Raw genomic sequence first — 72,089 nt, forward strand, 5'->3', positions numbered from 1 at the left:
TTGAGATGTATGTTGAAAAGATACCTCGGGAACAAGTCCCTCAAGTTCAGCCTATTCATGGTAACACCATGGGGACTTTAGTTCTCCATGGAGACATTTTGAGTGGTCAAGTGCCGGAAAATCTAAGCCAAGAATTTAATCAAGCTTACAATGAAAATTGGTAAATATGAATTTTTATATTATTATTATGTGTAGTAGCATGTGTTTGTTGTATGAATTGGTAAATACCAGCTTTCAAATCTTTATAGAACTATTCTCAAAACTCATGATGGTACCAAATATGGATGTTGGTCAATCTTCTCGGTTCGGTGGAGTTGATCATTCTCCACACCATGACGATGCTTATGAACAACACGTAAGTTCATCACCTTGATATTAAATTATCTATATATATATGATGTTGGTATTTAAAATATGTTACTTTTCATGTAGGAGGATGAATGCACTTAATAATGAAGATTTTCCTAATTATTATGAGTCATCATCAAGTGATGACGATGAAATAACTAATAATGTAGAGGTAAATGACGAAGATGATGATGATGTTCAAGTTGGTATGACCAACAATATTCCTCAAAGCCAAAACCAACAAGAACCAATGCACCACCACGTACCACCATCGATGGCTGAAAACCCAACTTCGAAAGCCCAATTGATGGCATTCTAACAATATCCTTTATCTTGACAAAACCGAAATGGTCGTGATGATGCATTTGTCTTCATAGAGAAGATTATGATAGTCGCTTAAAAACCGGATTGAACCAAAAGGATCTCAACAAAGATCGATGCTACCTTGCAAAGGGAATGTTGTTCGCATCCAAAAAAGCGTTGCAACGGTCGTCAAAATTTATCGTTTTAAGGACATGAGGGAGTTTAAGGTTGATCAGTCAAACACAAAGATATGGAGGCTAGTTTGTGACAATGACCGGTAGCCGCGAATTTGTGAGTGGTTGCTTGGAGAATTGTTAAGCCGGATGGCATGTGGGCTATCACAAAATTCCGCGAAAGACACACTTGTGATATGGAAGAAAATCGAGTAGATCATTATAATTTAGATACAAACATGATTGCTCAAGTGTTACTTAAAGACATTGCCGAAACGCCAAGGTAACTTATCCTACCTAGTACATTATATGTCTTATATCAATTGAAAGATTATTACTAAATGTTGTTTGTTTAAACTTGTGCATTCCCCATTAAAGATTGTATTCGAAACGTTCAAAAGCGTATTTAGTAAAACTATAAGCAACGAGAAAGGGATTTCTCGGGCGTAGACGCGCTTTTGAGATGGTCTTTGGGAATTGGCTTATAGAGGTAAAATCTTTTCAATCGCTACCAAGGCTACCAAGATATATGGCGACTTCTACAACATTTTAATCATGAAATGCATGTTGTAGAAGTGGCGGCTTATAGAGGTAAAATCTTCAACATAAAGGCGGTGCACATTTTGGACATTCAAACCATGTTTGATGGTTTTGCTCATGAGCTACGCATCAGTGATATCCATGCGATGGTACGCATGTATATGGTGCCTACGACATCAAGCTCTCAATTGCAATAGGAATGGATGCTCAATGGGTTAATATTTCCTCTTGCTTTCGCAATTGGCCGCTAACGAGAGCAACGAAAAACACGTATGGGGGATCTATTTGACCCATTTGAAAACTCATGTTATTAAGGATCGTATACCGTGTTCTCATCTTTGTCGTGCTTGAGAGAATGAGAAACGTCGTAACAAATTAGGCGGGGGAATACAAGGTCCACAATATGGATAATTTACCGGGGTGGCATTGGCCTCCTTTGTTTACCATCGCTATTGTTTAAGGCACAGAAATTAAATTTGAAAGCAATCAACGTTTCGCAATGGCACTTTAAGGCCGTGGTAGTACAAGCACTTCTCAAGTAATAGAGCCTCTAGAACTTGAAGATTGTATTGTTATTGTAATTTATTATTGTATTGCTTTGAATTAGTATTGTAATTAAATGGAATGAATTATTTTTTAATTAGTATAAACCTCTCGTATTGGATGAATTATTATTAAATCAAATATTTATAATTGTACATTCAAATATAATAAAACACTTAAATCAAAACCCTATAAATATGACAAGTTTCAAAACTTACTTGGACACTTTAACCCCTAAAACGACGATCCAAATGTTTAGGTGGACTTGATGTAATGACCGAGACATTATGTACTAAAAAAAAAAAAAAGATATTAAGTTTTATATAAAATATTGATATTTTGGGGTTTTGAAACATGACTAATCTTTGCCCAAAGTATGGAAAAAAACGTGATTGGAAAGGTAACACAAAAAAAAAAAAAAAAAAAAAAAAATAGTTGACCCCATTTCGTGCGTGAAAGGCCCAAAGTGCATTTTTGCAGTTTGATCCTTTCACGCACGAATTTCGTGCGTGAAACCTACTAATGTATTTTTTATTTTTTTTTTGTGCTAGTTTGGTTCATCTTTTTGTTTTTTGTGCTACTTAAGTCGCGGATTTATCTTTTAAATATTTTAAATTTTTAATTATCGTGACTTATAGAGTTATAGTACTTCAAAAAATTTAAATATTCTATGTTCAAACACATGATTAAAATTAAAAAATTTAATCCTCAAATAGCAAAGAGTGTCAAATAAATTGGAACTAATAATAAATAATTCTAATAATAGCAAAGGTAGTCAAAAGGCAAAACCCATATGTTACCAGTTTTGGAAAATCTTCATAAAGTTTCGTTCTCTTCTTATCCAATATAAATTCTCATGGTCCACCCATTATTAATTTGCTTAACAACACCACAAAACTGAAACGCACTTAAAGACAAGTCATATTCCCATTATCCCACGATCATCATCAGCACAGAAACAAAACAAAAATAACAACTCCCCTGTTTCTCTCTCTACACAACATAACCCACGTTCCTCACCCCCCATTAAACCCCGTTACTTAACTCCCATCAAAATTAAACGAAAAAACGTAACTATATAATAAGTGTCTCTATTTTTAGTTGATAAAAAAAGGAACAAGAAAAAGACAAGAATTGCGATGAGAGGAGGAACAGATATTGAAAGTAGGGGAGGAGAAAAAGACAGGGCAACCAATTATGCTGTTGTTCAAGACAGAGACACAACATGGATTTCTTGGTTAATCCCTTTGTTTGTGGTGGTTAACGTTGTTATGTTTGTTGTTGTTATGTATTTCAACAATTGTCCTAAGCATGATGATTCGGGCGGGAGTTGTGTTGCTAGGTTTCTTGGAAGGTTTTCTTTTCAGCCTTTGAGAGAAAATCCTCTCTTTGGTCCTTCTTCTTCAACGTAAGCACAACTTTTTTTTTTTTTTAATACCCCATGTTGTAATTTGTGAGTATTTATGTATTTTGTGATGATTTGAGGCTTTTCTTGGTTAATAAAGGTTTAGTCTTTAAGGTTAATTGAATGAAAATTTTAACTTGTTTATACTATAGGAGATACAATTAGTTATTGTTTCTAGCTGTATTTGGTCTGCTTGTAGGATTTTCTTTTCAGTTACTGTTTTTTGTGTTTTCAACCCTAGAGGATTCATGAAGTTAAACAATGAATAGCGTAGTGAAAGAAGTAGAAGCTTCAATTTAGATTATTTCTTGAATATTTGTGCAGTTTTTGTTTATGCTTCCCATTACCTGGTTGAAGTATCTGCTGTGCAGGATTTTTCTGGCTTCTTATTAGGCATGTAAAATTTGTTTTTCTTTGCTATTTGATGTGACTAGTGAGCAGATTCCTTCTGTTTAACATGGGGCATGTCACATGCGTTTCGACCATACTTCTATTGTTAATACGATATATAAGGACCGCTACTACAGGAGTATTACACCCTGCTAGTTTCCTCTACATGGCCCATATGAATAATTCCCATCTTCATGGACTGGGAAATTCAGTTTTTTCTTTTCAACTTTTGTTTGTTTGATTGCTTCGAGTAGTTATATCTACTTCTTATGACATTGAGCCCAAAGATTTCACAATTATATAAGTCAGCTATACCTTTATCCCAAACAAGTCAGCATTAACCATAAGGATTCGATATTCATCATCATAGTTTAATCGTTATGCTGACTGTCAACCTATCCCTATGGTTTTATTGCACATAGCAGATTCAGAGATTTCATTGACATCTTGCGAACTGCAGTTCATTCCGAATATCTTCACCAGTGAAAACTATAATTGGTACTAAGTGTAGGCACTTGTAGTCTTACACAAATTTTGAAGAGATTTATTGTGGAGCCCCTACTCCAGTTTGTGTGCCTCTTGGTGGGAGTTACTACTTGAAAGTTGAAAGTCTCCTTCCTCGTATTTGAATGCCTGTCCTACTCCTGTATGGGCCTGTTATTTGTATGTCTCAATTTGGTGCATGCAAAGACTTCTCGCCTATTCAATTGGGCAAACTTTGACAAGGCATCAATTTTGTCTAGCTATTTAAGGTTTGATTACTTTCCACTCCTATGTTAATGTTGGTTTCTTGAGTTGGTGCATTCAGAAGTGATTCTTTTTTGCTCTTTTGGTTATGAAATATCAAATATACAAAGTTTATAAGTACTTCTACCCAAAATATAAATTGCTTATAATAGGATGGAGAAATGCCTTCGTAAAGTTATGCATTTTGTTATTTCTGAAGGTTACAGAGGCTGGGTGGTCTTGAATGGAATAAAGTGGTCCATCAACATCAAGGATGGAGGCTTATCACGTGTATCTGGTTACATGCTGGTGTTGTTCATCTGATCGCAAATATGTTGAGTCTTGTTATTATTGGCATACGCCTTGAACAGCAATGTGGCTTTGGTATGTTATACGTTATGCTTCTCAGTTTTGGAGTTTCCCTTTTATTTTGTTTTTAGAATTTATTATTTCACTTGCAAATTCTTGAAATTCAACTCTTTTCTTTTGCAGCACGCATTGGAATTATATACTTATTAACTGGCATTGGTGGGAGCATACTTTCTTCCTTGTTTATCCAGGGGAGTATCTCTGTTGGTGCTTCGGGGGCACTCTTTGGCCTACTTGGAGCTATGCTTTCAGAGCTTATCACGAACTGGTCAATTTACACCAACAAGGTGGGTAATCCCACTCAATGGTTTCCAAAACAATTGTTACGGTGTTCAATTTCTTAAATAAATTTTCCATTTTCAATTGAAAGAAAGATTTGAGATAGTGTTGATGGCACTATGTCTACTTATCGCCATTTTTATATTTCCCATAGGTTTGTGCACTCTTGACGCTTTTGGTGATAGTTGCCATTAACTTGGCAGTTGGAATCTTGCCTCATGTGGATAATTTTGCTCACATTGGTGGATTCTTGACTGGATTTCTCCTTGGCTTTGTTCTGCTTCCACGCCCTCAACTTGGGTGGATGGAACGTCGGAGTCGTCCAGCTGGTGTTCGTGTGAATTCCAAATACAAGGCTCACCAATACATACTGGGACTGATTTCTCTGGTTCTGTTAGTAGCATGGTTAGTCTAAGACTCTTCTTTGTCATTTTTCTTTTTTCATGGGAAAGAAAATAGCAATGCCCCCCTGACCAGATTATCCGTTTGTGCTTAAAATTTCAGGTTTACAGTCGGACTGGTGATGCTGTTCCGAGGGGTTAATGGATATGATCACTGCCATTGGTGCCACTATCTCAGCTGTGTTCCCACATCTAGATGGAAGTGTGATGGAAACTAGAGATGCTTCAGTTCGGCTTGAAGAATTTTCCACTTTGGCCAGTAAAGCAGTCGTTAAATCATTAGTTTCTTTTAGCATGTTTTCTTCTTTTTAGTTTTTACCACTAGATAGCTAGATTTAGTTCATGTCTTATAGAACTGTATCATTTACGGTTTTCCCCCTACAAATCAGATGATTCGTAGTAGATAATTCTTGTTGATAGTTTTGCCTTGGATTAATTAGATTGCTTTTGAGATTTGCCTTCCTTTGTGTTTTTTATTTTTATACTTTTAACTGCTGAGATGAAAAGAAGGAAATAGAGCAGAATAAACACAGAAGAATTAGTAAGGCCCAGGACTAAATGTTAAGGTACATATGAAACCCCTGAGAGTCCAGTGTTGGATGCATGGCAGACCTGACAACTTAGTCATGCAACCTGGATGAATTGGTCACATACATATACACTGATCATCCTAATATTTATTTTGAAACCAGTAGAAGAGATTTTATCATATTAATTACAAAAATTCAGGAGGTGAGAGTAGAACTGCTGGAGATGAAATCTGTATTTTGGATAATGATGGTTTTGGGGGTCGCCTTAATAATTCACGAAGCTGGAGCTGATGAAGAATGTAGCACAGTGACAGCACTAGTATCAGCATGCGCCAGCTTCGTGAACTATGGCACACCAGACCCAATTCCAGGTGAACCATGCTGTGTTGCTATGACGAGCCTAAGCAACATAGCTAGCTCCACTGGCATCGAGACTCGACAGTCTGTCTGCAGATGCATGATGGATCTTATTACTACTTACAACCCAAATGCTACTGCCATTGCCACTCTGCCTGGTTTCTGTGGTGTTTCTCTTGGTTTCACCATTGATCCTACCACTGATTGTGAATAGTAAGACAACCATAAGTTTCTTGTCGCCTACTACTTTCTAGTTTCTTTTCTTTCCTTTTTGGTTTAACCATCCGATATTTTAATCTCTGGATTCACGCCAGTTAGAACCACTAAGGGGGTTAAAGCTTTTTCTACTAAGAAGTTTTCTATTACCAGGCTCGAAACCAAGAAATCTGGTTAAGGGTCAAGAGAATCCAACCATTCACCACACTCATTGGTGGTACATATATAGTTTCATTACGTCTGATCAATCTTTTTTCTTTTCTTTTTGCAGCGTCTCATGACAAATTGGTCTCTAAAAACTGATGCTGAAGAAGGAACACTTACCTTCACTCTAACCAAGAAGAGCAACCTTACTAGAAAAAATTGTATTTTGTTTTTAAGATGGCTGTCCAAAGGGAAACTAAACAAAGACTAGTCTTCACTTCCTTTTATGACTAGTATGATTGTGAATAATACTTAGATTGCTCCATCTTGACTCACAGCAGAATTTGCATTGCATGATAGGAAGAAATTCCACCGAAGTTAAAAATATTCAAAATAAAAATGGAGAAAATCTTACTTGAAACTGAAAAACAAAAGAAGGGAAAATGACAAAAGTTAATACTACTACTTACTTTAGAATAGAAATTTGTCTAAAAGTACAGAGAAAGTAAAAGGGTGCAACGCACTAGTTTAACTTTTTCCCGACTCCCTTCGGTCAATTTTGTTAGTTAGTACGTTAGAGTCTGGTAAATCCACAGGAAACATAAGAGAAAAGTAAAAAGTGCAGATGCATGAATATCTTGGGATCAGCTTCACGTGGGGGCTGTTTGGCTCAAAAGGAGGTGCAATCCAAAGCACGGGACGAATATTATTTTCGGCATTTTCTTCCTCCATTGAGGCTTTGAGCAGTCTCATGGGACCCAAAGTATGTGGGAAGAAAACTTTCTGGAAATATATGATTGCCCCTTTTCTTTTGTCATTTCAGTTTTGGATCTTCAATTTTACAGCTTAAAGTAAAGAACTGCTGTAGCCTAGACATAAAAGGTATTTTCTCCGTGAATGAATAGTTCACGCGAGCGAAATTGACTACACAAAAATATCGAATCATTTGCCTACATTCTTTTTTCTGTATTGCACAAATTGTAGGAGAAAAAAGACCGAATGGTAAATACGAACCTCAAGAAAAAGAAAAAAAAAAGGAATAATCTCTCTTCAACTTCTGTGATCTTCAATTGCCAGCTCTTTTTTATGGTCTGAATATTTGTTAAGAGTTAATAATAAAACATAAATCAACGAATCACAAATGGATATCAGCTCAAAAACAACAGTTTCCCCTAAAATGCATATTCTCAAATCATAACAATGTTATTCTTTTGCCAAAAGTGTCTCACCAACTTCAATATTCTTTTGGTCCCTTCATAGCTATTCCTGTCACTGTTTTGAGGGTGTCAATTCTCCTTTAAAAGCACTTGAATCTAGATGTCTAATGAGTCTTTTTTGTTGGCAGTACTAGTAGTAATCACAGGTTCATTGTACATGAACTACCTTTCTTTGCTTAGCTGTTGTAATTATTGGCATCCTCAGGATGCAATTTAATGAAATTTCATCAGTTTACTTTATCAAAAAAAAAAAAAAGAGGCTCTTCCTGTCACACTAATAGTGTACATCTGACATTTTACAAGTCGTCCTCAACTCTCGAGTGATGGTAAAAATGGTAGTACATTCATCAAACATTGTCACAGGCAACAATTAATAACTTAACATTGTTACAAGCAAAATTTAATAACTCGACAGAAGACAATCCAAGACGACCATCAAACAAAATAACTGCGACCTATTATTTTCCCTCTACAAACACAGGTCTTGTCATCAACTTGGCAAGTACTTACCTTTGGTCACATTGAGACCAAGGTTGATTTATACCACTAGAATTTGTACAGCATGACTAAATTGCTTTCCAATTGTCAAGCATCTCTCTATTGTCTCGGGCCAAAGGGAGAGATAGAACGGTGACCTGATCCTGGTTTTGCCTTGTTCCTAAAGTTACCAAGCGATCTCCAACTCTTCTCTGAATTTGTATCTGCATCCACAAGTCCATCAACATACTTTCTCGAACCAATTTTCTCGAACTGCTCTCTTTGCCTAGGTGCGCTATGGGACCTAAGTTTCGCAATGTATGATTCTGTATTAGACATATAGTTGGGGTGACCTAGGTAGTCCCCAAACAGGCTTCGTGAGCACTCGCTCCTCGAAGGAGAAGGGCCTCTCCTACTGCTACTCCCTGGTCTGGACAATGTGGAGTACACGCCAGGGCTGTTCTCAACAGTCCAAACAGCTGGCTGATCAGTTTCTTGACAAAATGCCAGTGACCTTAAAGATGACACTTCCCCTGAAGATATACTAGGATTTGGTTTCATATGGTTTGCCAAATGTTTCGATAACGGGTTGACAGTTCTTGTTCCCTGAGAATTGTCATTCCAAGATGGAAAATACTGTGAATTGTGAGAGTTTTTCTCACTTGGTTTGGGCTTTAAACGAGGTTTCCATGTGTCTATCTCAAGTATCTTGTCAGTGCTCTCATCATGATCGCCACCGCCTTTTTGGAGGGAAATATCACCGTAGCCATTTTTTGCACATTCCTCCATCCAGTTATGTATCCATTGTGAAGCCAAATGTGATCTATCCTGACCAAAGCTCTCATGCGGTTTCAATCTGGAACCAGATTTCTGCATTTAATATGGAAAAAATTCAAGATGCATTAATGCATGCATAATTGAAATTGGCAGACATCTAACTGAAATGAGTTATAATGTTGTGTTTAGTTCAGTTACAAGAAAAGGCAATCACTTCTCTGGTTGTTGGAATTGCACACTTAGAATATACTCATAGCAAATCTGTGTGAAAGGTTAGTATAAAGGATAATATAAGGTCCCTTTTGCTTCTAGGAGCAGCCGACATATCTGAGAATATATGCTTCCAAGGTCCAATCATGTGTGAAGCTTGGGAAAAGAAAATAAATATAAATCAGAATTATTGGTGAGTGGTACCTTCAGGTTTGGCCCATGATATTTACAGTTGAATGAATACTGTTGTGGATCATTTTTCCTCGGAGTTGCAATGCCCTGCAAATGATTTGTGGTAGAAGAGAAAATGATTACCATACTATCCAATCATATTACAAGCTCAAAACAAATCAGTGCCAATAGTTTCTCTGAACAGGTTATTGAGGTAAAGTATTAATCTAAGAACATTCTTGCATGCAATCATGCAAACTTCAAGATCTTACCAGTTGAAGTAGATTAACAAGATTAGTTTGTTGACAAAAGAACATTCAAAAGAATCTAACTTTTACTGAGATCATGAGGTCAAGACTATGACTATGTTTAGACAAGGCTCTCCATGGCTCATCTCTAAATTATACTAATACTTACAGGATGCTCAAATCGTGAAGCTCTTATGCTGGAATGAGAAGGATCTGAAGTTACATTCCGGTTTGCAGAAGCTCGAGCCTGGATTCGAGCCATGGCTTGCATACGTCGGAGCATATCTGCACTTTGTTTCCTCACTATACGACCTCTGACTAGTGCTTGCAGCTTCACTAGTCCCTTCAGTGCCCTCAGTGCTCTTTTAGCCTACAACATGCCCCACACAACATTAAATGTCAATTCATCTTAGCAGTATTTAGCACCAGTGGCGGATCTATAATGTCGGCAGCAGCCGAAGGTGGACTCATTATCCTCCTATTGGACTCCACATATACAACTGAAATTTTTTGGAAAAATGTATATTTATATTAAACCTGCACCTATCAAAGTATAGTAGTGATGTGGTACACTGCACCCCCATTAATCTAAAATTGTCGATTTGTCTCTAATTAGCTCAATTCAAGAAATTTCTCCAGAAACAAGAATTAAGACTCGTCATTATATTCATCACCATTGATGATTAAGAGCTTGTTTGGATGGGCTTAAAAAAATCGTTTTTTTTTAAGCTAAGCCAAACGGGCCAACTTAATTTTTTGAGCTTATTTTAAATATAAAATGGCTTATAAGCTAGCCAGTCAAACACTCAAAAAAGCTGAAAATAACTTATAAGCTAAGCCAAACGGGCTCTAATAATATTTCCATGGGCACCAATGAGTTGTCTATTAAGTTAACAAGAGGGAAATAGGGTGGTTGGGAAGTCCTTTTCCTCAATCTTGACACCACTTAATCACCTCATACATAAGAAGACAAAAGATATTATTATTGTAGTAGAGAAAGACACAGATGGAAGACAAGTCACTTCAGCTAGTCCCCTATTAAATTCAGCAAGACACTCGATGAACCAACTCGGTAGAGAAAAAACAGCTTGAAAGATGGATCTGAAAATTGAAAAACTAAATGGTTGAAGAAAAGGTCCTATATTTGGTAGTTCTATACATGAGATGATTGGAGTCAACGAAAATTCAAACGCATTAATCACGGTATTCTCTACAGCAATTACTACCTTTTTCAATGAGTCGAACCTGCCATCGCATATTTTCAAAATTAAATCAATTCTGAAATATCCTTCAACATATAGTACGTAAGTACGATATGAACTAGTTTAAAATAAGGCCATTTCTAGCAACTAGCAAGGTTGTCTATTTCGGCAAGTGAACACATGTAATCTAACACTCTTAACACGTTCGGTGTGTTACGTCCGTACCCCATTTTATTTATTGATTTCAATCCAGGTAGGTAGGAAAATGAGTTTGTTGAGGTTGTCTTAAAAATTAAAACTTCTTTTTAAACCTTGAAATCAACAGCATTTCTGTGTAGATACAAGATACTGCCCAAAAAAATCAATCTTTTTTTATACTTTTTCTGAAAACCCAAAAAAATTTAGCACCAAAAAAAAAAAAAAAAAAAAAAAAAAAAAAAATTGATGCTACAGGAGGACACAAGGTGAAACATTGATTAATGGAGGATTCAAAAAACAGGGACAGTGACAGTGACCTGACAGATATGAACGAGTGGATAAATTTGAAACAACCCAAGGTATTATCTCGTTACGATTGCGAAGTCACTATGCAACTTGCCACTTGTCTCAGTCCATTCCTAAATCCTAAGTATGCTATCTCAATTTATATAACACTTTTCGCTTTCCGAACTTCAAATTATATAAATTTTGATCATTATTCTAAGATGTATTTTTCATCAAATTGATATGAGAAAAGTTGTAATTTATAGTATTTTTCATGTAGTTTACAAATATATAAATTTTATTGTTAAAATATCGAATTAATCTAATTCAATTTAGTTTCAAAATTTAATCAAAATGACTCTCGAAAATCGAAAAGTACCACATAAATTGAGACGGAGGGAGTACTACTCAATTCCTAAGAAAGAGTAAGGACCCATTTGATCATAAAAATTATTCACTTTTTTTCATAATTTTTTTTCACTTTATTTAAAAATAGTGTTTGACCCTGGAAATTTCTAAAATTATTTCAATACATTCAAATAATTTGCTCAAAAAGTATAACCAAACACAACTCTATCTTTCGCTCAAATTTTAAAAATTTCAAATAAAATGAAAAATATATAATTTGGCCTACTAAATATTAGGAAATTGCTGGTGAATATACAAGAAAATAGCACTAACCAGGTAAGCTCGAAATTCAGACTGAATTTTAACAGCAGCCCATTCACGGAGTCGCTCAACGCTACCACTCGTAGCATAGCCCTTCCCCGACCTATTACCACTTGTCAGCCTAACAACCTCCGCCGCTGCCTGAGCTGCCGCCAACGCCGCCTCAGCAACCGCAGCAGTAGCTGCCGCAACCGCTATCGCATGCTTGTTTGCGTCCACTGCTTCCGCACATGGGCCCACCGGTGGGTCTTCATAAGCAATCTCAGCTCCAACAATGCTTCTTCCACTTCCAGTTGAAGATTTCCCGAGACCCAACTTTGATTTCTTGGAACCACCCAAAAGCGAACGTAACCATCTACTGGCTTTACCCATGTATTATCATCAGTTCAGTTCATGTTCATTTTTTTGCTGAATGAATTTGCAAGAGAAACGCAATTCAGTGGTAATTAATGAATTGATGAGAGCTTAGAGAAGTATGGGGGTATGGGCGTGGGTTTATATGGTGGTTGGGAACTGGGACCCTATAAATGTAAAGACGACGACTTTTGACAGGTAAGAATTGGGTCCTTATGCTTCTTCAATGGCGCCCACTCTTCCGTCGTCATGTTACAATATCTCCCCCGTCTATATATGCTTTTGTGTTAGTAAAAATATTTTTCTTAGGACATTATCATAGGAGAGAATTCATGTTTGATTCCTTGCTCTTTTTATTTTTGTTTTGTGTTTTTAAATTCCATGTGTTCGGCATATGTTATTTTTGTTTAAATGTATGAATTATACTATAGTTTTCTTTTTGTTATAGTATTTGATTGGTATGTTCCACGTGTATGACATGGTTTTTTTTTTTTTTTTTTTTTGTTTAAATCTATGAAAATACTTTACTATTTTATTTTTTGATGACGAGGGAACCCGCAGCTCGCTACCCTTTGGTTGCGCACAAAGGTAAATCTCGCTCCCGGTGGCAAGAGTTTAAAGCTAATCCGCACTAGGCAGCCATGTATGCAAAGCATGAGCCAACTGTAAGCGCAAACCCCTTCTTTCGTAAGCGTGGTTTCGATCCTGAGACCTCCATTATGAAAGCCCCATGTGTTGCACCGCGAACAAAGTACCACATTAGTAGCTGAAAAGAAAAAAGAGTTACTTATGATGAAAACTTTTGGGAAAAAAACTGCGGTGCCCTAAAACGAACAATATCACATCATGTTAAGAGTATCTTTGGGGCCGTTTAGCCCAACAACCAGACGAGCAACGTATTTGAAGGACGAGTATGAAGATGGCGGAGTGTGGCGTGGGGCCCGCTTAGTGCCTTTCGTCTTTTTATACGCTCTGCTTACGACCTTTACCTATAGCTTTGAAGATGCAGACACAGCTTTTGGGCTTGTTGACCATAAAAACTCTGACAATATGGGTATCACACAGACATGTTGAATCTCTGATCCGTGAATTATGGTAATGAGCCATGTGGAACTTAGTTCGAAGGGGAGATTGTTGGGTGTGTGAACAAAGTATCATATTGATAGCTGAAAAGAAAATAAGAGCTACTTATAAGGTATTGAGTACTCTTAATGGTGTGAGGCCTTTTGCAAAAAACCACGCAGGCTTGGCCCAAAGCGAACAATATCACACCATGTTAAGAGTGTCTTTAGGGCGTTTTAGCAAACAACTGGTATCAAAGTCAACGGTTTGGTAAGATTGCCGAGTGTGGCATGGAGCCCGACTTAGTGCATTTGCCCGTCTATGGGCCGGATTATGACCTTTACCCATAGCTTTGAAGACGTATACGCCCTTTCGGGGTTTTTTCGGTGGATCGTAGATACTCCGACGATTTGTGGTGGGTGGCACACAGACATGTTGAATCTCTGACCCGTAAATTATGGTAATGAGTCACGTGGAACTTAGTTCGAGGAGGCCATTGTTGGGTGTGCGAACAAAGTACCACATTGGTAGCTGAAAAGAAAAAAGAGCTACTTATGCGTATTGGATACTTTTAATGGTATTAGGCCTTTTGGGAAAAGTCGTGCGGGCTTGGCCCAAAATGGGTAATATCACATCATGTTAAGAGTTTCTTTGGGTCGTTTAGCCCAACACCATGCTCAACCAACTGAACCACCCTTGCGGGTTAAATCTATACTCTTTTTTATCGTAATAAGGAAAGCAAAATTGAAAAAAAGGAGCTAGTCATTAGCAGTGTTTTAAAAGGCAGTTTCGGTACTCGCCTCGGGGCTCGTTTTGGGACTCGCCACAAGCAAAACTCCTCGGGGCTTACGTGTGGGGCTTACGCCTTAAGCGCCCGACTGTACACCCTAACACGCCTAACGCCCAACGCTCGGGGCTCGCGTAAGAGTTCTTACACAAATTATGTGTCAAATTCCCCAATTAACATAATTGACCCTCATAATTCTTTATTAAATGAATGATGCTTAATAGTTTGCTTCATCTATAGAAATAAGACGATTGAGAATAACTCATATAACGAATCGTAGTATTGCATATTTACTATTTGAGAACACTGCGAAGGTGAATATCACTTAACATTTCTTTTAAAAATATATAGCCGAATTTTACATCTTCACTTTTGTCACGACCCGACCCCGTAGGCCGCGACTTTTGCCCGAGTCACACTCGTACATACCCAAAAGAACTCAAATCAGAATAGCGTACGAATAACTTATACCGTGTACAAATAACACATATTTACGTAAAAGTGAACGTCGCCCCGAAGTTCGCCACAAATGTACAGTATATATATATCGTTATCATAATCCAATGTATAATATCACAAATAAGTCGATAAGGCTATCATAGTGTAAGGGACGTCCAAATCACAAATTACACGTACACAACCGAATGCTGAATACCCATAACCCACACATATATGTCTACTGCACTTAAGGAGCATAACAGAATCATATGACGGATTGTGGCCCCGCCGTACTCCGTGAACAAACATATGCATATATATATAATAACAGAAGCTGGATCAAAGTATAGGCTCCAGAACAAGGGAGCGCTCCAAGTCAGCTGAACAGGAATCCTAAGCTAGTGGATCATCCAAGTAACTTATAGGCAGTCTTGCCTGCTTTACGGTCGATCTGATAAGATCTAACATATCTTGAACCGAGCTTCCCCTTTCTGCCGAATCTCATAGCACCCTTTAAGGGTGACACTCCTAAGGATACCCAATCGTCGACCTGAAACTCTGGTGTCGACGTCGAGTATCCGCATATGACTTCTGTTGCCTCCGAACTGCTGATGATCGTTCTCGAATGAGTTTCACTTCGTCAACTACTTATCAAATTATATTTAGCTCAATGAACTTAATTTCGCCCCCATTGAATCAGTCATTTTGTAACCTGCTCTTCGTGCCGTACAAAACCTCACGTGGTTACCTGAACGCTCGAGTGGTAGTTATTATTATAAGCGTACTCAACAAATGGCACAAAATCATCCGCCTATATCTAAAATCATAAATGTGAGGGCGTTATGAAGTCTCCCCATATAATTGCGCATGATTTTTAACTGAATACATGGTCTCGGATATGCTATTGTACTGGCCCCTGGCGGTTCCGTGGTCGGCGTCATTAGTCCTTATGTCCTTGTCACCAATTTCCTTTACATTCCAAGTACTCATCTAACTCGACTTTGTCGTTAGTGAATATAGTGGTTATGTTTATGCGGAATGGTTCTGTACCCTTCGCCATCCTTATGGCAACTCGTAATTCGAGTTTAAACTGAACCCTTGAACTCTTGCCACAACTTTTCCCTTGGCTTCTTGCTCTCAAGTCCCACCGTATAACTCAAAAGCTTAGGGCTGCGAAAATTCTTACTCCTTTACGATTCTCTCATAATACAAGTATATGTGCTTCCGATTTCCTTGTACTGGCGATCATTTCGAACTCTAGCTCCGGACTAATAAATTTACCCTTCAGGGCCGTAAGGACGCCATAATCTCTTTCAAATCTAGTATGTTCTCCCCCCCCCCCTTTTATTAGGGAGGTCCTAATGCACCAATATTTTCTCCACCGTCCTCGGCGCTTATCTTTTGAGAGTTGGGAACTTCTTAGCACCGTCGCACGGCCCAATCTTCTTTCCTTTACTTCTTATTTATTTTCGCTGTAGCCATAGTTCTTTCGTTCCACTTATCGAATCTATCCCGCAATTCTACACAATCCTCTTTAGTTCCATACCACCACACCCTATCTTTCTCACATGCCTACCCTCACATTTTTATCCACATCGCGCCATGCTTTACTCTTTTGCTTTTTCCGACATTTAGGTCACCTTGTCTTCCCTCTGCTCATTTTCTTTCTTTCCCAAGTATCATTATCTTAGAACTTTCTAAGCTCAACCCGTAGCGAAAACAGCATCGGCTTACCTTATAACGTTATGCCATTTTTTTCACTCGAACTTTCTCACCCTATCTGGTTAACGCCTCCCAATATGTCTCAACATCGATTGCTGGGACTTAACATAGCCACATAAGGGACATCATATACATACGTATACATAGTTGCCACCACCTTATTCACCAAAAATATTTCCAACACTATTCAGCTTACCCGGTTTCTAAAGCTATAGTGTACCTTCCTCCGTTTTCACCGATTCGACCGTCCCGTTCTACACGACCTCTTAAGGTTCCCCGCCCGCTCGCTAACTCTAATTGTTTCTTAGACTAACCTGGCTTCTCATTTGTTTCCTGCGTCTGAATTTGTAAGACTTTAAGGAAACTTCCCAGGGGGGTCACCCATCCTAAAATTGCTCCCACTCCAGCACGCTTAACTTTGGAACTCTGACGAAATTCGATGCTCTAACGCCAATATGACCGCGTCGACCTTGCCACATGACCTTCAAAGACATAATTTGGAGTAAATTGAAGTCCGGGATGCATTTCAAAAACTCCTCATAACACATCTCCCGCCGAATTAAAAAGGGTCTCTCACTTCGACCCAATAACTATCTAATACTTGTAGTTATCCCAAATTCTCAGTTAGGCGGCATTTATTTTGCAACGATGAGTGTCCAAAATTCTATTGGAATAATATTTCTATTTCAACCGGAACCATCTGCTTCTCCTTATAAAATTATGTTGCATCATCTGTTCCTTGTGCCTACCGTCTTTGTCGCTTAAGGATCCCATTATTTTCCAGAGTGGAGTCGTATGCGCGCAGTATCCCTTGGTGCTTTTTGCCTTTTTTACCCTTACTATATATCCAACATAGGCTTTCAACTTATCCAAAACACCAAATCCGTCTCAACAAGGATTTTGTCGCATCAGCCTGTCGTCGTATTGCACCTTTAGAATCATGACTATGTATTCTCCTTGCGTTCATATTTGTACTCATTTGTTTATGCCTATTTTGGGTGCTTTCCTTAGTATTCCCGTACCATATTCCCCCAGTCTATGTCCATTCTTTTCCGCGCACGAGGAGCTTTATAATACCGCTACATTTTCGGAAATATTGCTCCTACCTAATCCCTTTCTTATTTTCAAGGCATATTCTGTTCACCCCTATTTATCCTTATCATGCCAGTCATTTCCTAGTACTCCCTCTACTTCGTTGCTCGTCTCTCTATAATCTGGTCTTTCACCGTCCTGTCACTGATATTACTCGTGTTCACGGCTACACCCGTCACCATCGATTACCGCACTGTTATCTTACCCGCTTCTCTTTTTGTCTCTTCCTTCCAACTAATCCCTTCTTTCTCTTTTCTTTTGCTCACTATCGTTTCCGTTATCTCGTAGCTTCTATTCTATGCTTTCCCTATGAAAGAACTTCGTAAATCCCTTCTTTTTTTTTATCACTAGTTCACCCTCATACTTTAATTGCACGGATCACCTCATATCCTTTGGTTGCTTCCTCGCTAGGCTTTGTTCATTTTCATAACATTCCTTATTATATTCACATAATATTCAGTTCGTAACCGACCTTATAGCGTCACGCTTCTTAACTTTTTGCCCTTTTCGGTCAATCTTATTTTTAATATCCCACAAATTGTCTTGTCAACGCATTTATATCCGTCACTATTCTTCTTCTTCTTCCTTTTTTTTTTCTTTTCCGTATCCTTGTCTCGATCGTACTATTATTTCTTCTAACTATAAACTCGTCCTAATTTATCCATGCTTATCAATTCGGTTGGTACCTTAATATAACATTCTGCCAAGATTTGCCAACCTCTTCTAATTCATCTTTTAAGATCACAAGCCCCTTCCAAATTCTTTTTACTATATCCGTACCGATCTCCTAATTACCGTTACCGCAGCTCAAATAGCTTAACTTATTTTTCAAGGTTAGCCATACTTGCAACTTAATCAAATTCTATCTTTATTAATAACACGACCTTTCAAGGCATATTATAACCCATACCTTATTCTTGTTTTATTTCCTGGAAAAATTTCGGCAGAGTTTCCCCTATATTTCTTACTGTCTCAAAACCTGGAAACAGGAAATACCAACAATGCCTCACAGGGCCAACACGTATATATACATATCATATCATATCGCGGTCACACAGGGCTTCCAGTATCAATAACAATATGAAAACGAAAGACTTACCTCATATGTCCAATTCAAGCCACACCTGTTACACTTTCCTGTTTACTTTTTCTTTCTAAAATTTTTGACTTTACATTTCAATGCTTTATTCGACATATACCTCTCAAGCCATTACTTACCTCCGTGCTTTTTAATCTTCAGTATCGTCAATCGCTTCCTTCTGTCGATGTCACTCTTTTGCTGAAATCAAAGGTTAGTGCGGGGAATCTCATTTCCTATGACTTAGTGCGGGGAATCTCATTTCCTATGACTTGGCTCTATCGCACGATCTAAGACAGAAACAAGGTCACTGATTCCTAAATGTCCCGTAGTCTCCTGTTTATGAGTGTGGCCGGCTTCACACCATAAACAAGACTCTACCGGACACGGTCTGTAGACAATCCGAGGACGAACCGCTCTGATACCACTTTTGTCACGACTCGACCCCGTAGGCCGCGACTTTTGCCCGAGTTGGGCACTCGTACATACCCAGTAACCCAAATCAGGAATAGCGTACGAATAACTTATACTGTGTACAAATAACACATATTTACAAAAAAGTGGAACGTCGCCCCGAAGCTGTCATAAATGTACAGATATATATATCGTTATCATAATCCAACAGATAATATCACAAATAAGCCGATAAGGCTATCATACAAGGGGACGTCCAAATCAAAAATTACACGTACACGACCGAACATGAATACTCATAACCCACACATATATGTCTACGTACCCTAATGAGCATAACAGAATCATATGACGGACAGTGGCCCCGCCGTACCCGTGAATAGACATATGCATATATATAATAATGTGTTCGGATCAAAGTATAGGCTCCAGAACAAGGGAGCGCTCCAAGTCACCGAACAGAATCCTAAGCCGGTGGATCATCCAAGTAAGTATCCGTACCGCGCGCATGAAACGCCCCCCCCCCCCGAAGAAAGCGGGGTCAAGACGATTTTACGTATCGAGTACGCAAAGTACGAGATAGTAATCAAGATCATAGTCAGAACTAGAAGTACGGAAAGTAAATGCAATATTCAAAATATCAAAATGCTTACTTATAAAAGTACAAATCATGCATAGGGCTCTTAGAACGGTGGTCGCCCGCCTGTCGTTGGCGCCACGCCACAACCTCACACCAGAAGGTTCATATCTCCGTACCCGACATATACCCATAACACATCATAGCCTACCATAACGCCATAATACAGCATAACACCAATATAAACGGAACCCGGCCCTCTAGCGAGGAGCTCTCGTGAACCGTAACGCAAGATCACACCGAAAAAAATAACATAGTACGCACGATACATAACCGGCCCGGACTTATGGAAGGATGTAACAACCATATGCACGAGCGTAGTCGTGAGCAACTATATGCGCTTTAAAACACTTTCAAAGACTCAATAAAATATCCAAAACGAGACATCATTTGAGAATCAAAACGACAAATAAATCAAATTTCTTTCGTACGTCGTTCGAGAACATATCAAATAGAACTTTAGGGCTCATAAATACATATTAAACTATATGAAGTAATTTATGGAACTTGGGGCATAATCGTCATTATAACTCGATAGAGAAATAAGTAGTCGCCGCTCGAGGGTTAAGGCGATCATTACACTAAATCCTTTCAAAAGTCGTTATCATTACATAAAGGAAAACCTCGGGGCCCACGGATGAGTATCAAACCAATCCGAGCCCATTTATGAAAGTTGGAGACCTTATCCATTATGGAATCTCCCATGAACGTTTCGAAGCGATTCGAGCTCGTCTTTGAAAGTTACGATCGTTCGTAGTTACGGAACTTTTTTTGAAATAAAGGTCTTTATGAAATATTTGAAATCAAATCATATAAAAACATAAGGGTCATGGTTTGACTGTATTAAGAGAGCTAACATTAAGAGATGAACAAGAATCGCACCCAAGCTCGGATCTTAAGAATGGAGTCACCCCGAGGCTCATATCACATTCTACTTACGACTACGACATGCCACAAGAAAGAAAGAGTAAGCTTCACATACCTCGTTCGCTTCCTAAGTTAATCCAAACTTACGCCTCGACTTCTCCAAAATCTACAATAACATCATTTGGTATCAAACATTAGCCATAGATTCTTAAAACTTCAATTTCGACTAGCACATAATTTTGCAGAAATTATAAAGATTTCCGTAAATTCAACATCCCCGAGATTTCAACTCGGCTAAATCTTCAACAACAATACCAACAACCATTCTAGCAACATCAACAATTAATTCAAAAGGCATTCTAATGTCAATAACTCTTTTCTACATATTTCGACAACATTTCAATTACGTTCAAATTAACCATATACTATCCAACCAACACAATGTACACATATTCAAGCACTAATCCGAAATCATTCAATCGAGATTCAACAACATTTCAAGCAACTCGCACAATATTTCATACGGCCCAAACAACTTGCAACCTTACCCGAAACCCTCCAATTTCCATAGAAACATTAACAACACATTTTCTTCTTCCAAATTCATAAATTACATCAACATTCCACACAATAACAACATTAAATACAATAATGCAAACACTATATTAAAATTACATTATCTTCTCCAACAACCTACAAACGATTCCAACTTCCATTTAAATCATTAAATCATCATTTTCACCATAAAATCCATACAACAACAACCAAAACATACTAAATAAAATTAGTTCTTCATTCCTACCCAACACCATACCCACACGGCCACAACTCCAACTTAACTACTTTCATAAATTTCATCCTTTTCCACTTACTACAACATGCACAACCATTCATAACATATAAAAAGAGGATTTAAAACTTACCTTCCTCACTTAGTTCTCCAACATGACTTGAGTTGGGAATTGCATGAACAAAGGCTTGGCTTGCCCTAACAATTATTCCATGTTGTTTAGCACCTTCCAATTAGTAGAAAAGCTAGAAGAATAAATTTTTTTGATGAAGATTTTTTATCTTCTTTTTCCCTTCACCTTGGCCGAATATGGCCTTGTTTCCTTTCTCCATGATTCTTCAATTTTCTAGAGAATGAAATGTGTTGAAGATGACTTAATTGTCATCTTTTAGTAACATACCTAAGTTGCACAAGTGGCCCTATGGCCCACATGCTTTGGCCGGCCACCTTAGGCCCCTTCAAGAATGATTTTTGTCACTTCTAGTCCCTAAAAATTGTAAAATGATCACATGCACACTCCATAGCTTGACTAGTCAAATTTGGCCAACCAAGGGTGGGTCCCACACCAAGCCACACGGCCAAACTTGGCCATTTCATGAAAATTACCAACTTTTCATAATTCACTTTTAACCCCAAATTTTCCTTAATATTCCATTCCGACGAAATCACAAGCAACTTATGCCTTGAAATAAAATCGAAGGTCAGAAATCTCAACCTCGCATCCCGGACTAGTCTTGTCCCTAACTTATCGCAGTTAACTCGGATTGTCCCGATGTACAAAATACGGGATATAACAACTTGCCATTAGTCTTCACGTTTTTGTCATGTGTCTCAAAATTATCATAATTTATTATTTTTCTATTTGAAAGTAATTTTATTTTTATTCATGAAGGAGTAATGTTTTAATTATAATTTGATAAAGCTTATTGATTATTTTCTTTTAGGGAGGTAAATTGCATAGTATATATGATAGTAGCGTGCTTTAGAAATTGTGATTCTTTTATTGTTTGAAAATTAAGGGGTTAAAAATGGTTTGTATCTCATAATAACTTTCAAATCATTGCAATTATTTATACTTGTAAAATCATGTTAGAAGTTTTGCTTTCTACGAGTTTCTTTAATCATGTTATTAATTTTTTTTAAAACTATTTATATATATTTTAATTTTTGTGTCATTATACTATTTCACTATATTATAAATTAAAAATTTAAAGATCCATGGGACTTACGCCTCACCCCTTACTAAGTAAAACGCCTCGCCTCACGCCCCCGCCTTTTAAAACACTGGTCATTAGTTATTTATGCGGCTTCATATGTGTAAGTTTGGTTTGTGTCGGATTCTCCACATATTCGATTTCTGTTGTTCTCCATTCGCGCGATGTTAAATGGGCAATTTGCACGATTGCCCTTCGTTGGGGGTGGTCTTTAAATTTTGCCTCTCAAATTGCTAGTCTTTAATTTTTGTCCTTCGCCTAAAATACCTCGAGGTTCTGGGTTCGAACCCTGTCTTAGTCATAAAAATAAAATAATAATTTCGTTGGGGCAGATTTTTTGCAAGGCCTTGCCTTGCGAAATTATTTATTTTTTTGACTAAGCGGGGGTTCGAACCCAGAATCTCGGGTTATTTTCGGCCACCTTTTTAAGCGAAGGGCAAAAATTAAAGACCTGTAATTTGAGGGGAAAAAATTAAAGGCCACCCCAAAAGAAGGACAATCTGCACAAAAAAAATGACTAAATCTATTGGGCAATTTGCAGGATTGCCCTTCGCTGCGGGTGGTCTTTAATTTTTGCCCTTCGCTAAAAGCCCCTTCGTTTCTGGTTCGAATCCCGACTCAGTCAAAAATTAATTTTTTTTTTTTTTTTACAAGGCATAAGTTGGAATTCGCAGGGCAAAAGGCATAAGTTGAGTTTCAAACTCTGTCTTAAGGCAAAAAAAAATATTTTACTGGAATTTTGCAAACCTCTACCTTAAGGCCTTATTTTGGGTAACAGTTTACCTCAAGCAAACTTCTGCCCTGCGAATCCTAACTTATGTCTTGCGATTTTTTTTTTTTTTTTTACTGAGCCTGGGTTGAAACCCAGGACCTCTGGGTGTTAAGCGAAGGACAAATATTAAAGACCACCGATTTGAGGGGCAAAGATTAAAGACAATCCGCAACCAAAAAAAAAAAGAGAATCTATTTGGACAATTTGACATGCCTCAAGATGTTTGACATTATTTTATTATTCATTTTATTTATACCCCTTTATTTATTGTGATTAATGGTACATTTGAAGTTTCTTTAAAATATCTAGTAAATGAGAAGGTTTTCTTAATAAAAATGACCAACAATATTTTACTCTTTTTATTCCACTTTGTTCCCAATTTTTTGTGTCACGATTACTTCAAGTTGTCAATCGAAAAAGATCTTCACATATTGGAGACCGTCCTTTGCTACATAACAGACACAGGTCCATGGGCATTGAAGGCAAGTTGGCCCTGGTCTTGGACTAGCCTTGTTTGGTTGATGTTTTAAATTGTGTACTTCTAAAGCCCTCTGTTGATTTTCATTTTTAATTCTTTCGGATCTATATTGTAGAACCAAGATGAGGGGTTAATAATCTTCCTCAAGAAAAGTATTAAGCGGTCGTCAGTTTAATTGTCATATTTGGTTCTCACTTGGTTTCAACAATTTGTTGCCAACATATGAGTACTTCTTGTTTGTTAAGAACTTTTATTTTTATTTTCTTTAGGAAGTACCGGGGCGGGGGGCGGTGGCAGTAGCGGTAAGGGATGGAAATTTCCTTTCAATACCCTTTTCCTGATTCGACATGACAAAGCTATCATATGTAAAATCATATTCAGCTTAAGTTAACATATGAAAGCGAAGGTACAATTTTCCTTTGACATATCAGATTTATAAGAAATTGAGACAACCTTTCATGCCCCCACAAAGCCAGAAACGAGCTCCAAATATCAAACTCAAGAGTCTTAGTATGAGAAAGAGAACATGTTTGTCTTATTGATTTTTTTTTTGACCTACATTACATCAGATTTGCTAACTTGCAGATCAGATAGGACATTACATAACATATATATCCCTAAAGAAAAACACAAACAAATAAGTAAGCAAAGGGGCTCATATAATTTATTGCCGTAGAACTCTGGACTTTATTCGCCTAGTTAGCTGTAGGAATTGGCAGCGTTCAACATACACCTCAGTTTGCTGCAGCAAAAATAAACGCCAGTAAGCAGTAAAAATGTTACTTAAACAGCAGTCACATATAAAATTAAGATTTGCTAACTGATATATATTGATAAGGTAAAGAATTTTTACTTTTGAATTATTGTGTATTTATGGACTGTTCTCTCTATTTATCTTTAAAGTTAAGTGACAGTGTTAAAATTCTTTTACACTATAGAAGTTTAAATTAGAGTCGAGAAATTAATATATTGATTTTCATATTACTGACCAGCACAAGTGTGTGTGTTGCATGAGAGGGAAAGGCAGAGATGCGGAGAGTGTTGCAGAAGCACTCATGGTCCACTGATTGGAGTGCAGAACAGCAATCCGCACTGGGGCTTGGGTTGGTTGTCCCTGGCACCACAAACGGCGCGCAAACATTCAGGTTGTTAAGTGATGCTGAGCATGTTGTCTGCCCCTGACATTCAATCACTCCGCTTTGAAGCGCAATTGCTAGCATCACAAGGGAAACAATGGAGTACTTCATGATGGCCAAGTTATATTCCTTCTTTAAATAACTGGTTGGTTGCAAAGGAATTAATTGTATTAGCTGAGTTACTGTATCTTGTTCCATTAAGCCTAGGCTTCTATTTATAGTAGTTATTCAACGGAGAGTGAAACGAAAAGTAAGACCATTCTGCATGAACAACCTAATACAGAATTTTGATGCACAGATTTTTTGTGTTTAATCAGCTCATCCACATGTAAATGTAATGTGTTTAACTTCATTATATACATTGACAATAAATAACTAGACTAAATATTACTGTCCAAATGTCAAATTCTTTTGTCAAAAAAAATCTGTTGTAATTACAAAGTTCTTACTAAAGGCTATTTGGTTATGTATCAAGCTGGTATTTGGCCCTTGTAAAACTTGGATAGAGAAAACAATTATTTCTTGTTCTTCTTACTATAAATATTTTTATGTCAAACTTGATAATTTCTCATTCCCACCACAATTATCCAAATAAAATGTTCCTTCAAGCAATGAAACTATTATCAAGGAAATTCCTAAGCTAAACAATGTAAAATCATGTCTAGATAAATCACGCTATTAATTGTTTATATTCAAGGCAACCACTACTCAATCCTTATAAACTCTATTTGATTTAAGCATCAGTTAATATGCTTCTCTAAGGACCCCAGTGCTACAACTCCTCAAATGATAATGAAAAATACGATCATAGTGAATGCATCTCAGCTTACACTATTCATTAGCCTAATAGGGTATATTAATTGATTTTAATAACGTATTAGACTTAGTATTAGGTATTTGAGCTTATGGCTAAACAGTTGGGATAAATGTAAGGTATAAAAATATCCAAAAATCCAAAGTTTCTATCTGAAATCTGAAATTTTTGAAAGTTAAATCGAGATTCAAATCCATAATCAGCAAAATTCAAATAAAATTTTCAAAAGTACATATTTCCATATATCATATCTTTTCATGAGTTTTTCTACTTTAAATATTAATATATTCAAATAATTTATTTTAGTCACAATAATTGAATCATCATCAAGTGATATTGATAAAAAAAAAGAAGAATAACAACTGTGGAGGAATATTTAAAGAAAAAAGCGTGAGAGTCTTTTTAAAATTTTAAAATAATATTTTTATTTTGTAGCATATAGATACTAAATAGTATCTTAATTAATAGATAATTGATTTTATATATGTTTATTTGGAATTAATTACATTCTAATGATTTTGAAAGAAAGAGAAAGTAAAAATGGATATGCAGTTTAATGTTAAATATTTAAAAGATGAACTAACCTTTGAATCAACAAAAATTAAATACTATTGCTATTTTAGGAATGTCAAAAAAGGTTTATTTTTCAAGTGTAATTAATAACCTTGTTTAAAATTTTGAATGCAAAGTTAATTATAATTTATCAATAGCACTGGTAATAATAAACTAGAAGCAATTTTGATAAAAGTAGTCATTAATCATTATTCTTCGTTTTTATAATCTTTTTTATAGTTTAATTTATATTTTGTGAAATATTAACTTAACATTAGTCATTTTTTATTTTTGATAAAAAAGTTACATTAATTTGTAAGATACCTATCTAGGGCTTTTATTGTTCCTTAATGAAGCTAGCTATATGAGATTAACATTCATCATTTTTAGGATTTTTTTTTAAAACAAAATTCTATAAGACTTTAAGTACTTTTTAAAAAAAAAATTATGTATTTATTGATATAGAAATAAGCGCAAAGTGCATATCCCGATACTAGTTATAATGTCTTAGATAGTAATAGATTGCTTATGCATAACACGGTATATCTAAGACATTATGAGGCAGTATCTGACTAAAGTCTACCAAAAGTAATTCTTATCTGCTTTAACAAAAGAGATAGGTACACAAATACAACTTTTTTAAATGGTAATTAAAAAGATTATAACTACTTTCAAAAAATTACATAAATACAACTTATTCAAAATTTTAACTTTTTTTTTTTTTTAGCAATAGTATTTAATTTTAGGAGTTACTATCATTAATGCATATCCATTTTTTACTTTCTCTTTCTTTCAAAATCATTAGAATGTAATTTTCCAAATAAACATAACAAAATCTTGTTATTCTTCTTTTTTTAATTTCACTTGATGATGATTCAATTATTTGACTAAAATAAATTATTTGAATATATTTATTAAGAAAACATATGGTATAAGAAATTTACATGAAAATTTGAACACCTAATTTGTCGTGTTTTTCATTTTTAGTTGAAATATTTCTTTTAGGTTTAATTAAATATTTTAATTTTTGTTTCATTTTTAGTAAGTACTTTTAAGTACAAAAATGTTAGGATAAGTTTTGTTTTAAAAAATAAAGAAAGTTTACAAAAAATATGTTTTCTCTAAATCAGATTTAATAAATAAGCTAGTGATTTTAGTATTTTTTTTAGTTACATTTTATTTTAGTCTAGTTATTTATTTATGTTATTCTAAAAAATAGTTAGCTAGTACTTTTATTTTTATATTTCTATTCTAATAATTAAAGATAAACAAAAAAAAAAGATTTTCTTAAAATAATTACCTCAACCTAAAATAAGCTAACTAATCCTACTACCTTCACCCGAAACCAATCCAATAAACTCACGTCTCTCCCTCATTATCCTCCAATCCCCTTTTTTCATGCAACACACACACCCTGACACCCACGACACAGCACAGGGGTCTGCACACTACAGACGTGACCAAAATATTCCAAAAAAAAAAAAAAAAAGTTACAAAACTACTTTTAGCGCAGTAAACGTCCTAAAGAATTTTTTTTTTTTTGTGTGTAGCACACAAAAAAAAAAAATTGGTAAACTTTTTTTTTTTTTTTTGCAACACTTAGTGTGTCATACTTTGACCAACGATTAGTCGTGTGTCAAGATTCCGAAACATCAATGTTTTTATATAGGCCAAATACATCAAGGATACGTAACGTTTATTCATTTTAGGGGTTGCCGTAAGTTTTTTCCATACTTTGACCAATGATTAGTCGTGTGTCAAGACTCAAACGTCAATATTTATATAGAACACGATATTTTTTTCTCGCATACAATAATATAGGCTCAAAACATCAAGGATACGTAAACATTCGGATCGTCATTTTAGGGGTTGAAAAGGTGCCCGAAGTAAGTTTTGTTTGAAAACTTTAGGTTTGAGTGTTCTATATACATAGACGTCCATTTTTATTTGAAGACTTGTTGTCATTAGCTTAAAATTTTTTATTTTTAGGTTTTAGATTTAAGTGTGTTATTTTTTAATGCGTAATTTTATTTCGAATATACGTATTTTTTTGCGCTCAGACGTCCGATTTAAGCGATTTCTTTTTGACACATATTCGAAATAAAGTTACGCATTAAAAAATAACATACTTAAGAAACACTTAGTGTTTTTTTCCATAAAAAGATCGCAACATCTTATTTTAATAAATCCTTTTTTTTGCAACACTTAGAGTTCTCTTTTTCATACTTTGACTAACGATTAGTCATGTATCAAGACTTAGAACCTAATTTTTTTTCTGCGTACAATAATGTAAGCTCAGTACATCAAGGATACATAAGCTTTCGGATCGTCATTTTAGGGGTTTAAAAGGTGCCCGAAGTAAGTTTAATTTGGAAACTTTAGGTTTAAGTGTTTTATTTTTTAAGATTTTGATTTAAGCGTATTATTTTTTAATCAAGATATAACTTTATTTTGAATATAAATCTAATTCAATTTGATAAAAAAGTATTTAAAAAATATAGGGAGAAAAGCTAGTTGTAAAGTGGTCAAACTTTAGACGGTCATAACTTTACGCTCGGACATCCGATTTACGCGATTTTTTTTTATTTTGGGTATTTTTCGGAGATCTATGCGGACAAACCGCCCGATTTTTAAAAAAAATACCTTTTATCCCATTCAATTTCAACTTTCCCCCAAATTGGCGTGAAATTTTCAGTTTTATTTACTTATAATATAATGATACGCAATACATTTCAATGTAAAAATCCCGGGATAATGTAGTTGTGAATGTCAATTTCACTTCTGTGGTTTCAATTTTTGAAAATAAAGCTAACTAATTTTCTCGACATATAAAGTTTTTTCAAACAAAATTTACTTTGGGCACCTTTTCAACCCCCTAAAATGACGATCCGAACGTCTACGTATCCTTGATGTATTGAGCCTACATTATTGTACGCAAAAAAAAATATCAGGTTCTATATAAAATATTAACGTTTCGGAGTCTTGACACACGACTAATTGTTGGTCAAAATATAAAAAAACACACTAAGTGTTGCAAAAAAAAAAAAAAAAGTTTACCAAATTTTTTTTTTTAGTGCTCGCTATAGCGCAGTATTTTACTGCGCTATACAAAAAAAAAAAAATCTTTAGCGCAGTAAAATACTGCGCTAAAGCAGTTAACGGCTCCGTCTCCATGAACTGCTTTAGCGCAGTATTTTACTGCGCTAAAGGTAGTTTTGTAACTTTTTTTTTTTGTTGGGGTATTTTGGTTCACTTGATTTTTTATTGAATCATTTTGGTTCCGGACTTTAAATCCACACACCTACACACATATAGAAGGACAGCAAAAAAAAAAAACAGAGAAGCAACAGTAAAAAAAAAAAAAAAAATCCCTATAGTAATTTTGGAGTTTTGAAAGGGTTTCGTTGGAGTTCGAGGTTTTCGTTCGCGGTCTCGAGTTCGTGGACCTGAAAGTTAGCTATTTCTAGCTTTGGAAATTAATAGATTGTACGTTTGTTGTCCGTCGTTAATAAAAAAAATTGAAGGTTTGTTCCCGTTGTTACTTTTCTACTCAATATTTTATATGAATCGGTTTTATTGGAGAATATATCCTTAAGAAGGGTTTAAACAATTTATTGTTATCAAATACTTGTCAAAGTTGTTTTAATCGCTGAATTCGTTAAATTGTTCAAGTAAATATGGGTCCATGATTTTCATTTTCCCAGAATGCATGTCGGCATATTTGAAGACTTTTACGTGTATTAGTTGGTATCCCTTCATCTTTAGTTCGTGTTTATTATTTTCATATGTTCAAATGCGTACAGTATCTCACGTCATTGTTTAGCTATGGAGTTAGTAAGTTTATTAATAGTATTAAATAGTCCAAAATGCTTAGTTTAAATTTAATATGTTTGTTTATTAGCATACAACATCAGTGGGTACTCGTTTGTTATATGGCAGTTGAGTTCATGCTTTAAATATATTTTTTTATTCTCTAAGGTAAATGTTGCTCCTTGTCACGTGATTAAATTCAACTTTTGTGGCTCTGTAATATGTTTTGAGATACTACATATTTAAATGGAAGCCAACATTTTGCTCTTATAAGGTCCATTTTCTCATGTTCAGTTTGTTTAGCTTATTTTGTTACTTTGATGAATATTACTTTGGTTAGTTTATGGCTATCCCATGTTAGCATGCTTTTATTGAGTTATTCCTTGCTGTAATATTATATGATCTCTCACGTTGAGTTGTGAGGATGAAAACTTTTGTCAAATTGCTTAAATAGTTATTTTAGCTTAGGGAAAATACATAAATACTCCCTCAACGTATACTCGGATTAATTATGACGCACCCAACCTTTGCGGGCGACCTATTACCCCCCTGGCCTTATTTTTTCTATATTTTTGTACCCTTTTTTGGCTGACGTGGCACAAAAATAATTAGATGCCCAGTTGCACAATATAGAGTGTTGCACACTCTCCGCCACATCGGCGCCACGTCAGTGCCACATAGGCGCCACGTCACTAAACCCTTCTTCTTCATTCCACCCCAACGCTCATTTTCCCCACCCATCTTCTTCTTCTTCATTCCACCCCACCCCTCATTTTCCCCACCCATCATCATCTTCTTCTTCTTCTTCATTCCACCCCACCCCTCATTTTCCCCACCCATCTTCTTCTTCTTCATTCCACCCCACCCCTCATTTTCCCCACCCACCCCTAACCCCACCGCCACCCCCATTCTTCTTCATTTTTGCTAATGTTACTTTTATTTATTCTTGCACAATTTTTTACTTTCTTTTTCTTTGTGCAACTCCTCTTCACTTTCATTCTTTTTCTTCACTTCCGGAACTCCATTTTTGTCGACTCAATCCTACATTTTCCTCCAATGATAGAAAAATTAGAGGAAAATGTTGTTGGGTTCCCAATTGTGAATCGAAATTTTTTGAATCTAAAATGGAGCAAATTTAATTCTTAAATCGAAATGGGTAGTCGAAAATGTTGTTGGGTTACCAATTTTGAATCTAAAATTTTTGTATGTTGGTGATTTGTTAGTCAAAATTGGTTTGCAAGTAAAATCTGATGGGAAAGCTGCTGTGAATTTGATGAAATTGAAGCTTTTTAAGCAGTACTATGTCGTGGTTTATGCATTGGTTGAACTGATAGGGAACATTAAAGTGCATCTCTTGTAGATTATTTTTACTTTGAAGTTTTTGTTTAATTTCTCTGTTGTCAATGTTGTCTCTGTATTTGTATAACGCATGTCATATGATTTCTTGGACTAGCACTATGTCTGGAAAATAACAATTGCTCTGTGAATTAAAGTAGGGGGTTAGTGGTGAAGAAGATAAAATTAATGGAGGGTTTAATGAAGAAGAAGAAGAAGAAGAAGAAGAAGAAGAAGGAGGAGGGTTTAGTGATGTGGCGCCGATGTGGCACTGACGTGGCGCCGATGTGGCGGAGAGTGTGCAACACTCTCCACTGTGCAACTGGGCATCAAATTTTTTTGTGCCACGTCAGCCGAAAAAGGGTACAAAAATATAGAAAAATAAGGCCTGGGGGGTAATAGGTCGCCCGCAAAGGTTGGGTGCGTCATAATTAATCCGAGTATACGTTGGGGGGGTATTTATGTATTTTTCCTTTAGCTTACTTTGTTAGATCATATGTTCTCAGTTATGTTCGAAATTACTTGTTAAGGTGATTTGGTGCTAACCTTTATTCATTGTAGGGGTGGCAAATGGGTCATTTGGGCTGAAGTTGGGCTAATCAAGATGGGCTGAATAGATAGATGGGTTAATGCCCAACCCTGCCCAAAGAGTATTTGGGCGATAATAATGGGCCAAGATGCCAATGGGCTAAATAATGGGCCGTAACTCAACCTGCCCAAGTTGACTCAATTCTTTACAATATTCATAACTTTTAAACAAATCAAAAATCAATATTTTTTAACAACAAATTATAAATTTATTTTTCAAGCTATATTCAAATTTTGACACAATGCATCCTCAATATTTCATACACAAAATTTTGACCGATTTTTTTAAGCATTGAGCAAAAAAATTTAAATTTAAAATAAAATTAAAAAATTAATTTAAAAAAAATTAAAAAAAATGAAAAATGAAGATTCTTATATTTTGTAGTGTTATGTTTTGTAAATAAGGAAAAGTATCGTTATGTTTTATAATAAAGAATCTTAAATCAGTAGTTCATGTCATTTTCTCAATAATGAATAAGTCAATTTGGGCTAAAGTAATGGACTGCTTTGGGCTACCTTGGACAAATGGGTTAAGTTGAGCTAGCCCAAACTTAGCCCATCATAATTGTACATGTCCAAACTCTGGGCGGGTCAATTGGGCCTGAGCCAAAATTGCCACCAATAATTCATTGTAAAGTTCTGGTTTTGGCATCTCTTGGATTTAATATCAAATTTTATTATTCTTTAACTGTAAATTACATCTTGTTCTAGCTTGAGTGCGGTTACTAGGTGGAAAATATAAGTCACAACTTTAAGCGAATTAATTAGGCAAGCGTAGTTAAGAATTAAGGCAAGTATGATTTTATCCAAGATTAGTTTAAGCCTAATATTAGGCAATAAAAGCGACCGTGCTAGAACCACGGGACTCGAGAAATGCCTAATACCTTCTCCCCGGTCAACAGAATTCCTTACCTAGATTTTTGTTTTCGCAGACCAAAAATAAAGAGTCATTTCCTTTTGATTAGGGATTCAATAAACTGACTTGGAACACCAAAACTCAATTCCAAGTGGCGACTTCGAATAAATAAAATAATCCCTTTTCAAAACGTTACTTTAGTTGGAGAAAACCCTTTTTTAAAATAATTTAATTTATTTATTTCGTGGAAAAAAGGGGCGTGACAAAAATATACCTTAGAAAGTATATGATATATTCAAATTGGTATGTTAAACTGAAAAGATGATAACAAAATATTTGTGAATATAATAGTAGAAATTAGTATATTTAAGTTTGTATATTACATAGAGTACATAATATAATAATATTATTTGTGTATATAGTATATAATATTACGATATACCTAATATATGAATACATTACTCTATGTGCCAACCAATTGTACTCTACAATAACATATAAAGTATACAATATACAATATATAGATAGCATAATATAATTACTTATGGATTACCACTAAAATAGGATCTTAATTAATAATTGACACCCCATCCCATTAAACCTGGCTTCCTTTCTGCCATCACATATTTACTATTCAATTTTTTTCTCTCTCTTCCATGAAATAGAAAAATTAACTCAATTAAATTTATATTTGTATATATTTAATATAATAAACAATATATGCCTAATATATACATATATATATATATATATATATATATATATATATATATATATATATATATATATATAATACTTTTTGTTTAATATACATAAGAAATTATTTTAAATATAGTATATACTAGTTAATATACATAAAAAATAATATGATATATAGTATATAATAGTGAAATATACGTATATATAAGTACAAGAATATATATACTTGTTCAAGGAATTGTATAATATATATCATATAAACAGTAGTATACCATTTTATGGATTAATGCTAGCTGAGTATATTGGGATGTTTAGAAAAGTAATTAATGTGTTTTGATATGTATTTAATTTGGTTATCACTAATATAGGAAATTCCTTATTATTAGCCTTTTCTTCACAGCAACATTTTTTTATTTATGGTATAAAATTATACATATACCCTAAATATAGTGTATATATTGTAGATTATGTAATTTAGTTAATAGTTGTAGATTATGAAATATTTTACTTATTTACTTGTATTTATATAACTTCCCCATATTTATATGGAATTACACTCAGTGTCAATTGGGGTACCAATGCTACCAAATTTAGCCCATATTTGAGTTTCTTGCCCACAATAGCCCATCTTCAGTTTAAACAAAAATTGCTTTTCAAAAAATGACTCATTCCCCTCTTCCTCCTCCTCTCTCTCCACTGCCTCCTTCTTTTTCGTTTTTTTTTTCTAATTTTTTAATTCTTTTTTCAAATTTTTTTAATTTTTTTTTTGGAGTTCGCTACTGCCTCCTTTTTTTTTAATTTTAATTTTAATTTTTTTATTATTATTTTTTAATTTTTTTTTGGAGTTCGCCACTGCCTCCTTTTCTTTCTTTTTTTTTTTAATTTTTATTTTAATTTTTTTATTATTATTATTTTTTTTTTTTTGTTTTTTAGTTTTTTTTTTAATTTCCCATCTCCCTCTGTCACGCCGGATCTTTAATTTTTTTTTTTTTTAAATTTTGTTTTAATTTTTTTTTTATTTCCCCTCTGCCTCTGTCACGCCGGATCTTTGATGTTTGAATAGTTGGTTCTAGTGTTGGTGTTGGAGTTCACCGGAGAACGAAACTCCGGCGATGACTGTATATGGGTGTGTATGAGTGTATGTCGGTGTACATGGGTGTATACGCTGGAGAACGGAACTCCAGCGATGACTATATATGGGTGTATATGAGTGTATATGGGTGTATAATATTGTATATGGGTATATATATATGGGTTATAATATTGTATAATATTGTATATGGGTATATTATATTGTATAATATTGTATATGAGTGTATATGGATATATGAGTTATAATATTGTATAATATTGTATATGGGTGTATAATATTGTATATGAATGTATATGGGTGTATAATATTGTATACGGGTGTATATGGATATGGAGTTATAATATTGTATATGGGTGTATAATATTTGTATATAGGTGTATATGAATGTATATGGGTATATGGATTATAATTTTTGTATAATATTGTATATGAATGCATAATATTGTATATGAGTATATGGATTATAATGTTGTATAATATTGTATATGGGTGTATATGGGTATATGAATTATAATACTCTATTAAAATAAAAAATAAAATAAAAAATGAGGCAGTGGCGAACTCCAACAAAAAAAATTAAAAAATTAAAAAGCGAAAAAGAAGGAGGCAGTGGAGAGAGAGGGGAGAAGAGGGCAGTTTTGGGTTAAAGTTTTGCAATGTAAGTTTTAAGCTATTTTTTTACAATGTAAGTGATCCCATTGTATATTTATGAAATTTCCCCTTAATTTTTCCACCCATATTCAAAACATATTCAGACTGCTGCAGCAATTTGCATGACGGTCAACCACTTTTCATAATACTCCCTGTCTTGGTGAGTTTTCTAACTACATTGTTTCATGTTGAAATTCAAGCTCATATATCCACAAGCTTTTACTGGGATCAGCTCCATTCATATTCATTTATTTATATAACTAGTGTCAGGAAGCCCGTGCCGAACCCGGGCCCAAAATCACAGTAATAAAGTAATCATTAAGTTTCAATTTATATGTGCCACAGTTTAAATTTTGAGAGTCAAACAGTTTAATTTTGATAGTGAATTCGGGCATAGAATCTTTAAGTCTTTGAAATTTTACATAATTAAAAACTATGTAAAAAATACTATAAATTTCAATACTTGACTATTCAAAATATTTAAAAGATGTATGAAAAAATAATGATTTTTCTTAATTAAAAATTTTCTTTTCCTTTCAAGAAATGCATGTGGGAAATGATATTTCTTTTCTTTTTTATTTATCTAATATATTTTCTAAATTTGCATTATAATAATATTATAACTATGATATAGCCCCAAATACATTAGCATTTGCTAAATTTAAATAATTAAATCATGTCTCGGTGCAACGACGTATATATCTAATAATTTTGTTTCTTCTCATTTTTATTTTCTTTAAGGATCGATTTTGAAATTTATTTTAAAATTTATTTTCTATTGGATAATTGTGTTACATCATTAAACCTTTATATATTCAAAATAATTTTTTAAAAATAAAATTTAGATCAAGAGAATTTTAATGGCAATTTTAGAATTACTAAGAAAATATGGTCGATGCTCTGCCAGTACCAAATGAGTTCTCCAAAATTATTATTATTACCATTTTAGATTATCTTTGTGCATAGTTATTTCTGTTAGATGATATCATCATCATGCACAACTTTTCAAGTATTTTTAAAGGGCTCAGATTATATGTACCATATTGGATGTGGCAACCCAAGTAAAAAGAAATAATGTAGGGGAAAAAATAAGACATAGAAAAAAATCATGTTACATACCTCACCTCCAAAAAGTTAGTCTAAGGGGCCATGTATTACCAAAAAGGATTTGAAAATATCTTGATTTATTGAAAACATACTTTGGTATATAAAGTAATAAATAACAAATATAAGGACAAATATTTAAAGTAGCAAATTCTTTTTAGTTTGCAAGCTAACTAAATGGTTACAATGTAACTAAGTACTACAAAACTCTTTAGATTGTCTTTGGTATATAGTAGTAATAATTTGAATGGGAATCTGAACTCCTTGAATAAAAAGGTTTGATGTTGCGGTCCTATTTCTAGCATCATCAGAGAAGGTCTATGGTTCTATGGAGCCGATCGACTCCTCCGCGTTACTAATTGTTTCTATTTCTCCAAGTTTTATTTTAATATCAATGGTTTAGATCAAATTAAATAAAGCAAGATCTTAACATGGATAGGATAATGAAAACTTCCAGAATTAACTAATTAAAGGTAGATCTTAACTCTGGTGAAGGAGTTTGACTTTTTATTCTGACTAAAGTATTGTCATGCGGATCTGTATTTATTAATCTAAGACTAGATGAAGTGCGTGCTTGCGTTATTAAGACTGGAACAGCTTAACTGTAATCCAAAAGTTGTACATCTATGGTGAGCTGAGTCACCAATTCAGTTACCAAGACACGATGCTTCCCAAAATCTTGGATAGCAGTAAAAACTTTCATACTCCCTCCGCCCAATTTTACTTGTCTTTTATATTAAAAATAGTTATCAATTTTTACTTATTCAGTTTAGATAATCAAGAATTTACCATTTCATACCTATTTTATCCTTATTATTAAATTATTGATTGACAAGTTCAAAGAATTCTTATTGGTTGCATAATTTTTAAAGTAAGTTTTATTGATTTTAATCATTAGATTACTTAACAATAATTAGGGGTGACATAGTAAAATTGTCACTCTATTTTTGACTTTTTAATAGGCGTGTCAAGTCAATACATGACAAGTAAAAGTGGACGGAGTGAGTACATATATTTAAGGGTGCTGCTATTTGGCACAACCCAAAATGACACAACTTGGCACAACCCTATTAAAAAGTCTTAATTACCCTTAATGAAGATTTTGGCTCCAATAAGTGGTATTTCCCTCCAAATTTCTTTCCTTCCATGCAAAACAATTATTACACATAACATGCTTAAGCTTTTCATTCTTCCAATACCTAGAACCCATAAATTTATCTCCCTCTAATATTTTTATATAATTTATACATACATATCATGGACCTAGAAAGCTTCTTTGGTAGGCTTTTTAGCTGACATTTATTTTTGTTTGTTGTTTTAAGACTCTTTTGTTTTACGTTTCTCTTTGTTTGGTTTCTAATAAAATATCCACTATGTCTACTTAGTGGTTTGTTTAAAAAAAAACAAATTATACATACACCTACTTTAGTTATTTGGTCAACCTATATATAGGGTCTATCAATACAAACTACAAGTTAATGTACCCTATAAATATCGTTTAAACAATATTAAAAAAAGTCCTAAATTACATACAAAAATTGTCTAGTTTTTTAACGAAATTGCATTTATTTTATATAAAAAATGATTGAATTGAATTAAAATTTAGTAAAAATATTTACTCAATCCTATATAATATTTAGCTAAATTGTGTAATTTAACATTTCAATCACAGTCAATCATAGTGTTGATTGCTTGATTCATACAGTTTTTGTCATTTTTTTTTAAATTGATTGAATTAAATTAAAACTTGCTAATTGTTCCTCAATTATATCTAATACTTATCTAAATTCTTGCTAGAATAAATCTTTAATTCAAAGTCAACAATAGTGTGACTACTTGTTAAACCCGCTATTTAAAAAAAAAAAATTGATTGAAGTAAATCGAAATTTGTTAATTGTTATTCAATTCTATCTAATACTTAGCTAAATTGAGATAATTCAATGTTTCCATTAAAGTAAACTCGGTGTTGACTAATTGTCACGTTCACTATTTTTTTATTTTCTTAAATTAATTTAATTAAATCAGCACTTACAAAATATTTATTCGATTCAATCCTATCTAATGCTCAACAAATTGAGATAATTCAATGTTTTAATTGAAGCCAATCACAATGTCAACTACTTGTTACATTCATTATTTATTTTTTAAAAGTTGATTGAATTAATTAAAAGCCGATAACTATTACTCAATCATATCTAATACTTAGCTAATTTGAGATAATTTAATATTTCAATTAGAATCAACCATAGTGTTGACTGCTTGTTACATCCTTTTAAAAAAAATGATGGAATTAAATCAAAACTTGCTAATTGGTACTCAAATTTATCCAACTTTCAGAAAAACTAAGATAATTCAACATTTCAATTAAAGTCAATCATAGTGTTTGACTACTTGTTATATCCACTTATTTTATTAAAAAAAATGATTGAATTGAATCAAACACTTGGGCAAGCTTTACTTAATAATGGTGATGCTTAGCTAAATTGAGAAAATTCAACTTCAATCAAAGTCAACTATAGTGTTGACTACTTGTTACGTCTCTTTGTATCGTTTTAGTTTTATCGAATGTCTACGAAGAGACACCACTTGTTACATCGTCTATTTAAAAAAAAAAAAAAGGAATTAAATCAAAACTTGCTAATTGTTATTCAATCCTATCTAATGCTCAACTAAACTGAGATAATTTAATATTGCAATTAAAATCAACCATAGTATTGACTACTTGTTACATCCATATTTTTAAAAAAATAATTGACTTAAATCAAAACTTGTTAATTGTTACTCAATCATATCTAATACTTTCCTAAATTGAGATAATTAAATATTCCAATCAAAGTCAACCATTATCATAGTGTTAACTTTCGTAACATCCACTATTTTTGTTTAAATTGAATGAATTAGATATGAACTTGCTAATTGTCACTCATTCTATTTAATAATTAACTAATTGAGATAATTCATATTTCAATTAAAGTCAACGATAGTATTTACTACTTGTTACATCTACTTTTTTTTTTAATTGATTGAATTAAATCAAAAGTTGCTAATTGTTACTCAATCCTATACTTAGCTAAATTGAAGCAATTCAATGTTTCAATTAAAGTCAACCATAGTGTTAACTAATTGTTACATCCACTATTTTATTGATTGAATTAGATCTAAACTTACTAATTGCTACTCAATTCTATCGAACTTAGTTAAATGAGATAATTTTTATGTTTTAATTAAAGTTAATCATAGTGTTGACGACTTGTTACATTCATTGTTTTTTTAGAGTGATTAAATTAGATCAAACCTTGTCAATTGTTACTCAATTTTATTTAATACTTGACTAATTGAGATAATTCAATTTTTCAATTAAAGTCAACCATAAATTGACTACTTGTTGCGTCTACTTTTTTATTAAAAAAAAATTGATTGAATTAAACCAAGAGTTGTTAATTGTTACTCAATCCTATATAATGCTTAGCTAAATTGAAGCAATTCAATATTTCAATTAAAATCAGCGTAGTGTTGACTACTTGCTACATCTACATTTTTTGTTTAAATTGATTAAATTAGATCTAAACTTGGTCATTGTTACTCAATTCTATTTTATACTTATCTAATTGAGATAATTCAATGTTCCAATTAAAGTCAACTATAGTATTGACTATTTGTTACATCTACTTTTTTAAAAAAAATTGATTGAATTAAATTAGAAGTTGCAAATTGTTATTCAATCCTATTTAATACTTAGCTAAATTGAAGGGAATTCAATGTTTCAATGAAAGTAGACCATAGTATTAACGTTTGTTACATCCTTTATTTTTGTTTAAATTGATTGATTTAGATCTAAACTTGTTAATTGCTACTCAGTTCTATTTAATACTTAACTAATTGAGATAATTCTATGTTTCAATTAAAGTCCGCCATAGTATTGACTACTTGCTAAATCTACTTTTAAAAAAATGATTGAATTAAATCAAAAGTTGCTAATTGTTATTCAATCTTATATAATACTTAGCTAAATTGAAGCAATTCAATATTTCAATTAAAGTTAATCATAATATTGACTACTTGTTACATCCACTATTTTATTGATTGAATTAGATATAAACTTACTAATTGCTACCCAATTCTATCTAATACCAGCCTAAATTAAGATAATTCATTGTTTCAATTAAAGTCAACCGTAGTGTTGACTACTTTTTACATCCACTCTTTTAAAAAAAATTGATTGAATTAGATCTAAAGTTGCTCATTGTTACTTTTTTCCATTTAATACATAACTAATCGAGATAATTCAATGTTTGATTAAAGACAACCATAGATCGACTACTAATTACATTTTCTTTTTTCTTTTAAAATTGATAGAATTAAATCAAAAGTCGCTAATTGTTACTCAATCTTATTTAATACTTAGGTGAATTGAAGCAATTCAATGTTCCAATCAAAGTCAATCATAGTGTTGAGTACTTGTTACATCCACTGTTTTATTGATTAAATTAGATCAAAATTTACTAATTGCTACTTAATTATATCCAATACTTAGCTAAGTTGAGATAATTTAAGGTTTCAATTAAAGTCAATCATAATTTTGACAAACTCTTATATCCACTTTTTTTTTTAAAAAAAAAATTGATGAAATTGAATCAATAGTTATCAACTCGTTTTACGTAATCTTGTATAATACTTAGCTAAATTGAATCAATCCTATATTTCAATTAAAGTCAACCATAGTGTTGAACACTTGTTAAGTCCATTTTTTTTTAAGTCATTGAATTAAATCAAAACTTGCTAATTATTACTCAATTATAGCTAATCTTAGCTAAATTGCGATAATTTAATGTTTCGATTAAAGTCAACTTTGTATAAAGAATGGCTACGCCCCAGGCATCCGTGTAGAGAGAGAAGAGAACGTTAGGTTTTAGATTAAATTATGTTCTAGTTGATTCATTTTTCGTTCCAACCATAGTGTTGACTACTTGTTACATACATTTTTTTTTAAAATTGACAAAATTAAATCAAATAGCAATTTTCTTTTTTTACTCAATCCTAATCTAATCTTAGTTAATTTGCACTAATTCAATTTTGAATCGACCCATAAAACAAAACAGGCAAAAACATCAATTTACACAAAAAAAAAAAAAAAAAAAAACACAAAGAATTTTAATCAGAATAAAAAAAAAAAACGAAATCTATACCCTTCTATTATATTGAAAACCATCAGTCTTATTAGCCAAATTTACATAAAGTTAGTGAAGCATCGATCACGCCACGATTATTATAAGAAGGAAAAAAAAATTCCTTAGCCATTGGATTGAGCTTGAATTTTTTCAACATGTCAACAATATGTTGCATATGATAATTATCGATTTATCCAATGAAGATATTTTTGGAGTACGTATTTTAAAAAAAAAAAAATAGGCATGTAAATATGTACTTTTTTTTTTTTTTTTTGATTCCTCTTACTTTTTATTACTATAATTATACCATCCATAAGAAATATGGAAAATAAAAAACTACTCCTTTATGCGGGCTTCAACAGTTTATTGTTTTAATTTGCTTCACAATGAAGCAATACAATAGGTAAATGGATGTACTTGGAATAGGTGTATTGCACGTTTTTTCTTGTTGAATGTTATTGGGAAGAAAAAGTAATTATGGTCTTGAAGAAAGAGTAAAATTTGAATTATTTTACTTTTATTCTCTAACTTTTAGGGAGAAGGTATCAATGGAATAGAAAAAAGAGTAATTTAGTGGACACCCTCAAATGTCATGTGGAATTACATTAATACCCCTAAAAAGATGGAATTGTGCCAAGTTGTGCCATCTGTGGTTGTGCCAAATATATTTACCCTATATTTAATTTTTGAACGCATACTGTATAATAAAACCTTCGTTTAGCACTAGGCGCGGGATTCAATCTTAACATTAAATTCATTCTTGCAGTATTAATGAATTATAGATTTCTAGTTTCTAGAGAGAAAAAACGCTAAGGATAAAAAGAAGGAAAAAGTAAACAGAAAATCCTAGTTTGAAATGGCTAATCCAATGCCTTGAATTAAGAAATTAAATTAGGTAAAGTTGATAAAAACATAAAGATTGAATGAAGGAACACAATCTTTTGATTAAACAAGATGATAAGTGTATCTTTGTCAATTTGTTTCCTTTTGCTAGTGTTCTTGTTATGCGCTTTGGATCCATTATCTGTAGATACACTAATCATACATCTTTTGTGGTGATATAGGATAACGGTGCTTTAATTAATAGTATGTCTTTATTAAGTAGGAGTAATTTAAAGTTAAAAAAGAGAGGTCATTCAACTTAAATAATTTGAACATGATTCCTGAAATTAGCCAAAACTACTGTAAAGAAACTTCACTGCATTCATGTCATTCTGTTTAATACTTACCGTTTTCACAGAGATTGAAATAGCTAAAGATTCATGTGAGCTTAATATATCAAGTTGTTAAGTAAAGAGAAACGAGTGAAGAAAAAGATGAACAAGACAGAGAATGGGAATATAAAAGCAAAAAAAAAAAACAAATATTAAGAAAATTTAGATTCTTGGGTAGATGGAGCTGTCCAATATGACTTCACTGCAAACAGAAGCTTTTCCCTCTCCAATGGCCCATCTTCATGATCCACAATCTGGCTATCCCAGTTCAGCCCATCTGCTATCCTTTTTACTTTGATCAATGTATCTACATCATCTCTGATTATTACACTTCCTTCTGGCCTTAATATTCTATCCATTTCAAGTAATATATCCTCCATTTCACATCTGTAATAAGACACACACTCATAATTCATCATCCCTTTGTGGTAAAACATTATATATGTAGATCAATTTAAAAGCCACAAAAATTACCTGTCTTTATAGAGAGTAAATACAGAGTCAGCATGAATAAGATCATATGTCCTTGGGTAAGTTGACATGGCCTCACACCTATAACAAGTTCACGGTAAATAAAAAATATACTGATGTATAAAATTGAATAAAGCATAGTGAGATGGACCGGTATGGACAGTGAAAATTCATATATATGGCCGACCCTACTTGCTTGGGATTGAGGGGTAATAGTAGGTTTTGTATAGTGAAATTACCAGCTCTGATATGTTCCAATTAATCCTCGTTCATAAATAACACCAAGCGTGTTGATTTTGGTCTCAGCAGGAACTATATTCATGACCCAAGCAGGATCATCAATCAAATTGGCAGCAAAACCACCCAAGTAGGCATTCATATCCAATAAATTCCGGTATCTCCCTGGTTGGCCAAGTTGATTATTCACTGTCTTGTAGTACGAAACTCTTCGTTTCCATAGTTGTGAATCCTTTTTGAAAGTGTCCACCGTGACCCCATTTACAGTTCCCCTGCTAATCCTTGGTGGTATCGCGTGTAATCTTTTAGGCCATTTTTCCAACTGTCCACCAGCTACCTTTTCTTCACTTGAAACTTCAGGCAGGGAAGTTAAACAAGTTTCAATCTCTGTGTACCTAAATACATCAATAAGACGACTCCTCAGAATAAAATTATAGCCTGTAACATAGTATAACTGTGACAACTATGATTGGAAGAGGGACAAACCAGGCTCTATCAGGATCTTGGGCAGGGCACAAAGGTGGATTTTTTGACTGCTTTCGCAATTCTTTGCAGCGTAAATGATTGTATGGCTTCTGCCATATTGCAATGTCATCTTTCTCAACAATCTTTTTCCAGCAAAGACTCCTAGCCACTTGCTCAATTTTAGTTTGTTCAGTATTTAGGTCTTCTTTGGTCCTATCCCAGCCTTTCCAGTATTTCCTCCAGTGGATTGGTGGACCGGACAGGATCCAATATCCACCGGGCCTCAGGATTCTGTCAACTTCGATTAAGTACGTACCATCTGATCCACCAAACAGCAATTAGTACAATATAATCGCGATGTCATTACAATTTGAAAAGAATTACAGAATTACGCACCATATTCGCCCCAAGGAATGAGGCAGCGAGAGCAATGTGCCATGTCGAAAGCTCTAGATGGATAAGGAAGTCTCTTGGAGGCAATAACACCAATCAGAGCAGGAACTCCACGCTCGAGAGCAAATTGAACCTGCCCTTCGTGTGTATCTCTAGGTGCAAATGACATGGCAAGGATATTCCTTGACAAAAGATAAGCTCCCCAACTAGCCACCTGTTTTGATTGTAACAGCTTCTTAAGTAATTCATGGTAATATAAGATTAGCTCCAAATAATAATGTACAAAGTCTTGATTGGTGGTAGTTTAAATAAGACCATAGAAGACCCAAATTGAGGAACAAAAGTATTTTTTCCTACATAGAAATATGGTTCACACAATACTGCCAAATGTCTGGTGGATAGTATAAAGCGTCACTGTAGAATTAGGAAGAGACATCATGCATGCAATGCCACTATGCCAGGTCTACAAGAGAAATTATGCATGGGAGAGTTTAGTTCAGGAAAAAGGCGTTTTGGTTTGTTTTTTGATCCAAAAAAGCTGTCTGGGTCCTGTTTTTTAAGCATATCCATTCGCCATACCAATCCAACCAAGAGATGAAGATCACTTTCCTCATTTGCTCTTATTTGATTACAGAGTTCAAATGTGTACACATCAATTTAACAAAAAAAATAAAGTTCTTTGTGGACTTCCTGACGACTTCTAAGGAGAAAAAGAAAACTTTCCCTGACTTCTAGAATGTGCAAATTAGCTTTCATTATCAAAAAATCAATAAATGAAAACTAATCAAGATATAAGTCAAGATTCGTGGAGCGAAAATAACGGGGAAGAAAACACCCACAAAAGGAAAAAGAGTAAATGAAAAGAAAGAATCTAAAAGAAAAATAAGCAAGTGTTTTGCGTGATGCAGTCAAATTATGCCCTGTTTGGAAGAACGAAATCGACTGATAACAGGAAATTATACATTGAAGATAAAGAAAGTAAAATTACCCCACAGCCTGTATCAATGGCGGTCCTAATCGAACCATCTTTTAAATTAATCAACTCCCCAATATCATCAATATACGCATCAGCACCATTAGGAAACATAGTACCACCACCAGGAAATCTGAACCGGTCACCTTCGTATCGAATCCAGTTCTGAACAGCTTTCTCCACCGTCAATTCTTTATGTGGCACATTAGCATACCACACAAGATCCCTACTCAATGGCCACTTAAACGGGTTCTTGTAACCATATGGTGCCGGTATACGACATTTCAAGAATTCACTCTTTTCAGGACAATGTCTTTCTCTGTATATCAACCTGTCCCTGTTGAACTTTAATGACCTTTGATGGTCTTCACAGGGAGTATACTCACTATACTTCACGTCACACGGCGGGTAGATTTTAACGGTGTCATCTGGCCCCACAGCTCCGTTATCGCCCGCAGCGTGGTGAGTACTGAAATCCAATTGTGAAGATGAAACATGGGAAGTAGTGTTTTGAGAAGTGAAGCAATTAGTGGTTTTAGATGAAGATGAGGTGATTTTTGAGGTAGTCAAGATGGTGCTGTGTTGCAAGTAACCAGCGTAGTAACAAGCACAACAAAGGAAAGTGATGGCAGCTAAAGAATAATAAAGATTGAGTTTTTTCCAAGAAGAAAAAGGGTGTGTATGGGGTTTGGAGGTTGGAGTATAGTATGGGGTTTGATTAGAACCTGCCATGGCAGAGAGCAAATATGGTCCTTTGATTTGAAGGATATGATAAATTTTTGCTGGATGGTACGTTTAAAGGAGTTAGTGACAAGAGAAGGACGTTGGGAGTGGAGTGCGGGGGTAGGTTGTGGGGGGGGGGGGTGTAAAGAGTTGGGAAGTGTTAAAACTCCAAGTTGGACGTGTGAACCGGAGTGTTACTCCTAAACTGTGTTTTATATATACTACTATACATGTGAATATGTGATATGTCAATATGTTTGTGTAAATGAGTTAACTATTTCATTTTTTTGGCTACTTTTTAAAGGATTTAAATTGTATTTAATCACAATGTAATCTTTTTTACAACAACCTTACTTGAACAAGATCTGTTCTATAGGCTCGTATCACTTTGTTCTTGAGTTCTAAGGAGATATGGAAAACAAAAAATCTTTTCTACACAATGTGTATTTTAATCGTACGTACTAGGTCATTTGTATTGATCTCTAAACTAGTCACGAAAATTAGTCTTATGATGTCGCAAGACCTCATCTTAATGTGTGTAAAAGTTAAACTCTTTTGAAATATAAATATTGGTGGTTCTCTCATTAAGCGGGAGCTAATTAATTGAATTAGCAGTAGCGTTAGAATTAAGGGGATATTTAAGTTTATGGGGACCGATGTTGACTTGTGCGTCCAGTAGATGCATGGTTAAGGTAAACTGAGATACCAGTTAGGCTTTACCTTTTAAATGAATATCCTAGTCAGGCTATACATTGGTGATTGGTCCCCTTATGCTACAAAAAATCTCATAGGAGTCGTCAGCAGCTTAGAAATGTGAACATGAAAAACTTAGGTGGCAAATAAGAAGTCATTTTATTTGTCTATGTACAGTGCTGAAATTCTTATCAACACCTTACATTAATTAATTGATAATTCTTGTGGGTGACTTGTATTCAAAATCTTAATTTCGAAGTAGAGGCCAGAGCACTTGATCTTCAATTATATCCGACTTGCGTTATTATTTGTCAGTGGTCTCAAACAAGTAAGCTTTTTCTTTCGGCTATTTATTGAAATAATGTTTTTAGCAATTATGCTGGAGGAATTGGAACAGCAAAAGGGGTGAATTACAAGGGGACTTATGTTAGGTTTGCTTCTTTGATCTTTTCTTTTGGGTTGGTATGGAAAATAATATAAGGGAGCACTATAGTCTTCTATAAGTTACATTTCTTAAATCTGATCGGAGAAATTTTTCATTTTGATTGCATCTTCTTGTGCTAGCAAATTTTCATTTTGTTGTTGATGATCTTCATTTTCCAAACTGTTTGCACATTTGTTTGCCCCTCTCTCTCTCTCTCTAGATGTAGATTCATAATAATATTAGCTTTGTTGGTTACTGGCCGGGATGTATGTCTGATCAATAATAGCCCTAAGATGATGACATTATATGTCATCTTCTTTGATGAGCTTCGTAACGAACATGAAGTATGTTTCAACTTTTAACTCTGTATATCCCTTTCTTTATCTTATCTGATTATCCCAATATCGATTTTCCTTTATCATCTTTCTAAATTCCTCTAAAAGTAGCTTTTTCATTTTGGGTCTTTACACTATCATTAGAATTCAATTTAATCTTTCCTGGATAAAGACGAGATCAAGCGATTAGCAATTAACTTAGGTTAGATATAGAGGTTTGACGGGGAAATACTTCAACAATTTCCTAGCATAATCTCTAATATTTTTTGCATATAAATTAAGTATGTAGACAAATTATTTCCCACGAACTTAGAGGCACTTACATGACGTAGGACTATTAAGATGAAGTGAAGTTGTTAAAAAGAAATGAAGTAATGCAATATGTATTTACTTTCCTTTTTAACAAAATTAGTGGCAGGTGTCACAATATGATTATTGCATGAGATATACATATACTTGTTGTAAGGAAATGATCAAATACTAAAAAGCCGTGTAGAAGTCATAGTTCGAGAAATGTATGATGTATACTTTCTTTCCCCCATAAAAATAGACTGTCTTAGAGATTTCGATACAAGTTGGGAGCAAGATATGAATTAAGCCAGTTCAATAACCTTCCATATCGAGTGATAGAACACTACATACCAAAGTATTTGTCCAAGACAAGTTTGCTCGGCCCTTTACAAGCAAAATATTAAAGCTATGTTGGAGGCGAGGAGTAATTCCATTTCCTTCATTTGTTTTTAGCGATGTAGATACGAATTCAGGATATGATGTTTATGAATTTGAATTTGTAAAAATATTTTAAATCATTTCATTTATTGTGTTTGAAATTAATTATTTTATTTATTTAATACTAATTTTTTTCATGCATATAAATAATTTACGTCAAAGCTACTATATGAACCCATATATTAATTTCTACATCCGCCCATGGTCTTTGCGGCTTTAGTTTCAGTCTCCTAATTATAACGTACTCCGCTCAGCAATCCTATCTTTATATACCAATCAATAGGGGTGTGTAAATTTCATTTTAACTCATAAATTGAATCGAATAAAATGCTATCGATTTAATGATAACAGGTTATCAACTTAACAGTTAACAGTTCTCAAACGATTCTAAATTTTAATATTGACCTATCGGTTCGTTAAATTTACTTAACCTTTAATTCGATAACTCAATAGTTAAGGTCCTATTAAATTTATTTTCTTATTCCTGATTATATAAAAGTGACTATTAAAAACTATATTCCCAATTTCCCATTCTCTTTCCCAGGGTTCGTTAGCTTGACTATAATATACTGGAGGATAATTTATTATAATTAAACAGATTTATGGTTCATAATTTATTTAAGATTTTCTACCTAGCAAATGATTGTATTGTTTTGTTATCTCTCCACCAAATGACAAGTGAAATTCATCCTGTTAAATGTACATCCATTTAATAGCACTAAATTTCCTGATACAACCTGATCAACTCAACTAAAAGTAAAAATAAAGAAGGAACTTAATCCAGATTGATCCTAAAAGACTGTAATTTTGCATTAATTATTTTTGTTGTAATATACATGCTAATTGAAAGTCAAAGATATTATATGGTAAATTTGACTTAGAGGTTGGAAAAAAGAGCATATTAATTAACAAGTGAAAACAAGAGGGGAAGAAAAATGCTTAGAGAAGCAGGTAGGCCATAAGCCCCCAAAAGGCGTTTTTACATCGGTTAAACCGATAACTGGACTACTACGGGCTGCTCACCGACTAATCGATAACAAATATCGATCTTATTGGTTCGATTATAAATTTAGCATGTTTATAAACTTATAACAAATAAAAAAAATTAATAATATACAAAATCGAGTAAAACGAACCAATAAGCATTAAGCAGCCCTACCAATTAACCCCTAGAGCATAATTTAAGTTTGGAGGCATATTATTTTTGACAGGAGACATTCGAATGTGGCTTGAATAAGGAGTAATGGAGATTACCAAACGTGAAGGCGACGGAGCTCTATTTCTATTTCTGGAATCCCGAAATAGGCTAAATTCATACGACAGCTCTTCCTCGGAAGCTGTCACAATTTTAATTTATACAATTGCTGCACATTCCCCCACGTCCAAAGTCCATAAAATAATTTAAATTACTCTCTCCGTTCATTTTACTTGTCATGTATTGACTTGACCCGCATATTAAAGAATCAAGAATAGAATGACAATTTTATTCCTCCGTCCATTTTTACGCCTATCACCCCTAATTATTGCTAAGTAACCTAAAGATTGAAATTAATAAAACATACTTTAAAAGTTGTGCAACCACTAAGAATTTCTTGAACTTGCCAACCCAATATTTAATAATGAGGATAAAATAGGTATGAAACAATAAATTATCTCTTGATTTTCTAAACTGAACAAGTAAAAAATAAACAATTATTTTTAGTATACAGGACAAGTAAAAATGAATTAAGGGAGTATTAATCTGCGTGGAAGTCATTAGGGCTGCATATCGGTCGGTTCGGTTCGGGTTTGAAAGTTATCGGTTCAACTTATCGATTATCGATTTGTAAATTGTTAAACCGTTATTCCGTTAAAGAACCGTTAAGATATCGGTTAATGGGTTATCGGTTAATCGGTTGTTGTTTCTTATCGATTCGGTTATCGGTTTAACCATTAAGATTTTACACAAAAAAATTTCAAGAACTTGCCTACTATTGTAGTCAACCGCGTAAAGTTGGACCTGGTATCAAAAGAGGAAAAAAAAAAAAAAGATAAATTTCTAAATCAACTAGTCGAAGAAAGATAAGTTCCTTAATCATCAATCATGTACACCATCACAAAATTATCTAGCGTACAGGGAGGGAACTATAATATTAAAAAAAGGATAATTTTCAGAAGAATATAGTACAAAAAGAATAGAATCAAAATTTAGAATCCATTGCAAATAAAAAAGTAGCACTTTCAGTGGGAAAACAAAAAATACTCTCACATCAGTATCATTGACATGTCCTGATGATCTGAGAAAACAAGAAAAATGGTTATAAAGTGGAAATCAAGTAAACCCTAAATCTAGTCAAGTAACTTAATATATGGAAGGGTAGAATTGTAATTAAATAAATGGTTATCGGTTCACCCGTTAACAAAAATGGTCAAACCGTGACCCGACCCAATAAGACAATAAACACAGGGCACCATCCGATACCCGAACCAATAATCCATTAATCCGAATCATTAATCCAATAATCTAATAATCGGTTCGGGTTATTGGTTTAACCGTTAATTCGCACAGCCCTAGAAGTCATTTCCCATTTGAAGTGCCATTAGTTCTTGTTATTGCTACTACAACTTTAATTCTATATACGCATTTTTTATTATCAGATTGGCATTTGCTTTGTTTGCGGTAGGGGTGTACAAAGAAAACCTACAAACTGCACCAAATCGATAAATCGCGTCAAACCGAGAAAAATATCCGACTAGTGATTTGGTTGACTTGGTTTGGTGCTGGAAAAAAAATCTGAACATAATTGGTTTGGTTTGGTTTTTGCTAAAAAAAAAAAAATTCAAACCGAACCAAATCAACCCGACATTACATGTATTTGATTTTTAAAATATTTTACACATAAAAATATTTATTTGTAATGTAATTTATAAATATTTCTTAAATTTTTTCATAGTTTTTTGTCTTTTATCATATTATTTCAAGATTGAACTTACAATTTTGAATGTCAATAAGTTTTAGGGCAAATAGTGTTTTTAGTCCTTGTGTTATAGCTTTATTTCAGTTTTGATCCTTGTGTAATTCGACTAAGCATATTTAACCTTCAATTAGCATATACGTGCTATTTTGATCCCTTAAACTAACGGTAGTTAAAAACTTAACAGAATCATTATTTTTATTCAAATAAAAAAAGGAAATTGAGATTCGAGCTATGACTCAAAGGGTTACTTGGCTCTATATGTTCTTCTTCTTCTTCTTCTTCTTCTTCTTCACAATTTCAAGGTAAAACGGAGATCCTTTGTCAACTTTTGTCGGGCATCTTCTTACCCGAGAACTTTTAGGTTAAAATTTTCAACTTTTTATTTTTATTTTTATAATTGTGCTATTTTTATTGAATTATATCTTTTGAAAGTTATGATCTGTCCAGACAAATATGTTCATCCCTCCCAGAATGTTAAGATAAAATCAATTTAATTAACAAGCATATTTCTCAAATACAGAATTATAGAAAGGTAGAAAAGAAGAATTCTAGTACTGTTAAGCTAAATCTAGACAAGAAAGACAAGAATAAAGCAACTAATTATCCTCCAATTTTTGATAAATGAAGAGAGGAGATCGAGGGTGGAAAAGAGAACTTTTTTACCCATTTGATTATAATTTTCATTTGAAGGGATGAGCTGATGATCAACTACATCTTCATGGATGCTTGCCGGTGGCTAGGGTTCTTAACACATTAATCTTAATTCTTTATTCTCTATAATTCTCAAAATTAATAAAAAAAAATATTGATTTCGTTAAGTTTTAACTTCTGTTAGTTTGAGGGATCAAAATAGCACGTTTATGTTAATTGAAGGTTAAATATGCTAAGTAAAATTACACAAGGATCAAAACTAGAATAAAGCTATAACATAGGGATTAAAATCGCTATTTCCCCTAAGTTTTATATCCCATCGATGTTATTAACTCAAATAAAGTCCAAATCAAAACCAAGTCAACACTAATGCTAATAAAAGAAATTCAATTCTAACACTAGGAATGACAATAATGTTGGATATCTATTCTTTAGTTTTGCATAATTGGTTTAGAGAGTGAAAATACATTACTTAATTTTTTTCTGTCATGTAATTAATACTTATTAGTCATACTTATTTTAGCATGACTTAGTATTTTTAGATTAAGCTCATTTTCTTTATGGCTTATTAATTAGCAATATTTATTTTAACGGATTATTTTTTTGTTGAAGATTTTAATACGATGTCATCACCCATCTCACATTTTGTGTTATTTTCTTAAGAAACACCCTTAGTTATATAGTTGTATCTTACTAGGACTAAAGAAATATTTGAAGTAAAAGTTATATGTTTTGTATGAAGACTTTTCCCAAAAAACAAATCCGAGAAAATCGAATAAATCGAGAAAACCCGAAGTTGAAAAGTCCGAATTTTATTGATTTGGTTTGGTTTATAAATTTAAAAACCCGACGCAATTAGTTTGGTTTGGTATTTGAAAAATTCAAACAACCCGAATCCATATACACCCCTAGTTCGTGGAATGCACGTACAGAAGACATACACTACCTACTCTTTCTCGAAACTATTATTCCCGGGTTATATGTGATACTTATTAAATAAATAAAATGCCAAGAAATTATCTTACATGAATCAATTTACATCCTTATTCGTAAAAAGAAATAGTCCATTGTACTAAATTTTTGTGTGTATATAATATATATTGAATGTTTTTGAAAGATGTAAATTATACAATGTATTTTTTTCGAAGGATGTCAATTAAATCTCCTTAAAAGATCATGTAAATTATATTTTGACTTCTTTTAGTTAGAAATTTTGCTCCACCACTACTTTCCCTAGTTGCTCCATCATGTAAATTATATTATGTGAACCCATTTGACTGGAAAAAAGTTGGCATTTTTTTTTTTAGGAGTGAACGGATGAAAGAAGGCAAGCAAGAGCTTCTCAACCCCCTAACCTTTAATCTTTTAATTTTAATAAGGTAAGCGTTGATGTATACTGCGACTTATCCCTATTTCGTTAGAAAAAAAAATTGAATCATCAAAAATTTGGAGCATAAAAAGCAATTAGATTCATTTTTGAGGGGATTCATATAGTCAAATAGTTTTAGATGCATTGACCACGTTTAGAAATATATATAATGCCAACAGGAAACCAAAGAAACTTTCTTCCTTCATAAATGTTTGCATGTTTGACCAATTATTTAACATTAAGAACCTTTTCAACTTGCAAAATTGTAATTTAGTCGGAGGTACGCCCCTATCAAGTTGTTCATAGTTTAGCTTTTTTCTGTTAGACGTTGAGTGCAAATTACACAAAAAGCTGAACTTAAGGTGAAAGGGTAAAATTAAGTAGAACTGTGTTGACTAATTATGAACCTTGGTATGAAGATTCATGTCGCCTTCCTGGCATTGAAATAGTCCTGACAATGCGATTAATTAAGGAATCAACAGTTTGTTTAGTCTAACTACACAAGTGCATATTTAATATTTCATTGAACGTAAGATATGGTATCGAAGTGTGAGTGAACGACTTTGACTTATAAGTATCTAAAAGAGGAAAATACTAGTAACTTTTTCCTTTTCCTTTTCTGACATTATTATTATAAATAGAAAGCTATGGAAACTAAACTCCTCACAATTAAACTAAACTAATTAAACCTCCAATTTGATGACTTGGTAGTCTAGTCAGATAATTAAAGAAAGCTGTACCTTAATTTCCATCCCCTCTATCGTACGCAATCTCCACATTTATGTAGTTATATTCCAATTTGCTAGTAGTATATTATTTTCAAAAGCAATAGTTTCCTCAAATGCTTAGTCTACTCATTTGTCTGTGATCTCAAAGCAAAATTTAAATTGCACGTTACACTTCACCTCTGCAATCTTAGCTTTTATTGTATATAGCTATATGTAAGTGCATGTGCATAGTCATATTCATAGCTGTGTACGTGCTAGTGGGACTTGTTCAATTTTTTAACTTTCTTTTTACGAGAGGAAATTATTAAATGTTTGACTGAGACTGAATTAACCGCATAGTGGTTGTAATTTCTCATCCTGTATCATGTGAGTGCTGAGTTCGAATTTCACCAAGAACCTTCCGCTTTCTCTAATCTCACATCTAATCCTTAAAAAGGAGAAAAAAAAATATCATGCACTAACGTTTTTTAAATTTAAACTTTGCTGAATCATATAGACTTGAGAAATACATTTCTCAACCTTGATTACTAAGTACTATATATATGTTTTAGATATAATAACATATTCTTTTAATTTTTCCCTTTATTTGAGGCTCCATCTTCATTTTTTATGCTAAGTCTACGTCTATTTCATCTTCTAAAAATCATTCATTGTATTTAGTAGGCGTTTGGACATAAAATATGTGATACTTGAAAGAATAAATTAAAGTTGAGTTGATAAAAGATATTTGAAAATTGAAGTTAGGTTTGGACATGCATTTAGCTTGAAATTTTATTTCAAAAAGTCAATTCAATTAATATATACCTTTTTTTTTTTTAAAAAAAAAAGATTTTTTTGGACAAACGATTAGATATCGGAATCTTGAACTAACTCAAAGAGTGCTGACATGACAAGCAAAAAATTGCCAATTCTAACATTGTCATTTTACTGTATGCCTTGGAGGCGTTTATATACTTTCCTAAACCAAAACCTCTCCCATGCAGAAGTTTCTTCATTTCGACATACGATGCAGTTTTTGTAAATAAATACATTTGAAGATTTAATATCTACCTTGAGCTATTCCATTTCCTTTAGGAGTAAGCAAATAATGCAGATTCACGAATTGAATTTTTATTTGATTTATTGGGTTTAAGATAATTATTTGTATTTTTTTAGAGATTTTTTTAACACACACCTATATACTGAATTAGGATGGACCTAATACTTACACACTCTACATCCGCCCCGCATGATCAGGTTGTCTTACACTCACAAATTTACATTTATGATTCCGTGTGAATTCGATTGAGTTATACGTGTAGAAGGATGTTGTTATTGGGCTAAACGATTTCATAAACACTCTAAACAATATGGTAATGATATTGTCAGCTTTGGATAATCAAGCCAACACGATTTTCTCCGGAAATCCCACACAATCATAATATTGCACCTAATAAATGTAGTTTCATTTTCTTATGTGTAGATGCATAATATCTCGGCAGTGGCGCCTACACAAAGGCATCCAACCAATTATCTTAAGATTTTGAACCGTTCACTTAATCAAAAAAATGAATTGACTTGGCACTTGAATTAGTGAATAGGCTCGAAGCTCTGTGGACATACATTTCTTAAGCTTTTTGTCTCTTGGCTTCCGCATAAAATCTCAGTCGCTGTCATCCCATGTTCAAAGGAATCAAACAAAATGGCCAACAAACATCTTGGGGAGGCTAGCTTTAATGACGATGATGACTACTCTTATTGTTTTCTAGCTGCATTTTGTTGTTAGTGAATTCCGTATCCAAATATCTATTGCTCTTCTTTGGTTAATACCACAACAGAATTTATGTTCTTTCTTCCATCTATATAACTACTACTAGATGTTTAGTATTTAGTTGTGTTTGGATAGGATAATATATATATATATATATATATATTACTATGTTCAAAACACGATTAATATAAACAGCAGTTCGTATCTAAAACTTTATTATATGTTTGCTATGAATACAAAGTCGGCAAAAATTTATTAATACTTTTTAAAAGAGAAGACTTGTTTAAAAGAAAACTATTTTCCTCTCTTTGAGATAAAACAATAGCAATATTTAAGCATCAGATACTTTCAATTTTAATTCAATTAATTTAAAGGTGTAAAATACTTATTATTTTTTATCAAATTTTGATTTGGATAATTCTAATTCAAATTATTAAATTAATTTTACACGTTTAAAACGAAACAAAGTAGAAATTGATTTTCTATTTAAACGAAAAAAATATTATTTTTTAATTTTTGGTAAATATTCTCGGTTTAGCTCATTTTACTTGTCATGTTGTCTTTTGCATGGTTTTTTAAGGAAACGTGAATTAGAATTATAATTTGACTAATTTACCTTATTCATTATTTGATCTCCATTTGATATTAATCTCTTTTCACATTTATTAGAGTAAGAATAAAAATAAAAAAGTAATTAAATTCTATCTTATTTTAAAATATAAATATTTTAAGTATATTTATTTTAGTAAACATAACAAATAAATGACATGGCGGAATAGCAAATATAACAATTAAATATCTAGATTAGATCTCAGGCTAATATAATAAAAGAAAGGAAATTGTATGTATTTGCCTACTTAACCTTTTGAAGAAAAGCAATAATACGGGGTCCATGTTTTTTGCTGTGCAATAATTTCATTTGCTCCCACTAATGGGTTAATACGCATGTGGCAATGAATCCACTATTATTGACTTGATGGGGATACTTTGGAAATTACATGAATATTGTTTGATTTTTTAATATATGGGCTGCACTTTTTTTTTTCTTTGACATTGCTTGTTTTTTTAATATGGGGTCCACTTTTTTTTTCATGAGTTTGGAGAGGGTGGGGTCCACTTTTTTTCCTTTTTTTTTTTTTAATATTGCTTGGCGTTTTTAGTATGGGGTCGAACTTTTTTTTTTTTTTTTTTTTTTTAAGAGTGATCGACGACGAAGAATGGGTATGCTTCTATATAGTAGAAAAATAGAAATATAATAAAGTATTTCTACCTACTTTTTAGAAGAGTTGGTAATATAAAGTATAAAATGTCATTTTTTTGCCCTTAAATAAAAAAGTGGGTGGGATCACAAAGGATTTTTTTGCCCTTAAATAAAAAAGTGGGACTAAAGGACGGACGGACGACGATCTTGCTTACAAACTGGCTCTTCTATATAGTAGTAAAGTAATACATATTATGTTCAAAACACGATTAATATAACATTGTAGTTTGTGCTCCGTATCCAAAACTTTATTATATTAGTATTTGTTACGAATACAAAGTTGGCAAAAATTTGTTAATACCTTTTAAAAGAGAAGAATTATTTAAAAGGAAACTATTTTCCTCTCTTTGAGATAAAACAATAGCAATATTTAAGCATCAGTTGATTCTTTGAATTTTAATTCGATTAATTTAAAGGTGTAAAATATTCTATTGTTAATGTATGTAGATTGGGCCTAAACAATACCTGTTATTTTTTTTTATCAAATTTTGATTTGGATAATTCTAATTCTAATTATTATATTAATTTTACATGATTAAAATGAAACAAAGTAGAAATTTGATTTTCTATTTAAATGAAGAACTACTATTTTTTAATTTTTGGTAAATATTTTTGGTTTAACTCATTTTACTTGTCATGTTGTCTTTTTGCACGGTTTTTTAAGGAAACATCAATTAGAATTAGAATTTCACTAATTTACCTTATTAATTATTTGATCTCCAATTAATATTATTTTTTCTTTTATGACATTAATCTCTTTTCACATTTATTAGAATAAGGAAAAATGAAAAAGTAATTAAATTCTATCTTATTTAAAATATAAGTATTTTAAGTATGTTCTTTGTACAATAATTTCATTTGCTCGCATTAATGGGTTGATACGCATATACTTGACGAATCCATCATTATTAATTTAATGAGATACTTTGAAAATTACATGAATATTATTTGATTTTTTAATATGGGATGCACTTTTTTTTTCACATTGTTTATTTTTTTAATATAGGATTCACTTTTTTTTATATATATATATTGCTTGATTTTGTTGGTCCGGAGATGGTGGGTTCCACATTTTTTTTTTAATATTGGTTGGTATATAGTATGGGGCCCACACTTTTTTTTTTTTTTTTTTAATGTTCGGACGACGAAGCATGGGTCTAAAACCATGCTTCTATATAGTTAAAATATATTGAACATATATCTTAATCAGCCTAATTGCAGCCAGCTCAAAATTTTCCTCTTATCCTGCTATGGTTTAATTATTTTCTGATTAATTAATGAAGTTAATTAAATACTCCCCCCATTTTAAATAAGTGGTGTTTTTACTTTTTTACCCTTTCATTTTGTCTCAAAATAAGTAGTGTTTCACATAATCAAGAAGGCATTAATGATGTTCTTCCAATTTTGCCCTTAATTAAATAAAGGAAATTTTACATAACCAAGAAACTACTAAAGAGTTGCATCTTTTTTAAGGTATTTATTAAGGGTAAGCAAGTAAGAATGCATCTTACTTTCTAGGAATGAGTAGTTAATGGGTGTGGCCAAGCTAAAAACTCCAATTTTTTGCACGGATTGCCCTTCTTTTGGGGTGGTCTTTAAATTTTGCCCCTCATATTTGTGTTCTTTAAGTTTTGCCGCTTGATGGATCGAGGTTCTAGGTTCGAACCCCGTTCGTGCATAAAATAAAAAAATAATTTCGCAAGCCAGAGAGTGTATCCCATACAATCCTTAAGGAAAACCAAAGTTATGCGGAGGGCAGACTTTGCCTTGAGACATTTTTTTTTTTTTTTTTTTTTTTTTTTTTTTTTAAACTTTTCAAGGCACACTTTTAGTTAAGGCATACTTTTGGTTATGCCTTAATTAAAAGTATACCCCATAAGGCATAGTTCCTTAAGGAAAAATTTTGCCCCATAAGGCAAAACTAAATTATGCCTTGAGGAAAAGTTATGCCCCCTCCGGCATAACTTTAGTTTTTCCTTAAGGAAGTTATCTTGGGAGGGCGTACTTTGCCTTGAGACATTTTTTTTTTTTTTTTTTTTAACTTTTAAAGGCACACTTTTAGTTAAGGCATACTTTTGGTTATGCCTTAATTAAAAGTATGCCCCATAAGGCATAGTTCCTTAAGGAAAAATTTTGCCCCATAAGGCAAAACTAAATTATACCTTAAGGAAAAAGTTATGCCCCCTCCGGCATAACTTTAGTTTTTCCTTAAAAGTTATCCGGAGGGCAGACTTTGCCTTGAGACATTTTTTTTTTTTTTTTTTAACTTTTAGTTAAGGCATACTTTTAGTTATGCCTTTTTTCTGCCCCATAAGACATAATTCTAAGGAAAAGTTTTGCCCCATAAGGCAAAACTAAATTATGCCCCTAGATAACTTTAGTTTTTCCTTAAGGAAGTTATGCCGGAGGGGGCGACTTTGCCTTGAGACATTTTTTTTTTTTTTTAAAACTTTTCAAGGCACACTTTTTAGTTAAGACATACTTTTGGTTATCTAATTAAAAGTCTGCCTTACAAGGCATAGTTATAAGGAAAAGTTTTGCTCCATAAGGCATAACTAAACTATGTCTTGAGGAAAAGTTATGCCCCCTCCAAGATAACTTTAGTTTTTCCTTAAGGAAGTTATGCCGAGGGGGCAGACACTCCCCTCCCCCGCCTTGCGAAATTATTTCTTTATTTTATGCTTGAGCGCTGGGTTCGTTCGTATCCAATGGCGCAAAACTTAAAGACCACAAATATGAAGCAAAATTTAAAGACCGCAAATACGAGGGGCAAAATTTAAAGACCACTCCAAAGTAGGGCAATTCTGCGAATTGCCCTAAAAACTCCACTTATTTTGAAATGGTTGGGGGTATGTAAGTATAACATCAATTTAGTATTACAGTATAGCAATGCTGTTTAATGGCAATTAACTTTCTGTCTGTAAAGTAGCTGTCAATGCCAAATAAGTATGCGTAGATGAGGAAGAAGGTCCAAAACTTAATTCACAAGAATATTAGTCAAGACCCCAAATTTTTGCCCAAAATTCCAAATTGTTCAGGGTGAAGATGATTTTCGCCCTCAAACTTTGCTTCAAAAATCAAACTCCCCCCCTCAACTTTGAATAATAGTCATTCTCAACCCCCCCCCCCCCTCCTCCCTCCTTTTATCCTAATTGCTCTTTAAAATTCCTATTTTACCCTTACATTGCCAACTTTTCTTTTTTTCCTTTACTTGTTTAAAATCATGATTTTTTTAAATCTCTTTAATCTATGTAACACATTTCCTATAAGAAATTAAATATTATTTTTGAGACGGAAAAAGAAAAGTGAGAAATACTAGTTGTGTATATAACTCAATATCGTTCTATAATAAAATAAATGAGAAGAATAAGAATTTTTATTATTACTAAGAATCACAACTCGGATATCTATTTATACAAGTAAAAATAACAGGTAATAATACAAACAACGACATATCCAGTGTGATCCCACAAGTGGGGTCTGAGGAGAGTAATAATAACTTTATAAATATATTTCAATGCAGGTAATAGAAAATAATTAATAAAAATAGACGTATATTCTATAACAAATTCCTAAAAGATTATTTATTTATATTATAAATAAATTTTAAATTAGAATTTAAATTTTCCATTAATAACAACCAAAACTCATTTATTATTGACAATAGAGAATAAGAGAGAAGTGGAACTTATATATATATATATAACAGGTAATATGTGTGTGTGTGTTTATATATATTTATATATAATATACATGCATGTACAATTGTACATACATAATATATACTTAATGCATGTAATATTAAAATATCTATCATAAAAAGTAACATTAGATTTTGTGATAAATTCATAAAAGGATTATTCTATTTATAATATAAATTTAAATAAATATCTAGGTTAAGAAAATAAATTTTATATAATATAAAAAAGTATTACGTAGATGGAAGATTGAAAATTTCAAGGCTAAAACAGACATTGCATAGGATAAAGGAGGGAGAATATCAATTGTTCATAGTTGAGAGGGGATAATGATCATTAAATGAAAAGACAATTCAAATATTTTCTCTGGAGGTGAAAATCATCACGAAATAATTTGATCTTGGACGAGCGTCGTTTTTCCTCGAGGCCGCGGGCGAACTTTCTTGCATATTGAGGAAATACATGCGTGGCAATGTAAAATGGACACACAATGAGCAATAAGAGGAAAGCTTCCACACTTAACACTAACCGCCAGTTTTATCGAGAATGAAGTGCTAGTAAAATGGAAGTCATTATTACTATGTGAAACCAAAGGATTGGGGCTGAACAAAACACATCCCTTTGCCTACATACTTATGGTCTTAATCCTCTTTCTCCAACTGTAATGTTTTGCCTCTATTATTCCATCCCTCATTTCGAAAAGGTTTCTACTTTCTAGTATAGCTTGTGTCCCAATAAAACAAAGTATAGGCCCCTTTTTGGTAAATTAGATTAGGATGAATAAGCTTAATTTTTAGTCATTATTAGTCGTGCAGCATAACTTCTTGGAATATCCCGTTAATATCAAATACTCATTTTTAACTAATTTCAAAAACTACTCTTTTTCAAAGATTAATTAACTCATGTCCAAATGCTTGATGGTATCCTAAAAAAGATATCCCTTTATGGAATTATGAAATAACTTTGCTAGTACAATCGCAACCTTGCATTTTATCGTTGTAACATTTTATTCTCATCAAACGATTCTCTTCTCTTTTTTTCCTACACCATGGATGCCCGTCATACCCCCCACTGTCAAAAGTTAAAAAAACAAAATCAAGAAAAGCGTCCAATAGTATTTTCATAAGAATAAATATATTCTCTTACGAGTTACAAATTTAGCAAGCTTAGGTTTGCAGAACCTCCTCTAATATTATTATTTTTTCTACATTCTCGTACATTTGTTGTTTCTGACGGATAAACATAATTCTATACAGATCTTTTAATAAATAATTTATTGATGACCCTAATTGCGATTTATATCGCAGGTGTGTACAAAGAAAACCAACAAGCCATATCAAAACGACAAACTGAGTCAAACGGAAAAAAAAAAAAATCTGACTAGTAATTTGGTTTGATGTTTAAAAAAAAAAAAAAACCCGTCTATAATTGATTTGGTTAGATATTAGCTAAAAAAGGTCAAATTAAAATCAAATCAATCCAACACACACGTACACACACATATATATACAATTGCAACTGTATCTCATTGTCCATATATATTAACTTAAATGAAGTACAAACCAAAACCAATTATTTTTCTCCCTTGTCCATATATATTAATTAATTTAAATGAAACTATTACATCCCTGATGTTGTTCTTGTACCTGGGTAATAACCCATCCGTTTTAATCAAGTTTTTTCGTGTATATAAAGTTAGAAAGAGCTGGAAAAAACTTTCTCTCTCAAAAATATATTCTCTCCGTATACATTTGAACGTTAGTTATTATAACGGTATTATTTCTACCACTCTCAGTGTGTGAGCATCACGCTCCATCGCATGGGGAGGCCAGCAGGGCCGGAACCGGCACGTTCCACTGAGAATCAAACTACTGAGGCTAATACGAACACTATGGAAGGGTTAATTCCACAAAATACCAACTATGTCAAAGCAATTCAAACAATTTCATCTCTGAACCCTAACAAAAGCTCAATGGGTAATCCTAATGTCAAAGCCCGATATGCACATCACGATGGAAAAACGGCGATTCTATTCAAAACGAAGGATTTCTATGAAGTCATGGCCGAGGAATGCAAACTCACTCTTGTGGGTAAATTCATTAAATCGAGACCTAAAATTCACAAAATTAGATAAAAATTCGAGAAAAAAATCACTGTCTAAGTCAAAGTTCAAATTAGGGTCTTTGGCTATCGTATTGTTTTCTTAGATTGCTCTAATGAAGATGATTTTAAAACGGTATGGTATAAACGATCGATATAAATAGATGGACAACTGATGTGGAATGAAAAATGGACTCTGGAATTTAAACCAGAGGAAGATTCTCTGATAGTTCCCATTTGGGTATTGTTGCTGGAATTGCCTTTCCATTGCCATTCATGGAACTATATTAAGCAAATTGTTGCTCCCTTGGGTAACCCGTTAATATTGGGTCATGCAACTTAAAATAGGACTAGGCCTAGTATGGCAAAAGTAAGGGTGGAGATTGATTTGACAAAACCAAAACTTAACTCTATTTGGATAGGCTCTGAAGATGAATCTTGTCCTTGTAAAGGTTTTACTCAAAAGTTGGAATATGAAAATCCCCCTAAGTTTTGTATAAACTGTAAAATTTTGGGACATTCTATTCTGCAATGTAGAAGAATTGAGCTAAAGAAAGTGGAGGAGAAAAAATGACAAATGAAAAAGACAGTGATCATATTGAATCTAGTGGTACGAGGAATGATGAGAAAAAAGATGATCCTAATGGTGTAACTAAGGAGAACATTGAGAAAGGAAAAAGAAAAGAGGGAAACAAGAAGAACAAACAAACTGAGACTTCTGAAAAAGATGATGAAATGAACAAAGAGGCAAAGGGACAAATGTCAAACAAATGAAAGGATAAAAAAAGAGTTGGCACCAAAACAGAAGGAGCCAAACAAGAACAAGAGCATAGATAAAGAAAAAGAACAACAGAAGGAAGGAGGAAGCATGGATGAAGGACATCAAGAAGTTGATACTAATACAGTGCAATTTAAAGCTGGAACTTCACATCAGAATGGCAAGAAAGGGGAGAAAAGAGGGAAACAGAATACAAGAAGAAGATGCCAAAAATGAAAAATGTTATGCTCTCAGCTGCTTTACCCAAGAATAAGGCAAGAAAGAAAAGAAAGATGAAAAGGAGGGATCACACAAAGAATAAAATAAGAAGCAAAGGAAAGATATTGAAGAGGAGACTACATAAGCTAGGGAGAAAATACATTCTCAAGACAACATACAAGAAAGCACGCTGGGAAAAAATGTTCAAGATAATAGCAAACAGAACAAACATGAAGATTTAGATGAGGAAGATACTAAAAGAACTGAGAGAAGAGAAGAAAACAGCAGACAGAACATCAACCAAGAGGAGGAATGTGATATAAAACAAGATGCCTCAAAAGTTGAAGCTGAGAAAATAATAGACTAGAAGGAGCTAGAAAAAAAATCAGACAACACCCCAATGGAGAACAACAACATGAAATCTATTGATTTATATGTTGAGCTTAACTGTGAACAGTCAGTACAAATTCTGCAAGATGAGAAGGATATTCAAGAAGAAGAGGATGAACATGGAAAGGAAAAGTCTAGGACTCAAAGTAACACCATTGACCAGACTCAAAACAATAATGAAGGCATCAGTAGAAGAAGTAGAAGCAGAAGTAAGAAATAGTCTCATAAGAAGGCTGATACTGATGAGCAGGAAGCTGATAGGGAAGAACAAGAATTTAGTAGATATGATACCACAAGAGGAAAAAGCAGAAACTAAAAGGAAGAAAAATATGACAATGACAAAGCTAGTACCTCCTTAAAAAAAAAAAAAAAGGAATAGCAGACAAAACTCTCTATCCCCTAATTTCTAATGATAAGTACACTTTCCTAGAATATTAGGGGAGTGAGGTCAAAGAAGGCCATTCATAGACTTAAATTTCTTGCAAAGATCAACAAGCTGGTTTTTATTGCTATATTTGAACCATTTGTGGATAAGAGCAAAATAGATTGCTATAGAAGATTCCTTGTATTTCATCATTGTGTCTCCAATTCCAACGGAAAGATATAGTATTTTTGGAATTATATGGATCATTCTGAAGTCATTGAAGATCATGAACAACATATTACTTTTAATATGAAAGATAACAGTGCTAATCCTAGCTCCTTTATCACTGCAGTTTATGCAAAATTCTCTAATAGAGATAGAAGGGATCTATGGGATAGCATAGAGAATCTCAATAATTCTATTAATGGACCATGGTGTATTGGGGGTGACTTCAATGTTATTATGGACCCTATTGAAAAAATTGGTGGTAAACCTTACAGGGCAAGCAAAAGCCTTGACTTTATAAGTATTATGGAAGCATGTGGCTTCTTGGATATTGGTTATAGTGGCCCTAGGTTTACATGGTGCAATAACAGAAGGCCAAGGAAGAGAATATGGAAGAGACTTGATAAGATTTTGGTGAATGATCAATGGAACCAGTTTCTCAATCACAATGAAGTTAAGCACTTAGCCAGTACTGGGTCTGATCATAAACCTCTTTTGATGAAATCACATAATTATCAACAGAACCACATTAAATATTTTAGATTCTTGAATTTCTGGACTAATCAACCAGAATTCATGGAAGTGGTTCAACAAGTTTGGGCAAATAATATTCAAGGGAACCCCATGTGGATTCTTCAAATCAAATTGAAACTTCTTAGTATTACACTAAGCCGAATGGTCAAAAGAGAGTATTGGTGATATTCATGAAAAAGTGAACAATTAGGAAGCTAAGATCCTTATTATGAAATATATGGATTTACAGAACAATAATGAGCACCAGAGGGAAGAATTGAATAAGGGATATGCTGAATATGTGAAATGGTTGGGGATGCAAGACAACCTGCTCAGACAAAAAACCAAAACAAATTGGTTCAAAGAAGGGGATTCTAATTCCAAATACTTTCACACTGTGTTAAGGGACAGAAGGAGAAAGCTACACATTCATACTATAAAAAATAACAAAGAAGAGTGGATACAAGGAGAAGGAAGAATTACCAAGACTGCTATAAATCATTTCAAGAGCTTCTTTAATTTACATCATCAGAATAGAAGAAGCAATGTTCTGAACCTTATTCCATCTATTATCAGCAATGAGGAAAATGAAATGCTCACAAAAAATGTCTGATGAAGGGGAGGTGAAAGAAACAGTGTTTAGTATGAGTACTGAGAGTAGTGCTGGTCCTGATGGATTTAATGGAATGTTCTACCAGATATGCTGGAGCATTATCAAGAATGATGTCATGGCTTTTGTTCTGGAGTTTTTCAAAGGAAAGGGTCTGACAAAATTCTATACTCACACTTGGCTAGCCTTGATTCCTAAAGTGGATTCACCTGCTACCTTTAAGGATTTTAGGCCTATTAGTCTAAGCAATATGTCTAACAAGATCATATCTAAGCTGCTAACTAGAAGGTTAAATCCTCTTCTCAATAAGTTGGTTCCTCTAAATCAGAGTGGTTTTGTCACAGGGAGATTGATCACTGAGAATGTGATGCTTGCTTAAGAACTTATCCATGATATGTCTAAGCTTAACCAAGGGGTAATCTGGTGATCAAACTTGATATGGCAAAAGCATATGACAGGTTTTCTTGGTCATTCTTGTTTAATATGTTGCACAAATTTGGTTTTAGTACTTAATGGATTGACATTATTAGAAGAATTGATTCCAATGTATGGTACTCAGTTCTTGTTAATGGTATTAGGCATAGGTTTTTTCAATCTTCTTAAGGTCTTAAGCTAGGGGACCCTATATCCCCTGCTTTATTTATTCTTGTAGCTGAGGTTCTCTCAAGATCCTTAAATGAATTGTATAATGACAGTAGATTCATTCCCTTTACCATGAACCAAAAAGGACCACAGATAAATCACTTAGCCTATGTTGATGATATTGTCATCTTTTCTAGTGGCAATACCAAAATTGTGAAGTTGATAAAGAAGCAAATTTCTAAGTATGAAAGAGCGTCAGGCTAGAAGGTTGATGAGGATAAGAGTTTCTTCTTAGTGGGTCCAAAAACCAGCCCTTATAAAATCAATAAATTCAGACAATGTTCTGGTTATATGGACAAACCTTTTCCATTTACTTATCTGGGATGTCCTTTATATATTGGTTGGAAAAAGATTGAATATTTTGATGGCATGGTCTTCAAAGTGGTTAAAAAACTAAATAGTTGACAAGGTAAAATGCTTTCTTATAAGGGGAGGACAGTTCTTATTAAGAGTGTTCTCCAATATCTTCCAACATATACTCTGTCTGCTCTTAACCCTCCTAAAGGAACTTTGAACCTCATTCAAAAACATATGGCAAGATTTTTTCGGAGATCTTCTAATTAGAGGAGGAAATACCATTGGAGTTCTTGGTCTACTTTATGCAGCACTAAGGCAGAGGGTGGTATTGGTATCAGAAGCATGAATGATATATCTAATACCCTTACTATCAAGAGGTGGTGGAGAATAAGGACTAAAGAGTCACTATGGGTTGAATTCATGAAGAAGAAGAAGTATTGTGCTAATAAACATATTACACAAAGAATTGGATTTCTGGTAATTCACAAGGTTGAAAAAGCTTAGTATGAGGCAGAAGTAAAGCTGAGAATCATATCAAATGGAACATTAACAATGGCAATTGTAATTTTTGGTGGGATACATGGACTGACCATGGTCTATTGGCCTTACTTCCTAATGTTTATTGTGAAGGACTGATTGCTAAGCTAACTGTCAAGGACTTTATGCTAAACAGAAAATGGGATGAAAGAACACTTTCATGTGTTCTCCCCATTTATATTGTCCAAAGTATCATGAACATTCAAATAGGTGCTGCTGACCAAGAAGATGATCCAATTTGGATCACCACTAAGGATGGACATTAGTCAAACAAAACTGTTTGGAATTTAAGTAGAATCCACAAACAGAAAGATGATTTCCTGAACAGTTTATGACACAACATAGTGCCATTTAAGATATCCTTCTTTAATTTGAGACTATGTAAAGGGAAGCTGCCTTTAAAAGAGGCAATAGCTAAATTTAGAATTCTTACTAATGATAACTGTTTTTGTCGCAGGAATCCTGTTACAGACTCAATTCAACATACATTCACTCAAGGAGAGGATGCTGTCTATATCTGGAAATATTTTGGAGCAGCATTGGGTATCACCCATCAATCAGGTCTCATTAGAAGAATTTTCAACAACTGGAGAAATATCAAAGTCAACAACAGTGTTCAAAACATGATAAAACAGGTTGTCCCAATTTTCATACACTGGGAAATTTAGAAACAATGGACAACCTGTAAGTTTGGTGATAAAAAAAAGATGTACTGCAACAAGATGGAATATCAAGTAATATGGAAATACCATGGCTGTTCTGAAGTGTAATTATCCAACACTGAATCTTACTGGGAATTGGCCTAGTATGTGTCAATATATTGAAAGGCTTCAACCAAGAATTATTGTTCAGCAGGTTATTTGGCAAAAACCAGACATGGAAAATTTGAAAATCAATGTGGATGAGAGATGTAATATGGAAAAAAGACAAGCTGGGATTTGAGGGATTATTAGAGACTGCAGGGAAAATTTCATGGGAGCTTTTGCCAAATTTGTACATAGTGACAGTAGCAATCAAACTGAAGCAAAAGCTGCTAATTTTGCTATAAAGTGGTGTATTGCTGAAGGCTATAATAGTTTACAATGGAGATGGACTCACTGATCATTATCAATATGCTCAAGAATAAGGGCACTGACAATCTCAATCTGAAAAGGATCATTTTAGAGACCACTTCTTATATTGGTAATGCTTTAATCAGTTTTAGTCACTGTTTCAGAGAAGCAAATATGGTTGCTGATGCACTTGCTAAATTAGCCTCTAATAGTGGAAATGAAAAAAAATTCTTCTCTTCACAACTCCTAAAACAAGAGGTCAAAGGTTTAATTCAACTAGACAAGTGGCAATTTCCTGCAATGAGAAGGAGATATGAAAAATGCAATTTCTTTGTAAGTTAATTGTGTCTAATCTTTGTACAGTGAAGAATATTGTATAGGCTAATCCTTCATCTCTTTAGTTAGTTTTTTGTGAAGATTCTTATGGTTAGAGGTTTGGTCCATGTCCCCCTCTAACATATATAACTTTTTGTGATTAATTGACATGGTAGGGTCAAGCCTAACCCCCCACACCAACGGGATCACAACCATGGTGATGGCTTATTAAAAAACAAAAAAAAAAACAAAAAAAATCAACTTCTAAAAGTTGCTCCCAGTGTATGTTATATTTTCATTTTTCCTTTTATAATGTTGTGGTTGATAATTGAGTGTGTGATTCGTTATAATTAACCGAATTAGGTGTGATCATGTGAAATAATGTGACATTTACATCACATTCCACAAAAATCAGACAAATTTTATTGTAGATGCTTCACATCGAACCAAAAAGAAAATGAGAAAATCGAAAACCCCTCCAAAAATCAAGAATAAAAAATTCAAATTGTATATATATATATATACGCCGACACAATTAGTTTGATTTGGTAAATGAAAAGTCCAAACCAACCCGGCCTATGTACACTCTTATTTATCGGATATTTTGATTAACATTTGATCTTTTAATTATGTCGCATTCTCCCAAAGCTATTAACAAAATGCTGCGATATAACATAAAAATTCACTCTTTCCTCATCTACCATAACAACGATGAGGTTTCTAGAATTGTAAATGTATAATAAAGTCCTAATAGAATAGAATCGATACTATTGTGCAATCCAATCAATATTGGCACCTCCTCCTACTATTTTTCTTTTGTTGAATTAACAGGTGTGAGTCAGTGTGGTTGGAATTGGTTTGAAACACCTAGACGAGGCTATATACAAAATTTGAGGAAGGTTAGAAGTGATTTGAACTTATTTCAAGTAAAAAAGATCAGATTAATAGAAAACATCTATGACATGTTTATATCACATTGTATATCAATGCATATCTCCCACAAATTTTCATGAAATTCATTGTGATATGTTTATATCACACTGTATTTTAATGCATATCCCACACAAAGTTTCATGGAAGTCACTACGATAAATGTATATCACATATTATATTGTGTATATCAGTATATATCGCATACAAATTTTCATAGATGGATATTCAAGGAGAGATACAAGGGATACAGTGGGGATTCAAAGATGGAGTCGTCTTCAACCTTGAGTTTTAAATATGAATTTCAACTTAAATTCACCTCAAATTTTCTCACAACACCTCCGAAATTGATATTCAAGCTCCTTAAGATGTTTTCAACAAAACCCAAGATCGCTCAATTAATAAAAAAAAATCACAAATAGGTAGATGAAAAAATTTGAACCTAGATTCTTTGGTCTTTAATGTGTTCTTAGGTCGTTAACTTCAAAAAATCTGTAGCCCGAAACGTGGGTATGGGTTAGAGGTAGGGGTGGGCATTCGGGCCGTCGGTTTGGATTTCGATTTCGGATTGAAGAAATTACAATCCAAATCCAATCCAAATAAGCTCGGATTAGATTGGATTTTTTAAGTTCGGTTTCGGATTAATTGCTTTGGATATTATATATATATATATATATATATATATATATATATATATTTGGATTTGACTTTTGAGCCTTTAAGTTAAGCTTATTTGTAATGAAATTCATGTGTTCCAGTTATCAAGTTACACGTCTTAGCATAATGTGAAACCAAATTAGAATTACAAACTAATGAAGTTAAGATACTTTCTGCATAAATTCAAAAGTACATCTTCCTCTACTTCAACACAAGAATTTTTTTAAGTGTGAGTTCCACAGAGAAAAATCTAGATCTTAATTGCTTTGTAATAGTAAGAACAGGGGAAAGAAAATAATTTCTTGGATAACTTGACCTAGTTCGATCACGTGGCACATCGGCACTTGCCATGCAAAAAGCATTCTAGGCAATCCAAGATAAAATAATTACAAAAATGTATCCAAATGTAAGAAAAACCTTATATTATATTTGATTCAGTAGAAAATTCAGCATTTGGACTTATTACTATAATGGGTAGGGCCGTAGCTCGTAGGGTATAAATCTATTAGACCTTTCGAAATTGGATTTATCAGTATCATTGGCCTATTGGGCACATATAATGTGGGTAGAGTAGAATATAAGATATAAAAATTTTGGTTTTTGGATATCCAAATATCCATAGTACTAAATTCATATCCAATCCGAAATCCATAAATTTTAAAAATAAAATCCGCAATCCAAAAATTCAAATAAAAAATCCAAAAAGCTCGGATTCCGGGTTGGCCCGAACTATGCCCACCCCTGTTAGCGGCTGCCAATTTCTTAAACTTGAACTTTTGTATGCCACTTAGTAGGCCAACTTGTCATATGGTACCAAATTTCCTAAAAGCCCAATATTATGCACTCGAACTTTGGGATCATTTGCACTTTTGGCCCTATTTTGCGCTGGTCGTTAATTTTTTCCCTTTAAATGGGGTGATTTTTAATTTTTGTCCTTCAAAATCCAACTTATGTCTAGAGGGCAGACGTTATGCATCATAACATCTACAAGTTATGCCAGCGCCCTTAAAGAATTTATGCCCCGCTAGGAATAAATTCAATTTTGAAGGACAAAAATTAAAGACCAGCCCATTTGAAGGCCAAAAGTTAAAGACCATTCCATTTGAAGGCCAAAAATTAAAGACCATTCCATACTTAAGGTACTATTTACCTTAAAAAATAAAGGTGAGGTTTCTAATGAACCAATTAACGTTTTCCAATTTACATGTTTAAAATGATAAGAAAGTTAAGAATACATAAACATTTGAAATATGGAAATAGAAAAATAAAACAAAGTAAAGATAAAGAATTTTCCAATTTGAATGTAACTAGTTTTCATTGACTCATCTTGTGAAGGTAGATATTATATATGGAGGAAAAGATACTACTCCTGGAGGACAAATTCAATTTGTTTGTCTAACTTTCTGGGCTTAACCGTCACGACCCAATATCAGGGTCGATATATTTTATTTCTTCATTTTAAATTGTAACCCATTGCACCTCTTAACATACTTTCACATTACATCTAGGCGAGCCACATAGCCAAATCATACTTTTCATTAATCAATCAGATACTAATCCCTATTAAGCGTCAATTCATTTATATCATCATTAGCAACTATGCTCATATCAATGTACATAAGCCGATGAATGATGAAGCTAGCAAAAACAATATCCCAAAATATGAAGCCGACAAGGCCAACATATCTAACCATATATACATGTCTACGAGCTTACTCTAA

General features: G+C 33.3%; 4 protein-coding genes across 4 annotated transcripts; 2 read left to right on the plus strand and 2 right to left on the minus strand.

Moving 5' to 3' along the window:
- Nucleotides 1–2,803: 2,803 nt before the first annotated feature.
- LOC132056585 (RHOMBOID-like protein 3) lies at nt 2,804–5,939 on the plus strand. Its single transcript, XM_059448860.1, has 6 exons — nt 2,804–2,977; nt 3,009–3,315; nt 4,649–4,812; nt 4,921–5,084; nt 5,231–5,481; nt 5,581–5,939. The coding sequence occupies exons 2-6, from the start codon at nt 3,047–3,049 to the stop codon at nt 5,693–5,695; spliced, it is 963 nt and encodes a 320-aa protein (XP_059304843.1). The 5' UTR covers nt 2,804–2,977; nt 3,009–3,046; the 3' UTR covers nt 5,696–5,939.
- A 283-nt stretch (nt 5,940–6,222) lies between these two features.
- On the plus strand, nt 6,223–7,711 carry LOC132058322 (putative non-specific lipid-transfer protein 14). Its single transcript, XM_059450864.1, has 2 exons — nt 6,223–6,577; nt 6,852–7,711. Exons 1-2 carry the CDS (start codon nt 6,231–6,233, stop codon nt 6,859–6,861), a joined length of 357 nt encoding a protein of 118 aa, XP_059306847.1. The 5' UTR covers nt 6,223–6,230; the 3' UTR covers nt 6,862–7,711.
- A 551-nt stretch (nt 7,712–8,262) lies between these two features.
- On the minus strand, nt 8,263–12,783 carry LOC132056586 (protein IQ-DOMAIN 23). The gene is made up of 4 exons (XM_059448861.1): nt 12,191–12,783; nt 9,994–10,194; nt 9,610–9,684; nt 8,263–9,288 (listed from the first exon to the last, which is right to left on the minus strand). Exons 1-4 carry the CDS (start codon nt 12,548–12,550, stop codon nt 8,539–8,541), a joined length of 1,386 nt encoding a protein of 461 aa, XP_059304844.1. The 5' UTR covers nt 12,551–12,783; the 3' UTR covers nt 8,263–8,538.
- Nucleotides 12,784–42,874: 30,091 nt separating this feature from the next.
- On the minus strand, nt 42,875–46,265 carry LOC132056587 (probable methyltransferase PMT16). Its single transcript, XM_059448862.1, has 6 exons — nt 45,458–46,265; nt 44,473–44,683; nt 44,098–44,395; nt 43,614–44,006; nt 43,378–43,455; nt 42,875–43,290 (listed from the first exon to the last, which is right to left on the minus strand). Exons 1-6 carry the CDS (start codon nt 46,172–46,174, stop codon nt 43,056–43,058), a joined length of 1,932 nt encoding a protein of 643 aa, XP_059304845.1. The 5' UTR covers nt 46,175–46,265; the 3' UTR covers nt 42,875–43,055.
- Between the last annotated feature and the right edge of the window lie 25,824 nt (nt 46,266–72,089).

The sequence above is a fragment of the Lycium ferocissimum genome, chromosome 5 (assembly GCF_029784015.1).
Source record: "Lycium ferocissimum isolate CSIRO_LF1 chromosome 5, AGI_CSIRO_Lferr_CH_V1, whole genome shotgun sequence".
Lineage (NCBI taxonomy): Eukaryota > Viridiplantae > Streptophyta > Magnoliopsida > Solanales > Solanaceae > Lycium > Lycium ferocissimum.

Bases quoted from the DNA above. Each gene is read 5' to 3' on its own strand.
- LOC132056585 (XM_059448860.1), top strand. From the start codon at position 3,047: ATGAGAGGAGGAACAGATATTGAAAGTAGGGGAGGAGAAAAAGACAGG. The intron at 4,813-4,920 runs GTATGTTATACG...TTTCTTTTGCAG, and splicing joins TGAACAGCAATGTGGCTTTG to CACGCATTGGAATTATATAC. The intron at 5,482-5,580 runs GTTAGTCTAAGA...TTAAAATTTCAG, and splicing joins CTGGTTCTGTTAGTAGCATG to GTTTACAGTCGGACTGGTGA.
- LOC132056587 (XM_059448862.1), bottom strand. From the start codon at position 46,174: ATGGCAGGTTCTAATCAAACCCCATACTATACTCCAACCTCCAAACCC. The intron at 44,396-44,472 runs GTGCGTAATTCT...TTGGTGGATCAG, and splicing joins CATTCCTTGGGGCGAATATG to ATGGTACGTACTTAATCGAA. The intron at 44,007-44,097 runs GTTTGTCCCTCT...TGATGTATTTAG, and splicing joins CAAGATCCTGATAGAGCCTG to GTACACAGAGATTGAAACTT.
- LOC132056586 (XM_059448861.1), bottom strand. From the start codon at position 12,550: ATGGGTAAAGCCAGTAGATGGTTACGTTCGCTTTTGGGTGGTTCCAAG. The intron at 10,195-12,190 runs GTTAGTGCTATT...GGCATGTTGTAG, and splicing joins CTGAATTTCGAGCTTACCTG to GCTAAAAGAGCACTGAGGGC. The intron at 9,685-9,993 runs GTAAGTATTAGT...AATCATTTGCAG, and splicing joins CTTCACGATTTGAGCATCCT to GGCATTGCAACTCCGAGGAA.
- LOC132058322 (XM_059450864.1), top strand. From the start codon at position 6,231: ATGAAATCTGTATTTTGGATAATGATGGTTTTGGGGGTCGCCTTAATA.